At 41.9% G+C, this 71,684-nt stretch overlaps 4 protein-coding genes and 1 long non-coding RNA gene across 5 annotated transcripts; 2 read left to right on the top strand and 3 right to left on the bottom strand.

Annotated features, from left to right (window-relative positions):
- Nucleotides 1–5,768: 5,768 nt before the first annotated feature.
- Nucleotides 5,769–7,209, bottom strand: LOC117476157 (zinc-binding protein A33-like). The gene has a single exon (XM_034122536.1). The coding sequence runs from the start codon at nt 7,152–7,154 to the stop codon at nt 5,769–5,771; it is 1,386 nt and encodes a 461-aa protein (XP_033978427.1). The 5' UTR covers nt 7,155–7,209.
- A 1,284-nt stretch (nt 7,210–8,493) lies between these two features.
- On the top strand, nt 8,494–12,655 carry lrrc39 (leucine rich repeat containing 39). Its single transcript, XM_034122537.1, has 7 exons — nt 8,494–8,554; nt 9,290–9,510; nt 10,077–10,185; nt 10,296–10,452; nt 10,688–10,824; nt 11,279–11,424; nt 12,175–12,655. The coding sequence occupies exons 2-7, from the start codon at nt 9,401–9,403 to the stop codon at nt 12,539–12,541; spliced, it is 1,026 nt and encodes a 341-aa protein (XP_033978428.1). The 5' UTR covers nt 8,494–8,554; nt 9,290–9,400; the 3' UTR covers nt 12,542–12,655.
- A 2,886-nt stretch (nt 12,656–15,541) lies between these two features.
- On the bottom strand, nt 15,542–37,927 carry trmt13 (tRNA methyltransferase 13 homolog). The gene is made up of 11 exons (XM_034122533.1): nt 37,659–37,927; nt 35,565–35,611; nt 35,421–35,487; nt 33,731–33,790; nt 33,553–33,622; nt 33,368–33,474; nt 32,847–33,059; nt 32,076–32,148; nt 31,882–31,956; nt 30,687–31,071; nt 15,542–16,001 (listed from the first exon to the last, which is right to left on the bottom strand). The coding sequence occupies exons 1-11, from the start codon at nt 37,767–37,769 to the stop codon at nt 15,836–15,838; spliced, it is 1,374 nt and encodes a 457-aa protein (XP_033978424.1). The 5' UTR covers nt 37,770–37,927; the 3' UTR covers nt 15,542–15,835.
- Nucleotides 37,928–40,370: 2,443 nt separating this feature from the next.
- On the bottom strand, nt 40,371–41,683 carry LOC117476156. The gene is made up of 3 exons (XR_004555252.1): nt 41,506–41,683; nt 41,091–41,176; nt 40,371–40,978 (listed from the first exon to the last, which is right to left on the bottom strand). It is a non-coding gene; the product is annotated as an uncharacterized LOC117476156 (long non-coding RNA).
- A 16,604-nt stretch (nt 41,684–58,287) lies between these two features.
- Nucleotides 58,288–69,245, top strand: lnp1 (leukemia NUP98 fusion partner 1). The gene is made up of 4 exons (XM_034122535.1): nt 58,288–58,464; nt 66,843–67,145; nt 67,863–67,955; nt 69,123–69,245. Exons 1-4 carry the CDS (start codon nt 58,288–58,290, stop codon nt 69,243–69,245), a joined length of 696 nt encoding a protein of 231 aa, XP_033978426.1.
- The last annotated feature ends 2,439 nt before the right edge of the window (nt 69,246–71,684 follow it).

Here is a 71,684-nt window from a genome sequence, read left to right on the forward strand (position 1 = left end):
AATGGCCAATTTGTCCCCATTACTTTGCATTGGGATAAGTTGTTAAAGATGTTCTGGAAATAGCGTCCATAAAGAATTGTACACTATGAGAAAATCTGGAGGACTTTTCACACTTTTTGGGTGTATTTCTGGAGACCCAAGTGGTGCTGTTTGGACCTGCGACACGTTTAATATTAGTAATAATTTAAAAGAGAATAGTAAAGCAATTGCAGTTGTTAAAAAAGGATAGTAAGAATATGTATGTATGTACATTATATGTATTGTTGGGTTGCTTAATGCAGTACTGTTTTTTTAAATCTTCCAAAAGTGTCCCCACCACTTTTACTAACAAAGCATTGCACATGCATTGAAGGATTTGTTTATGACTGTGGGGAAGTCACATTTACTGTTTAGAAACCTCTTCAGAGCTTTTTTGTGTCATTTTAAACACAAAATGTAAAAAATGCGGGGCTTAGGAGAAAGCATTTGGGACTCTAAACCACATTAATACTAGTACTAGTCTTCTATGTCAGCAGAATTAGTTAGCAGAGACTGAACACCATGATGTCAGCAGTACTACTTCTACACTCCTACACCCCAAAATACCTACAACACCTCCACCACCGTGCATGTTATGCTACCCAGTTGTCCATTGGCAGGTGTGTTTTTTTTATAGTATGGCAAAGACATCGTAAAAATAAGCTTCTGAGTAATTTCTTGACGTCTGAATTTGGTTTTCACTTGGTCAAACATGTATGATTTGACACCAAGATCATTTCTATATGGTGAGTGAAAATGACATTTCCTTTTAAAAGATGTTTTGGTTTTTGAGTGGCTCACAGGCTTTTTGAAAAGATTAACCTCAAAAGAGTTTGAGTGCCAATGTTAGTAGGCCTACTTGTATCTGAAAGTTTTCCCTGGTGTTTTCAATAATCTGCAACACTATCAAAAGTAGTGAAATATCCAGTATTTTTTAAACCAAATACCTTGATGTTGAGACGATTGTAGCATATTACAAAACATTTATAAAATAAGATGTTGATAGATAATCATCAGTTGTGTCGATTTATTGACCTTTTCTCACCAAAAACTACATTTGACAAGATTACTTTGAACACATCTTGATAACATTAGAATTGACCTTTTCCCAATATTTATTTGCAGAGTGTGCCTTGAACCAGGGCTGCCAACCCTCACGCAATTACCCATATCTCACGCACTCACGCCACTCACGCCACACATGCCTTTCCTCACGCTAAGTTTTGATCCAAAATAAATGTATAGGCCTATAAATATAAAAATAAAGTGAAGGAACAGCAAACCGAGCGGTCTACGAAATGAGAGTCTTCTGGCTTAGTTCAGTAAAGTTGGAACGATATTGGGAGATTCGGATTTCACGGAACAATAACTCATGAATAAAACGTTGTTCAGACACAAATGACGTCTCCTAGGTACCGTGGTAAGGTTGACAAGGAACTACAATCACATTTTGATAAAAAAAAAAAAGCCAATACGCGCCGTCCTCCGAGCTGGGCACATTACATTGGTCTCTATCCGCAGCCGGAGAAGAAACGAGTGCTCAGGGACCGTCTGCAAAGTGCAACTCCGAAAAAAGAGAATACAATAATATTCAATCACTTCACTATTATACAGCTTATTACTACCAAACTCACTACACACATCAATAGTCTCCTGTGTGTCATACTACCGCAAGGAGTTTGGAAGAATATGCTTTTGAATAATGTTGGGGAATATTTATAATGTAAAATCTTCAATCAATATGGCATCAACTTCAATAACTTTACTATTATACAGTATATTTCTACCAAACTCACTATTTGCATTGTTGTTGTTAGCATCTGGTTAGCTAGCTGCGCTAATGGATATTAGAAGCAGTTTCTAAAACAAGGAGAGGGAGAGCTCTCTCCTGTCAGACTGAGAGGGAGGTTGCATTCAACTAGACACGTTCAAAGCACACTGCAAAATGTCATATTGGGGAAGGCCAGATTCTAAAGTTATCAAGATGTGGTCAATGTTATCTTGTGAGATGTAGTTTTCGATGAGAAAGGGTCATATAATGTTTCAGCGCGGCGGTGCTCAGGGTCTCTTGCAGCGGTTACAAAGGATTGCAACTGGGTTTAATTACTGGGTTTATGATTATGTTACTCATCAAAGATTACACAACACTCAATGACTAACTCAATGTATGTATGATGGACTTTGTTAACTTTATTTCATCTATCCATTGTGCCAGTACTTTCTGATTTATGGGGGGATTAAAAGAGATTTCCAAAACCCCTTCTGTAAAAGCCTTTGACTATAATATGAGAACTTTATCCTATGTTCACATTTATGTTCACTATATTTGAAAGAGTCCCTCTCCCTCTCATGTTCAGGTTCTTATCAGTATATAATGTCTCTACTGGGACATGTCTCTACTGGGACATGTCTCCATGCTTTTGTGTGGGAGAGAAACTCCCTCTGTAGCAGGGGGGTCAAACTCAAATACACAGTGGGCCAAAATAAAAAAATGGGTACTAGTCGAGGGCCGGACTGGTTCAATGTTTATTGCAGAACGTATTGAAATGAACTTATTGCACATATTAAACCTGGAACTAACAAAGCTTCAATGATTGCCTATAAAAACAACATTAAACATTAAATAATCAGTTGCATTCATTTCTTATGGCTCCATCTGCAGCTTTTCCAGAGTCATTTCTTATGAGTACATTTCTCCACAGGCCAACAACAGCTTCAACAAAACTATTTCCCTCAAAGAACAAACCAAACATGCCCTGTTGTCGTGAGAGACAAAGTGCAGAAGGAAACATGTAAACTCAGTGTGCTGCTCTGTGATGCTAGCTCAGATACTTGGCATCTCATCTTGGGTGCAAGGTCATCAATGTTTGGGGTCAGGCTCTGAGCTGAGGAGACCCTCAGGATGGAGTGAAGGTGTGCGTGCAATATGCCAGAGGGCCAGATCTAATAGGAATTAGAAATTATCCTGCGGGCCGAAATTAAATCCACCAAGGGCCGGATTTGGCCCCCGGACCTTGAGTTTGACACATGTGCTCTGGAGGGAACACAGGGATTTTAGCCTTTGCAGACCGTTGCACTAAATGCACTAAAACCTATAAAACACTACAGGAGAGGGAAAACCCCAATAAGCATTATCGGGCGTCTTTAAAAAGATCTGTAAAACATGAATATCTCTAGAGGGAATCTTAAAAAGGACCACTTAAAGCTTGTTGTGGTCATTAGTTTCCTTTAGTGTGAAAAAGACAATTAATCTTTTTTAGATTAGTCGACTTCACAAAAAGGAGGAAAAACGATGTTGTTTTTTGCAGAGACATAATAAAAGAAACAGACTGAGAGATCAGTACAGAGCCAAGTGGATTTATTGTTGAAGATATATTGCATATAAATCATTTAATACACTTTAAAAGAAAGCTCCATGGACTCCTAATATTGCAAACATTTTATAATTGATTATTCTGCAGATTATACTTTGAATAATAATCATTAATGGTGTATAAAATATATTTTTTAAAGTAAAGAATAGCATTTTTTGACATTTGTGCATGAAAAATAACTGTAATTATATCAAAATATCAATTATTTGACCCATTTTCACCAAACATGTTCTCAATCCTCCATGCTCATCACATAAAACAAAGTAAAGCATCAAATCCTTGCAATTAAGTGGCGAGAAAGATATTTTGGATTTATTAAACGTTTTATAAATTACAATCTACTAATATAGTTTTTTTTTTTTTTTTTTTTTGTCAATCAAACTCTGAAGTCATTATGAAACATACTTGTTATTATTGTTTTATTTACTTTGTAATCTTTTATTATAATTAAAATTATTATTATTATTATTTTATTTTTTGTACATTTTTTTTTAATTGTTTTTTTTTTAGTTTATTTTAAAGGGTTAAAAAATAGTTACCCTAGTGTTGCTTTTTTTGCAGGCCCTGGACAGATGTTTCAAAGTCACCCCAAAAAATTAAACATTGAAAACGTTTTTTAACTTAGCATTTTGCTAATTGATGATGTGGAATATCAGAACCGTTAAGACCCAGAAACCCCTGTTTGTGTCCAGCTCTTGCATGATGTTCACATGATGTTCACATGATGTTCACATGATGTTCACATGATGTTCACATGATGTTCACATGATGTTCACATGATATTCACATGATGTTCACATGATATTCACATGATGTTCACATGATGTTCACATGATGTTCACATGATGTTCACATGATGTTCACATGATATTCACATGATGTTCACATGATGTTCACATGATGTTCACATGATATTCACATGATGTTCACATGATGTTCACATGATATTCACATGATGTTCACATGATGTTCACATGATGTTCACATGATATTCACATGGTGTTCACATGATGTTCACATGATGTTCACATGATATTCACATGATGTTCACATGATGTTCACATGATGTTCACATGATGTTCACATGATATTCACATGATGTTCACATGATGTTCACATGATGTTCACATGATGTTCACATGATATTCACATGATGTTCACATGATGTTCACATGATGTTCACATGATATTCACATGATGTTCACATGATGTTCACATGATGTTCACATGATGTTCACATGATATTCACATGATGTTCACATTATATTCACATGATGTTCACATGATGTTCACATGATGTTCACATGATGTTCACATGATGTTCACATGATGTTCACATGATATTCACATGATGTTCACATGATGTTCACATGATGTTCACATGATATTCACATGATGTTCACCATGATGTTCACATGATATTCACATGGTGTTCACATGATGTTCACATGATGTTCACATGATATTCACTGTGTTCACATGATTGTTCACATGATGTTCACATGATGTTCACATGATATTCACATGATGTTCACATGATGTTTCTCATGATGTTCACATGATGTTCACATGATATTACATGATGTTCACATGATGTTCACATGATGTTCACATGATATTCACATGATGTTCACATGATGTTCACATGATGTTCACATGACTGTTCACATGATATTCACATGATGTTCACATTATATTCACATGATTTTCACATGATGTCACATTGATGTTCACATTGATGTTCACATGATGTTCACATGATGATTCACATGATGTTCACATGATGTTCACATGATGTTCACATGATATTTCACATGATATTCACATGATGTTCACATGATATTCACATGATGTTCACATGATATTCACATGATGTTCACATGATGTTCACATGATGTTCACATGATATTCACATGATGTTCACATGATGTTCACATGATGTTCACATGATATTCACATGATGTTCACATGATGTTCACATGATGTTCACATGATGTTCACATGATGTTCACATGATGTTCACATGATATTCACATGATGTTCACATGATATTCACATGATATTCACATTATATTCACATTATATTTACATATCCTTTTGTGCTGCAAAAGTACTTCGCTAAACCTGTGATCACTCTGTCAGCGCTCGCTTTAGTCAGGTGAGCATTTACACATTTAGGCGAGTTACACATTATCTTCCAAGTGGAGCATTTTCTAAATAAATCTTCCTGCCAAGTCTCTGATTTTAAGGTGATACGATTCACTTGTAAAGGAAAGCGTTGCAAACTCAATCAAAATCATTGCACAAAAAATACCCATAAGCAAAACACCAGAATCAATCGATGCTCCTTGAAAGACACAAACACATACATCATCATCATTTATGTTGATCTACAGTCACAGAAACCTTCACTGGTAACACCTTAAGTGGGCGTACAAGCATATTTCCAATGTATGGAACTAGCCTCTCAGTGAAAGTGTGTGTGAAGGTGTGTATGTGTGTGTTAGTGTCAGGATCAGAGAATGACAGCTTTCCTCTGTTCCAGTCCAGATTCACTCTGACCCTCTGGAGCTTCTTCTGGAGGCCGAGAAGAGTTTCTGGACCTGATGGTGACTGTGCTGAGTATTTACCAAATAAAAACTGTATGCTCCATAATCCAGACTCGATGCCTCCCTTCCTCTGGACAGACTCTGCTAACACACCCACTCCCCAGCCATCATTGTCTCCAACGTGGACGTCCCAGCTGTGTGTCCCTGAGTTAAAGCCCTCAGAGCCCAGGACAGATAAGTAGCATTTATCAAACCTCTCTGGATTATCAGGAAGTTCCTGCCTCTCTCCTTGTCTCACAGAGGTCAGATCTTCAGACAGGACGAGGTTTGGATGAGCAGTGTTTGGGTCCAGGATGAGAGGAGAGTAGGACACCATGTCCTTCATCTTGCTCCAGATGTTGAAGCTGAGGTTGCCCAGGTGTTTGGCCTGGTCTATCAGAGCGTCTGAGGGAAGAACCTCCAGCAGGGGGCGCTGCAGCCTCTCCACTGCAGCCTTGTAGTTGTTCAGGAAGGAGACGTCTTCAGCTCTCAGCTCCTCCTCTGTGGCTCTGACTGTGTGTGAAAGAGCTGCTATCTCTCTGCTCACAGCCTCCATCTTCTCCTCCATCATCCTCCTCTTCTGCTCCTCTTCCTCCCTCAGTGCAGCCATCCTGGCCTCCTCTTCCTCTTCTAGAAACTGGTGAAGCTTCTTAAACTGCTCCTTAATCTGCGTCTCTGTGTGTTGAGCCTGGACCTTCAGGTGTCCTGCTGTGTAAGCACACTTCACTTTAACTTCTTTAAAAGTCTCCAACTTGTTCTTCAGAGGCTGCAGAGTTTCCTGAAGCTCCTTCTTGTATTGTCGTGCAGCTTCATCGATGGGTCTGAAACTGTGGTTGGTGTGTTTCTCTGAATCTCTGCAGACGACACACACTGGCTGCTGATGGTCCAGACAGAAGAGTTTGAGTTTCTCAGAGTGCAGACTGCAGAGAGCCTCTGGAGATCTCTGACCTCTCTCCTGTTGGAAACTCTCACACAGGTTCTTTAAAGCAAAGTCAGGAGGACAATCCCTTGAATGTCTTCTCTTACAAAGTGGACACTCTTCGATGACTTTCTCCGTCCACCAGTTCTGCAGACAGTCTCTACAGAAGCTGTGGCTGCAGGACAGGAGGACAGGATCTTTAAAGATGTCATGGCAGACAGTACAGCAGAGATCTTCCTCTAATCTGGAAGCCATGTGGTCTGTGAGTGAAGCAGTAAACTCAGCAGCAGCCGCTACCTGTTCCCTGAGACTTACTTTCACTTTGAGTCTTTGTTCTGGTGAAACTCTCAGTGTGTGAATTCAGCAGCTGCTTGAAGTGGAAGGTATTCAGTATTCCCTCCTGTAGACGTCCTCTCTCAGTGGAATCTTATCCTCAACAACCTGTCAACAACCTGTTTCATGGTTTGTCTCAGGTGAGTCCGGAGAAGGGTCGAGGTCGAAGTTAATCATTACAATTATCAGGTAAGTAACACATTATTTGCAATGTTATCGGCCAGTCTTTGAAGGTCTGGTATCTTATCTATGAAATGTGTGAGGGTCATAAAAAGAGCAGGTTGAAGACCTGAAATGGAACCATTTTACAGCTTTACAGCTATTGTTTTCATAGTGTTTATCACCACTAACCTGCTACAAGAGGCTACCTATTTTTATGACGCTGTATTGTAGTCCCAGTTTAATATGTAACTCAGTTTTATACACATGTAGTAAGGGGTACCCGCTCTGGGATCCTTGGCCTGAGAAAAGACCTCTGCATTAAAATAATGAAACAAAATACACTATATAGTCGAAAATATTGGGACACTCTTAATCATTGAATTCAGGTGTTGGACATAACACAAAGATACATCTGCCTTTTTGTAACTAAATCAAATATAAATGTTTGTCCATGATCCAACCTGCTACCTCGTGCTTGTGAGACAGAACTCCAGCTATATTTCTCCCAGTCAGTTTTATTCCTGCCAAGTAAATGTCATCTTTGTTGTCATTACTATCACTGTTACTAGATCAATATTCTCTTTTCTTCTTTTTCCTTCCTGTTTTTATGCTGCTCCTTTCAAAATTCAGATATTTTTTTCCATACTCAGAAATCAGCTTTTTTCTGAATTCTGACTTTTTATAATTAATTGATTTTCTCATCTTTGTTTTCATTTGATATCTCCTAAATAGCAACTGGCTGTTGTATGGAAGTCTTTGAGGGAATTCTACCTTCTGACGCTTCTGAATTGAATCTTTTGAAAGGAAAATCAATTCACCGAAAACCTAACGGGCGTTTAAATGTAAGGAAAACGAAAAAATCCTGTGTAATAGAAGTTAAATAAATGCAGAAATAAAAACTGGAATATATTCGTAAAGTCTGCCTCTGAAGGCCAGAGTCAGTGAAGCCATGAGATTCCTCAACAGAAAATATAAAAATGGATATAAAATAGAAATAATCTGTTGTTAGCTTTAGTTCTTATTAAAGGTGTATTTATATCAGCAGAGCGTCATGTGACTCTCTTTGTGTCGGAGGGGTCATGTGACCCTGGAGGCTAAAAACAGACCTGAGGTCAGATTACAGGCGCAGGACGCAGCATGGAGGACGCCTGCAGTACAAGGTGAGACTATAAAATACTACAATACTTCTTCTGAATACTACCAACAGTACACACACTGCTGCACACACACACACCAGGCGAGACACCATACTAACACATAGTACTGCGATACTAAGGTTATACTACGACTGAGATGAGACACTATTTAGAAATACTACAAAACTACTCAGTTAATACAGACATACTACTGAATACACACATGTACACACACACAATGTAAGACACGATAGTACTGTAATACCGCTACTGAATACTACCAACACACTGAGTACTAACAATAACACTACTAAATACTTTACCAATAATACTTCTACATTATAGAATACTATCAATAATACTTCTACAATACTAGTGAATACTTAAAACAATACTACAGCAATACTTCTGAATACTACTACAATACTATACTCAACACTACCAACTATACTATTAAATACTACGGAATACTTCTACAATACTGCTGAATACTACTAACAATACTACTGAATACTACTCAATTATACCAATAATACCACTAAATACTACTTAATAGTACCATTAATATTACAAAATGACTACTGAGTACCACTGAAATAATACTTTATACTGCCAATACCACAGAAACACGTCTGAATACTTCTTCAAAATACTTCTTTATATTACAACCATACTACTGAATACTTGAAGAATACGTAGTGTTAAGTTCCAAAGTATAAGAGTATTTTGAATAATATTTTGAGGTAATATTTCCCACAGGATGCTGAGAGGCAGGAAGACGTCATCCTGTCCGAACTCACTGTGACGTCACAGGAAGTGATCAACATCAGGAGGTGATCAACAGGAAGTGGTCAACAGGAAGTGGTCATCATGGTGGTCGTGGCCTGCGGCTCTGTGAGCTCCATCAAAGCTTTGTGGGAAACGAGGATCAAGAGAGTCCAGGAGGAGAAGGAGGACCAGACGAAGAGCCCGAGGAGCAGGTCAGAGAAACTTCTGTTATAATAAACACCTGCATTCTCTCTAATGTCCAGCAGGGGGCGACTCCTCCGATTGTGTAGAAGTCAAAATGTTCCTACTTCTCTCTTGATTTATTACCTCAGTAAACATTTTCCTGATGAGTTTGTGTTTCAACCTGTAGTTTCAAGTCTTCTCCAACACAGCATGATGTCCCTTTAGGAAAAGATGAATTGGCAAAACAGGACATACATTTCTTTAGCTATTCGACTTCACCAGAGCCCAGGTTCAGACTGAGTACTGGTCCCTGATAGTTCATATCAAGTCTGTAACAATCCCTGTTCCTGGTTCAGTCTGAGTCCTGGTCTCTAATGGTTCCTGTTCCTGGTTCTGTCTGAGTCCTGGTCTCTAATGGTTCCTGTTCCTGGTTCAGTCTGAGTCCTGGTCTCTAATGGTTCCTGTTCCTGGTTCTGTCTGAGTCCTGGTCTCTAATGGTTCCTGTTCCTGGTTCTGTCGGAGTCCTGATCTCTAATGGTTCTGTTCCTGGTTCTGTCTGAGTCCTGGTCTCTAATGGTTGCTGTTCCTGGTTCAGACTCAGTGTTGGTGCCTGGGAGGACCGGGCGATTCTGGCCCGGCTGAAGGAGAAACTGCAGACTGAAGAGGGACGGCTGGTCCTCCGGATTGAACAGGAAGACTGGAAGGTAAGTGAACCTGCAGGAGGTCTAAATGGACTCTGTAGGAGGTCTAATTGGACTCTGTAGGAGGTCTAAGTGGTGGTCTCTGCTGTCTCTGATGTCTCTTCATGTTTCAGTCGCTGCCGGGCTGCTTGATCCAGTTCACCCAGGTCCAGGAGTGGCAGATCCACCGGACCGGCCTTCAGAAGATCCCTCAGTTCATCTCCAGCTTCCAGAACCTCATAGTTCTGGATCTGTCCCGAAACGGGATCTCAGAGATCCCCAAACCCATCGGTCAGTACATCCACAAACAATGTTTAGTCTTAGTAACACAGATTCCAGGGGTCTAGACCTGGTTTTGCAGTGAGTCCTGTTGTGTTCTGGTTCTGTCTCAGTGAGTCCTGTTGTGTCCTGGTTCTGTCTCAGTGAGTCCTGTTGGGTTCTGTCTCAGTGAGTCCTGTTGGGTTCTGTCTCAGTGAGTCCTGTTGGGTTCTGTCTCAGTGAGTCCTGTTGGGTTCTGGTTCTGTAGGGCAGCTGACCCGCCTCAAAGAGCTGCTGCTGAGCTACAACAGGATCGAGTCTGTTCCTGAAGAACTGAGCGGCTGTGAGAGTCTGGAGAGGCTGGAGCTGGCCATGAACCGGGACCTAAGCGAGCTGCCAGACCAGGTACTGACCACAGATCAGTTACAGACCAGGTACAGATCAGAGACCAGGTACTGACCTCAGATCAGGTACAGACCTCAGACCAGGTACAGACCTCAGACCAGGTACAGACCTCAGATCACGTACAGACCTCAGATCAGGCACAGACCTCAGATCAGGTACATACCTCAGACCAGGTACAGACCACCACCAAGGTAAGGATAAATAACAGGCTCAGATCAAGTATAGAATAGGAACAGACTGGGTAGACCATCACCTCAGTCCGACTACAGACCAGGTACAGACCAGGTAAAGACCACTACCTCAAGTAAAGACCTCTACCTCAGGTAAAGACTACTACATCAGGTAAAGACCACTACCTCAATCAGACTACAGACCAGGTCCAGACACCCCCCCCCCCCCCCCCCCCCCCCCCCCCCCCCCCCCCTGTCTGACCTCAGGTGTGTTTGACCCTCAGCTGAGGAACCTGAAGAAGCTGAGCCACCTGGACCTCTCCATGAACGCCTTCAGCTTCCTGCCGGACTGCCTGCTCCACATGCCGGCTCTCGAGTGGCTCGACATGGGAGGAAACTGCCTGGAGTGTTTACCTGAGGACATAGACAGGTGAGTCCCTGAGGCCCCGCCCCCTTTCTGCCACCAGCCAATGAACGCTGAACAAGTTATTGCAGAAAATAATCTAACAAACAAACCTTCATGATACTTACAGCTTTAGTTCAGCCGTTTGTATTCACAGTTCCAGCTTCATTATTAAATTAATGTTATAGTTTTTTCTTGTACTTGTAGTTCTAATACCTCAAGTACATTTTCCTAATCCTACTTAAATACTTTTACTTAAAGGGGACCTATCATGCAAAATGCACTTGTGTACGTCTTTTCTACATGAATATGTGTCCCCGGTGTTCCAGGGAACTCACCAAGTGTCAGAAAACACAACCCTCTCTATTTTCCTCCATACCCAAATCTCTAAAAAAGGGGCTGCAACGGATCTGATAAAAACTGATCCAGATTTGAACACTGTCCTGACGTCAGGACGGTGGCGCTACGGCTATTGGGCCAACTCCACCAATCAGGAGGAGACAGCCACGGCCATTGCCGTTCGAAAGCGCTGGAGACGCTGTAGTACATATGCCAGGCCTGTAGGTGGTGCTGTTCTCACAGAATCTGCCCTTGCAGAGCGAAATGAGGCATGGCTAAAATGCATGATCTGTTTGGTATTTTGAAAAGAAAAAAGTATAAATATGCCTTATATAGGTATGGTCCTACACTATATTATTCAAATATAGCATGATAGGTCCACTTTAAAGAGTATCTGGAGTTTCCATCCCGTTTATTGATGAGTGTGTGTGTGCTCAGGATGGAGACGCTGCACACCCTGTGGCTGCAGAGGAACGAGCTGCAGAGACTCCCAGAGAACATCATCCGGATGCAGAACCTGACCACGCTGGTCCTCAGCAGCAACCGACTGTCAGACATCCCCCCGCTGATGGAGGACATGTCCAGACTCCGCTTCGTCAACTTCAGAGACAACCCTCTGAGTCTGGAGGTGACGCTGCCAGACAAGAAGAGGAAGAGCAGCGAGGAGGAGGGGGAGGAGGAGGAGGAAGAGGACAGGGAGTTGTTTGGGAGAGAGTTCATGCAGCTTTACATCCAGGAAGCCAGGAAGAGAGCGCACGCCTTCCTCAACATGCACCGAGCCAACAGCTTGCATCATTCACTTTAATATCTGGTCAAACACAGACTCTGATCTGAGCCAACACTCCACATTACTGAGATCCTTAACCTGTTGTTTTTAAAGAGTTCCTCTTGCTGATGATCAGGTGTATATCAGTATGTAGTGTCTCTACTTTAAAGAGTCCTCTCCTGCTGATGATCAGGTGTATATCAGTATGTAGTGTCTCTACTTTAAAGAGTCCTCTCCTGCTGATGTTCAGGTGTATATCAGTATGTAGTGTCTCTACTTTAAAGAGTCCTCTCCTGCTGATGATCAGGTGTATATCAGTATGTAGTGTCTCTACTTTAAAGAGTCCTCTCCTGCTGATGATCAGGTGTATATCAGTATGTAGTGTCTCTACTTTAAAGAGTCCTCTCCTGCTGATGATCAGGTGTATATCAGTATGTAGTGTCTCTACTTTAAAGAGTCCTCTCCTGCTGATGTTCAGGTGTATATCAGTATGTAGTGTCTCTACTTTAAAGAGTCCTCTCCTGCTGATGATCAGGTGTATATCAGTATGTAGTGTCTCTACTTTAAAGAGTCCTCTCCTGCTGATGTTCAGGTGTATATCAGTATGTAGTGTCTCTACTTTAAAGAGTCCTCTCCTGCTGATGTTCAGGTGTATATCAGTATGTAATGCACCAATAGAACAAACTACAGGAGAGGGAACACCACAGAAAGCAGAATAGGAACTCTTTAATGACTGACTGTTTCCTGTTTGTGTTAGATTTCTAACTTTATGAGTTATTCATTTATAAAACTAAAACTATGAAGTGTGTAACCACAGTGCCTCTTCAGGGACGTTTTTTTAATTTTCTATAATGTTGTATGTCATGGGTGGGCAACAGGCGGCCCGCGGGCCATTGTTGGCCCGCCAGCAATAATATTTGGCCCGTCATTTTGAGAATAAAAAATCAAAAAATATTTTGAGATTTTTTTTTTTTTTTTTTTACAACATCGGACCGACAGTCGCACATATAGGCTATAATGTCCGAATAGAGAATCTACCTACACCTGAAGAATGCTTATTGTACTTTTATCTATGTTGAGAATGAATGACATACAGCACAGGCACAATCAGGCAGCGGGGTGCACTGACGTCAATTAAAGTACTTATTTAAGGGACACCTATCATGCTATATTTAAATGATATATTGTAGGGCCATACCTATAGAAGGTGTATTTATACGTTTCTGTTTTCAAAATACCAAACAGATCATGCATTTTAGCCATGCCTCATTTCGCTCTATTTGCTGTTCTCCAGCCCTGTTTTTGCAGGGGGCTGATTCTGTGAGCTGCAGCTGACCACGCCCCCCTGCAGGAGAGGGGAGCGTGCTCTGATCAAGTCAGAAGAGGGGGAGAAAAAGAGATCTCCGTCCTCCGTGTTTTATTCTTATATTATTATATAGAGTCGTTATTCATTTGTTTTAAAGCTCAATAAATAACAAAGAAGACCTTTGACCGGCACTTTTCTAATTTTGTCCGGAAGATTTAAACTTTAACGGACATCTTGACCGGCGAAAGAAAACCTAACTGAAACTCTGCCGCACGGTCGTTCCTTGGAAGAGGCGGAGAGGCGGAGAGGTGGGTGTTTGTCATCTGCTGGTGGACTAACCGGAGAGAATTACAGTGCTTGCCTCGGGGAGGGAGAACAAAAGCCACAGCGGAGAATAAACAGAAGGGTAACCATGGCAACCATGCGCGGGAAGTCTTCTTCGCTGCTTTTGTGGCAGACTACAGCGCCACTTACAGGCCTGGCATATGTACTACAGTGTCTCCAGCGCTTTCGAGCGGCAATGGCCGGCCGTGGCCCAACCCCACATTCCCCTGATAGGTGGAGAGTTGGCCCAATAGCCGTAGCGCCACCGTCCTGACGTCAGGACAGTGTTCAAATCTGGATCAGTTTTTATCAGATCCATTGCAGCCCCTTTTTTAGAGATTTGGGTATGGAGGAAAATAGAGAGGGTTGTGTTTTCTGACACTTGGTGAGTTCCCTGGAACACCGGGGACACATATTCATGTAGAAAAGACGTACAAAAGTGCATTTTGCATGATAGGTCCCCTTTAACTATTAAATACATTGAGTTGAGTAAAATACTTGGTTACTGATTAATTTAGGTTATAATATATTAAATAAATTGCAAAGCAAAACATGCTGTAATTTATTTATTTTGTATTTTTTAAAGGTTTTCAACCTGAAAGAATCCTAATGTGTCCTTGAAAAGTTGAAATAAAGAAAAGGAAAAAGGATTCCAGTTGTCCATGCGTCCTCTGTTGCCCCTCAAGCCTCTCAAATGTGGGCAAACACTCAAATAAATGCCAAAAACCCAGAGAACTTGACAATACTTATCAGAATAAAAGCATGTTAAATAACACTGCTACCTAGTTAATAACTCACTCAGTGGAGGCTCGTCCATTGAAGAAAGGGAGGACCATCCTCCCTAAAATTTCAGAAGAAAATTAACTTTGAAGAGAACAATAAATGCACCTCAATTTAAAAGATAAGTCTGTTAAAATACAGATAATAGCCCTGACTTTTAACATGGGACTGAAATGGGGCTAGAGACGACGATCCTCCCTTTGGGCGGGTCTATCCAGAGGCTCTGTATTGGGCGCCTATATCATCAGTGAACCAATCAGCGGATCTGACTGGGCATTAGAGTGTTGATGGGGAGGGTTATCAGCGATATCAGAGTTTTTTCTGAACCGGGGAACAGGGGCGCTGCGCCCTCTTACCAAAATCAATTCCTTGAATTAGGCTTTGATTATGTTCTGGCCCGCCATCTTGTGGCTCAGCCAAAAATTGGCCCACGGCCAAACTTACTTGCCTACCCCTGTTGTATGTCCTATATTTACTAAGTGTATGTTCACTCCCATAAAAAGTGTATATTGACGCACATATCTCACACTGTAAGAACAAATAAATATCCCCCTTTGCATTAAAATTGTATTTATTAAATTTGATCATACAAAATCTATTAAAAATGAGAAATAAAAATGGTTAATTAAAGTAAAAACTCTTTAATAAAAACTTAAAAAACGTTTGAAAACATATTTTCATTTAAACTGTAAATAAAAACCCTGATAGTGTCTCCACAGTGAGGCGTTCAGGAGTCTCTACAGTGAGGCGTTCAGGGGACAGCGGTCAGCAGGACGTCTCTACAGTGAGGCGTTCAGGGGACAGCAGTCAGCAGGACGTCTCTCTACAGTGAGGCGTTCAGGGGACAGCAGTCAGCAGGACGTCTCTACAGTGAGGCGTTCAGGGGACAGCGGTCAGCAGGACGTCTCTCTGCAGTGAGGCGTTCAGGGGACAGCGGTCAGCAGCACGTTCTCCAGAGTCACCTGACTGCTAACGTATCGAGTCAGTTTGCTGTTGAATCCTCTCTCCTGCAGGAAGTGGATTCTTCCGGCGTCGATCAGCTGTTTGCAGAGACGCCCGACCTGCTCTCTCTCCTCCACCGATAGAAACCTGCAGAGAAAACATGAAGGGGGGACGGGGGGGGGATGGGGGGTTCAAAAACGGATGAATTTGTTGTTATTTACAGAAAAGTACAGAAGCCCTGAGAGGACAACATAGAGTTGAATTTCAAGTGATGCTTTTTCTACGACTGATCTTAAAGGGCCCATGTCATGGCCATTTCCACTGATCATAATTACATTGTTGAGGTATACTAAAATAGATTTATACTGTGCAATTTTCCAAACTCACATTGGTTTCTCATACAGCATCTCTGTCAAGCATGTGTATTCAGCAGTATTCACTTTCTCCACTAAACGACTCGTTGGAGCTCTTGCCCCCCCCTCCCTGTGAGCCTAGTGTGCTCCGATTGGTCAGCTCGGCCACTCGTTCTGATTAGTCAACCACCAGAGAGGCTGCGCCCATGTCAGTGCTTTTCCCGGCTGCTCTCAGCTGCCCCTTTCACACCGGCGCTTTTCCAGCTCCTGCTGGGAGCTAGAGCCTGAAAAGCGCCGGTTTTTCCTGTTCACACCGCAGCGGCGGCGCGTCATAGCTCCGGAATGCGGTTCACTTCCAGCTCCAAAAAATTGTCGGTCCAGAGGCAAGAGCTTCGGAGCTATGACGCGGCGTCGCTTACGTCGAGGCGTGCAGGAAACCTTACTTTGACCATCCGTTCGCTGTTATTGATCATTGTGGAGATACATGGGCTGCACAGGTTGTCATGTCCGACTATCAGAAGTAGAATCATAATGAAAAATACGCCGGTAAAATGTGCCTATAGAAAACGGCTTAGCAAGTAGTCAGTTTAGCTTCGGTTGCTATGCTAACATCACCCATGTTATACCAGAGAAACTTTCATAACAGCGTTGTGATGCCAAACAGCGTCAATTCAGACTGACACCAAACAGCGTCAATTCAGACTGACACACATTCACTTAAGGGGAACTGGGGATATGTATCAGCTGCTTGTGTGACAGTCAGACAGTGAATACTTTAGAGCCGTGTGAGCTAACCCGGAGCTAACGGGACAATAAACTCCCGTGGAAGTGCAGCCACTGCAGCGGTCGGTAAATGCCGCTGAAACACATTAATAAACAATGAACCACGGCACTCTGGAGAAAAGTATAAGGTTGGAGAAGTCGTTATTTAATTTAATCTGGCTTCGTATGATTAAAAGCAACACGACCCGATGCAGTCCCCGGCCCGTTGTTGTTGTGGGAGAAAATCAGCGACGTAAACTGTGACGTCATGACGCAGCAGCGGCAGCTCTGGGCAGTGTGAACAGAGCGGGAGCTGAAAAGGGAAACGGGAGCTGAACCAGAAAAGCTCTCGCGAGGAGCTAGAAAGTGAAAAGCGCCGGTGTGAAAGCCGCAAGCGTAACATCAGTCTTATCATGGCGTCGGCACAGCCGTATATTTTATATACATATATATTTTTAACTGTTGTTATAGAAGAGTGTGACGGCCCCAGGGCCTTTGTCTTACGATGGGGTGGAGCTGAAGAGGCTAATCAGCACGATCACGGACACCTCCGGACACTACGGCCCCAGTCTCTCTCCAAAGCGGCTGCAGGAAGACTAACTCTGCGATCCTCTCAACCACCTATCTGCATTTACCACAATAAATGTGCCGTGGTTTTGTAAACTCGTGTATGTCTCCTTGTCTTTGTGGCCTACGAGCCGCTCATAACAAAGAGTAAGTTATTTTTACCCGTTATAAACTACTACTGTTTGATGAGAAATCAAATCATGGTTTGCTATATATGAATTCAGGGAAGAAAGGATAGGCCTACTAAGTATTTCCATTAAACTTTATTTTTAGAAATGTACAAAATGAACATAAATATACATATATACACGGTATATCATCCATTCCTCCTCCTCGCATCTTGCCTGCGCACAGTCGGTGCGGTGCCTTTTAGCACGACGCCTCAGTAGTAGTAGAAGTGCCTTTTAGCACGTCATGGATTGTCCGCCAGGATCTGGCTGGACGAAATCAAATGCAAATCACAAAATATTAGAGAAACTTAGTTGTTTTAGATTCGTTAGTAGTAGTTGTGTAATGAACAGCTTGCCTGCTAATATGCTAACCTAGCTTTGTTTACCTTGGTAGCTAACACGATATGAACGTTAGCTTGGAGGAAAGGCAACTATAATGCAGTGTAATAAAACTACTATGAACAAAAGCTAGTGGTTCATATTAGGCTAGCAATAACGTGTTTATAATTGCAATCGTATACGGGTATTCTGCTACCATACAATGTAACTTGCATGAATACATTGTTTTGCGCTAGCATACAGCTAGCCTCGTTAGCTACATGCAGTATATGTACGGTCACAATGTACGGTAAATCACAGTACAGTATACTGTATGAGTATTCCGTGTGTGTGAATGCAGACATTCTCCTGCTATGAGATACATGTATGCAAGGCCATCTGCTGATATTAGAGTTGATATATGGAAACTCTAGCAACTTAGTTAGCACAGTTAGCACTGTGTCAATGGCTTAGCAGTCCAACACAGTTTACACATTTAAACAGTCTTGTTTGATAAATACACAAATAACAATGCAAACTTACAGGTTGTATACCCAGATCTTCCCCTGCTCCAAACGGTCCAAACAAGCTGTGCATATCCGGCCTCAAACTGGGCAATGTTTTGGAAGCTTTCGTCTGTGAAATGCCGGTTCTTCGAACCTCTGGAGGAGGAACACGCCGCTGCTGGTGTGGCCATAGCTCTTCGGGATTGGTCCATTTCGTTCCGGGTACCGCATGACATCAGGCGGTACCCGGAACTAAATGGAAGACTCAAATGGGCAGTGACGTATCTCCAACGAGGCGTTTTGGGGAGGTATTTTCTGTGTTAGAGTTTTACTCGCTACAGGGTGTACTTTGAGGGTTTTGACTCTGCACACCGTTTACATGCATAAAAACCTTCATAACACACAAGGGGACGGGTAATAACCGGAAAAGCATGACATGGGAGCTTTAAGTGTTCTTTACCGTTATTGTTTTTATGAAAGTTCAACATTGCAATAATAACCTTTTGAAATTCCTTCATTTATGTATATTTTATATTTATATTTATGTATATTTTATATTTATATTTATGTATATTTTATATTTATATTTATGTATATTTTATATTTATGTATATTTTATAACAAGTGCAGAAAAAAAACTGTTTTCAGGAGATATTTTTTTGCTATGATGGTTTTTAAAGTATTTAAAAAGCGACTCGTGTTTAGAGCACATTGAGAAGTTAAAAAGCACTTGAACGCTTTGCTATCTAAACAATTAGGGAGTGCTGCCTCTTGTGGTCAAATTGAGTATTACAACAAACACTAAAAAAAGTTACATATTTTTTCAGAAGCTTAAAAAGACTTTCCTGCAAAAACTTTTTCCACATGATCTATAGTCTTAAAGCAGCAGGGAAGAACCTTTATACACAATTCAAAAAATGATCACCAGAATATTTATTGTCTCACTTTCCCTTAATATGTTTCATCTTCACGTCAAATGCATATTTTCTACTTTTTAATTTCTATTTTGATATGTTTCAAATTTTTGAAATGTTTATTTCTACTCTTTTAATTTCTAATGATGTGCAATGCCTTGTTTTTTATGCTGCTGCAACGCAAACATTTCCCAATTTGGGATCAATAAAGTACATCTTATCTAATAGGAACCAAAAATACAGTTACGTTGAAGTTGCACTCAATTGCATTTTGATAAAGTGCCATTTTGAATACAACTTTTTTTTACAGGATTCCCTTCAACATTAACTTCAATGAAAACATTTCTCTGTCTCTTTGCAGCTGTTTTCCATCTAATTGTAGGTCTCTTTAAAGTAGAGACACTACATACTGATATACACCTGAACATCAGCAGGAGAGGACTCTTTAAAGTAGAGACACTAAATACTGATATACACCTGAACATCAGCAGGAGAGGACCCTTTAAAGTAAAGACACTACATACTGATATACACCTGAACATCAGCAGGAGAGGACTCTTTAAAGTAGAGACACTACATACTGATATACACCTGAACATCAGCAGGAGAGGACTCTTTAAAGTAGAGACACTACCTACTGATATACACCTGCACATCAGCAGGAGAGGACTCTTTAAAGTAGAGACACTACATACTGATATACACCTGAACATCAGCAGGAGAGGACTCTTTAAAGTAGAGATACTACACACTGATATACACCTGAACATCAGCAGGAGAGGACTCTTTAAAGTAGAGACACTACATACTGAAATACACCTGAACATCAGCAGGAGAGGACTCTTTAAAGTAGAGACACTACATACTGATATACTGTACACCTGGACATCAGCAGGAGAGGACTCTTTAAAGTAGAGACACTACATACTGATATACACCTGAACATCAGCAGGAGAGGACTCTTTAAAGTAGAGACACTACATACTGATATACACCTGAACATCAGCAGGAGAGGACTCTTTAAAGTAGAGACACTACATACTGATATACACCTGAACATCAGCAGGAGAGGACTCTTTAAAGTAGAGACACTACATACTGATATACACCTGAACATCAGCAGGAGAGGACTCTTTAAAGTAGAGACACTGAATACTGATATACACCTGAACATCAGCAGGAGAGGACTCTTTAAAGTAGAGACACTACATACTGATATACACCTGAACATCAGCAGGAGAGGACTCTTTAAAGTAGAGACACTACATACTGAAATACACCTAAACATCAGCAGGAGAGGACTCTTTAAAGTAGAGACACTACATACTGATATACACCTGAACATCAGCAGGAGAGGACTCTTTAAAGTAGAGACACTACATACTGAAATACACCTGAACATCAGCAGGAGAGGACTCTTTAAAGTAGAGACACTACATACTGATATACACCTGAACATCAGCAGGAGAGGACTCTTTAAAGTAGAGACACTACATACTGATATACACCTGATCATCAGCAGGAGAGGACTCTTTAAAGTAGAGACACTACATACTGATATACACCTGAACATCAGCAGGAGAGGACTCTTTAAAGTAGAGACACTACATACTGATATACACCTGAACATCAGCAGGAGAGGACTCTTTAAAGTAGAGACACTACATACTGATATACACCTGAACATCAGCAGGAGAGGACTCTTTAAAGTAGAGACACTACATACTGATATACACCTGAACATCAGCAGGAGAGGACTCTTTAAAGTAGAGACACTACATACTGATATACACCTGAACATCAGCAGGAGAGGACTCTTTAAAGTAGAGACACTACATACTGAAATACACCTAAACATCAGCAGGAGAGGACTCTTTAAAGTAGAGACACTACATACTGAAATACACCTAAACATCAGCAGGAGAGGACTCTTTAAAGTAGAGACACTACATACTGATATACAGTACACCTGAACATCAGCAGGAGAGGACTCTTTAAAGTAGAGACACTACATACTGATATACACCTGAACATCAGCAGGAGAGGACTCTTTAAAGTAGAGACACTACATACTGATGTACTGTACACCTGGACATCAGCAGGAGAGGACTCTTTAAAGTAGAGACACTACATACTGATATACACCTGAACATCAGCAGGAGAGGACTCTTTAAAGTAGAGATACTACACACTGATATACACCTGAACATCAGCAGGAGAGGACTCTTTAAAGCAGAGACACTACATACTGAAATACACCTGAACATCAGCAGGAGAGGACTCTTTAAAGTAGAGACACTACATACTGATATACACCTGAACATCAGCAGGAGAGGACTCTTTAAAGTAGAGACACTACATACTGAAATACACCTAAACATCAGCAGGAGAGGACTCTTTAAAGTAGAGACACTACATACTGATATACACCTGAACATCAGCAGGAGAGGACTCTTTAAAGTAGAGACACTACATACTGAAATACACCTGAACATCAGCAGGAGAGGACTCTTTAAAGTAGAGACACTACATACTGATATACACCTGAACATCAGCAGGAGAGGACTCTTTAAAGTAGAGACACTACATACTGATATACACCTGATCATCAGCAGGAGAGGACTCTTTAAAGTAGAGACACTACATACTGATATACACCTGAACATCAGCAGGAGAGGACTCTTTAAAGTAGAGACACTACATACTGATATACACCTGAACATCAGCAGGAGAGGACTCTTTAAAGTAGAGACACTACATACTGATATACACCTGAACATCAGCAGGAGAGGACTCTTTAAAGTAGAGACACTACATACTGATATACACCTGAACATCAGCAGGAGAGGACTCTTTAAAGTAGAGACACTACATACTGAAATACACCTAAACATCAGCAGGAGAGGACTCTTTAAAGTAGAGACACTACATACTGAAATACACCTAAACATCAGCAGGAGAGGACTCTTTAAAGTAGAGACACTACATACTGATATACAGTACACCTGAACATCAGCAGGAGAGGACTCTTTAAAGTAGAAACACTACATACTGATATACACCTGAACATCAGCAGGAGAGGACTCTTTAAAGTAGAGACACTACATACTGATATACACCTGAACATCAGCAGGAGAGGACTCTTTAAAGTAGAGACACTACATACTGATATACACCTGAACATCAGCAGGAGAGGACTCTTTAAAGTAGAGACACTGAATACTGATATACACCTGAACATCAGCAGGAGAGGACTCTTTAAAGTAGAGACACTACATACTGATATACACCTGAACATCAGCAGGAGAGGACTCTTTAAAGTAGAGACACTACATACTGAAATACACCTAAACATCAGCAGGAGAGGACTCTTTAAAGTAGAGACACTACATACTGATATACACCTCAACATCAGCAGGAGAGGACTCTTTAAAGTAGAGACACTACATACTGAAATACACCTGAACATCAGCAGGAGAGGACTCTTTAAAGTAGAGACACTACATACTGATATACACCTGAACATCAGCAGGAGAGGACTCTTTAAAGTAGAGACACTACATACTGATATACACCTGATCATCAGCAGGAGAGGACTCTTTAAAGTAGAGACACTACATACTGATATACACCTGAACATCAGCAGGAGAGGACTCTTTAAAGTAGAGACACTACATACTGATATACACCTGAACATCAGCAGGAGAGGACTCTTTAAAGTAGAGACACTACATACTGATATACACCTGAACATCAGCAGGAGAGGACTCTTTAAAGTAGAGACACTACATACTGATATACACCTGAACATCAGCAGGAGAGGACTCTTTAAAGTAGAGACACTACATACTGATATACACCTGAACATCAGCAGGAGAGGACTCTTTAAAGTAGAGACACTACATACTGAAATACACCTAAACATCAGCAGGAGAGGACTCTTTAAAGTAGAGACACTACATACTGAAATACACCTAAACATCAGCAGGAGAGGACTCTTTAAAGTAGAGACACTACATACTGATATACACCTGAACATCAGCAGGAGAGGACTCTTTAAAGTAGAGACACTACATACTGATATACACCTGAACATCAGCAGGAGAGGACTCTTTAAAGTAGAGACACTACATACTGATGTACTGTACACCTGGACATCAGCAGGAGAGGACTCTTTAAAGTAGAGACACTACATACTGATATACACCTGAACATCAGCAGGAGAGGACTCTTTAAAGTAGAGATACTACACACTGATATACACCTGAACATCAGCAGGAGAGGACTCTTTAAAGCAGAGACACTACATACTGAAATACACCTGAACATCAGCAGGAGAGGACTCTTTAAAGTAGAGACACTACATACTGATATACACCTGAACATCAGCAGGAGAGGACTCTTTAAAGTAGAGACACTACATACTGAAATACACCTAAACATCAGCAGGAGAGGACTCTTTAAAGTAGAGACACTACATACTGATATACACCTGAACATCAGCAGGAGAGGACTCTTTAAAGTAGAGACACTACATACTGAAATACACCTGAACATCAGCAGGAGAGGACTCTTTAAAGTAGAGACACTACATACTGATATACACCTGAACATCAGCAGGAGAGGACTCTTTAAAGTAGAGACACTACATACTGATATACACCTGATCATCAGCAGGAGAGGACTCTTTAAAGTAGAGACACTACATACTGATATACACCTGAACATCAGCAGGAGAGGACTCTTTAAATTAGAGACACTACATACTGATATACACCTGAACATCAGCAGGAGAGGACTCTTTAAAGTAGAGACACTACATACTGATATACACCTGAACATCAGCAGGAGAGGACTCTTTAAAGTAGAGACACTACATACTGATATACACCTGAACATCAGCAGGAGAGGACTCTTTAAAGTAGAGACACTACATACTGAAATACACCTAAACATCAGCAGGAGAGGACTCTTTAAAGTAGAGACACTACATACTGAAATACACCTAAACATCAGCAGGAGAGGACTCTTTAAAGTAGAGACACTACATACTGATATACAGTACACCTGAACATCAGCAGGAGAGGACTCTTTAAAGTAGAGACACTACATACTGATATACACCTGAACATCAGCAGGAGAGGACTCTTTAAAGTAGAGACACTACATACTGATGTACTGTACACCTGGACATCAGCAGGAGAGGACTCTTTAAAGTAGAGACACTACATACTGATATACACCTGAACATCAGCAGGAGAGGACTCTTTAAAGTAGAGATACTACACACTGATATACACCTGAACATCAGCAGGAGAGGACTCTTTAAAGCAGAGACACTACATACTGAAATACACCTGAACATCAGCAGGAGAGGACTCTTTAAAGTAGAGACACTACATACTGATATACTGTACACCTGGACATCAGCAGAAATGTAAAAAAAAAAATCTACTTTTGCTGGTGCTGTTGCATTTAAAATCAAATAGTTGACTAAAACAAACTTGAAAGAAATCAAATACATAGTGTTGTTTTTTCATTTGTTTATATTTATTATGATAATTGTTGAATGTAAACAAGGTAATAAAGTAAGTACTGAAGTAGCTTTAAGTCAGTGTATTGATCAGGGCAGAGCCAGGTGAGCTAAAGTCACTCAATACAAAGGTAACTAGACAAAAACAGGAGGAACAAACGAGAAAGAATTCTAGTGTTGTTTTTAATTTGAATTTATTTGTATTGATTGTTATTATTAGTTGAATTCTCAGACTAAATCTCTGGTGACTTGAAATTAAAAGCAAGAAGCTAAACTTAGACAGGAGAAACAAACGTGAAATAAATCAAACGTGTCAGTATTGTTATCATTATGATTATTATTTTTTTATTGATTGACAAGACTTTAACTTAACAAGAAAACAATGGACTAAACATAAATATAGAAATGTACTATTAAGTAAATATGAAAAATATAAGATACATATAAAAATTGACTATTAACTAAACATGATAAATATAACATAAATATAAAAATGAACTATTAAGTAAATATGAAAAATATAACTTAAATATGAAAATGAACACTATAAACCAAACATGACGATATAACATAAACCTGATAACTTGTAATGACTAAATGTTGCTCTTATTTAGGGGTGCTAGAAGCAAAGGAATAGTTTATTTATTTTAATATTAAGGTTGTTTTTTTGCCCCTAGTGGCTAAAACTGCACATCACTGTGAGTCTCTTCTGGAACCTTTGTTGATGTCTAACCAGATCTAATAACTGTTAAGTGTTTAAATATATATCCTGACTGGCTGTGAGTATATGTTGTTGCTCACTCACTTTGAGCTTTAGACTGTACTTGAAATGTTTTAATGTCTTACTAATTTTTGATGTTGTGAGTTTGTTTTTTAAAGTTTTTAAAGCCGATGTCAGGGCTGCCTTTGAGTCTTATGTTTTCCTTTTTAGTCATCGTTGATGTTTGGGCGGATACAAGAAAAGGAATTGATGAATCTTCTCCACCGTGGTGTTGTCCTCCTCTGCGTTGTTGGGATCGGCTCATTGGTTTGCTCAGGTGGATCCACCCTCACTTCCTGTTCCACCTCCAACTCCACCTTTACCTCCACAAGCTCCTCCTTCACCACGCAGAGTTCCAGTTCCTGGTTTCTCTCATGCAAAGCGACTATCTCTGCATCCTTCTCCTCCACACAACGTTCCTTCTGTTGTTCCAGTTCGTGATTTCTCTCATGCAAAGCAACTATCTCTGCATCCTTTTCCTCCACACAACGTTCCTTCTGTTGTTCCAGTTCGTGGTTTCTCTCATGCAAAGCAACTATCTCTGCATCCTTCTCCTCCACACAACGTTCCTTCTGTTGTTCCAGTTCATGGTTTCTCTCATGCAAAGCGACTATCTCTGCATCCTTCTCCTCCACACAACGTTCCTTCTGTTGTTCCAGTTCATGGTTTCTTTCATGCAAAACGACTATCTCAAAATGTTTCACCTCAAGACAACACAACTTCTCTTGTTTGAGTTCCTGGTTTGTCTTTTGCAAGGCAGCCATCTCTGCATCCTTCTCCTCAACACAGGGTTCTTTCAGTTGTTTGAGATCCTGGTTTGCCTTTCTCAAGGTGGCCATCACTGCTTTGTCCTTCTCGTGCATCTTGAGGAGCTTTCCATATTTCATGTTCAGTTCCTCATTGTTTCCGCGCAATACTTTGTGCTCAATTTCCAGGGCATTCATTTTAACATCATGCCTCACTTCTGGTTCCACCTCCACCTCCACATCCTCCTTCTTGTCCACCTTCTCCTCAACACAACGCTCCTTCTCTTGCTTCAGTGTTTGGTTTTCCTTCAGCAAAGCAGCGATCTCTGCATCTTTCTCCTCAACGCAACGCAACTTTTGTTGTTTGAGTTCCTGGTTTGTTGTTTGCAAGGCGTCCATATTTGCCTCCTCCTTAACACAACGCTCCTTCAGTTTTGTGAGTTCCTGGTTTCTATCACGCAAATCAGCTATCTTTACAGCTTTGTCAACACAATGATCCTTTTGTTGTTGGAGTTCCTGGTTTCTCTCACGCAGAGCAGCTATCTCTACAGATTTCTCCTCAAGACAACGCTCCTTTTGTTGTTTGAGTTCTTGGTTAGTCTTTTGCAAAGCAGCCATCTCTACACCTTGCTCCTCAACACAGGGTTCTTTCAGTTGTTTGAGTTCCTGGTTTGCCTTTCTCAAGGCAGCCATCTCGGCTTCGACCTTCTTGTGTGACCTCTGGAGGTTTCTGTATTTCATGTTCAGGTCCTCATTGTTGACGCGCAAGACGTTCTGCTCAATTTCCTGGGCTTTCACTTTCACATTGTACTTAAACTGCAAAGCTGCTGTATATGCTTTGAGCATAGCTTCCTTCTTTTTAGCGCCTTCAATCTCAAGCTTATCCCTTAAAGTCCTCTCCTGCTCCAGCAACAACTTCATTTCCTGATTTTCTTTTTGCAGAATCTCGAGCTTGACTGCCAGCTCATCTCTATTGTTCATCTCCATCTCTACCGCTGTGACGAAATGACCTGTTGTTTAGCAAACTAAATGTAATTGTTCGACTGAATTAACGTCACAAAAATCCCACAAAAGTTGAGTTCACTTGTGAAGATTATCTCGCTAAAAAACACTGCAAGTATCCCTAATGTTTGCTTGCAACAAAACCTATTTCTGCAATGATCTGACACTAGCTGGACAAATTGCTTCTGCCTGCTGCTCTGTCCTGCAAACTCCTAGAATTCAGAATTCTACATAAAGGCAAAAGATGATGTCATAATTCTGAAGGTTCCATTCCAAATAAGGAGTGCAGGACATCAGCTGACAGGAAGTAAGAATGGAACCATGCTGTTGCCTAGCAACGCAATTGTGTTTAGATAATATAAAGAAATGTAAACAATCTAAATGCTTTATTAATTCCAATGGGAAGTAAGCAACATGTTCTATTATTAGTACAGCGGATAAGCTCTCATATTATAACAATTGTGCATTTTATGAGAAAAGCATGACATTTCTAACATAGTTAGAGCATACCATAAGGTTTATTTTCAGATGTGGAGGGAAGTCAGATTTGACCCGTGAGGACCGTGAGAGGTCAAATCCAAGATGGCCACCAGTCTCTCGGGTCAAATGTTCAAACACGCTTAATTTTGGAACCAAACATTGTAGAAAAAATTTAAGGTGTCATATCCAACTAAATTATGGATGCCCAATCATTTGGTGATACTTTTGAGATCGCCAGAATTCAAGAAAATGAATTTAGTTGAAGATAAAGGTAGAAATTGACCAAAAATAAGCTGTCAATCAGTTGAAATTTGGTGTGTGTGTGTGTGTGTGTGTGTGTGTGTGTGTGTGGTATATTCCAGTGGATTTATGGTCACCCAGCGCTAGCATTACTACAGAGACTGGAGGAATATGGCTTTACTTGGCACAGTCTGCATGCTGAAGCAAACATTTGTTTTTGTCTTCAAATACATACTAACATGATTGTGACGAGCATCATATTTGTTCCCCGCCCAACTCTCTAAGTCTAAGTGCTTGAACTCCGTGACAGGAGGATGAAGTATGTATAAATGGATGGAACTATCAACAAAACAACAGCGTTTTATTCCCCAATGTCATATTTAATAGAAAAATAATAATAATAATGTAAACCAAAGAGGGAGATGGAAAACAGTTCCATGTAGAGCACCAACAGCTCTCTTAACCCTCGCTGTTAACAAAGGGCTGCACTCAACTATAAGGTTCACCGCTGTCCCTTTCCACTTATAGAGGGTTGGGGTTCGATTCCCTGCCTGTCCACCTATAAAGCCAAGGTAGCGCAGCTTTTTTTCTGTTCTTTAGTGGCTCACATGGACATTTAGAGGTCATGCAAAGAAAGGGTTATGTATGTTGTGTGTGTGACAGAGAGTGCAGAGAGAACATTGGCAAAGGGGATTTGTTTGTCCTAGCATGGCTGTACAATTACAAATACAAAGGTTTACCCATTTAGACTCCATGGCATGGAGAAAAAAACTCATTTTAAATGACTCTAAGGATATAACAAGTTTTAGAAAATTGAAAGATTGATGGATTTTTGCCCACATGCGTTAAACATCTTAATTGAATGTTCTATGTGCAACATGAGGACAATAACCACAAGTGTACTCACAGTACCTTTTTTCTCTGGCACTGAAGTTGCAAGGTTTCAGCATGTTGTCCCTCTCTAAACCTTTCTGTTCTCCATTCTTCTTTCTCCAATAAGTGGTGCATCATTATTTTTCTATTAAATATGACATTGGGGAATAAAACGCTGTTGTTTTGTTGATAGTTCCATCCATTTATACATACTTCATCCTCCTGTCACGGAGTTCAAGCACTTAGAGAGTTGGGCGGGGAGCAAATATTATGCTCGTCACAATCATGTAAGTATGTATTTGAAGACAAAAACAAATGTTTGCTTCAGCATGTGCCAAGTAAAGCCATATTCCTCCAGTCTCTGTATTAATGCTAGCGCTGGGTGACCACACACACACACACACACACACACACACACACACACACACACACACACACACACACACACACACACACACACACACACACACACACACACACACACACACACACACACACACACACACACACACACACACACACACACACACACACACACACACACACACACACACACACACACACACACACACACACACACACACACACACACACACACACACACACACACACACACACACACACACACACACCACACACACACACACACACACACACACACACACACACACACACACACACACACACACACACACACACACACACACACCACACACACACACACACACACACACACACACACACACACACACACACACACACACCAAATTTCAACTGATTGACAGCTTATTTTTGGTCAATTTCTACCTTTATCTTCACCTAAATGCATTTTCTTGAATTCTGGCGATCTCAAAAGTATCACCAAATGATTGGGCATCCCTAATTTAGTTGGATGGACCTTAAATGTTTTTCTACAATGTTTGGTTCCAAAATTAAACGCGTTTGAACATTTGACCCGAGAGACTGGCGGACATCTTGGATTTGACCTCTCACGGTCCTCACGGGTCAAATCTGACTTCCCTCCACATCTGAAAATAAACCTTATGGTATGCTCTAACTATGTTAGAAATGTCATGCTTTTCTCATAAAATGCACAATTGTTGTGCTTATCCGCTGGGGTAAGGCAGGGGTCTCAAACTCAAGGCCCGGGGGCCAAATCCGGCCCGCGACTTCATTTTATGTGGCCCCGCAAGAGCTTGCAAAGAATATAATACGTTTATTATACGGTTACATGCCACTTTACAGAAGCAGGTTGCCCATAAACTACATGTCCCACAATGCATCTCGTTTTGTGACATGCGCACTGAAGAGACTTGCAATTATTTGCCCTGGACTTCTGCTTTCAGACGTAGTTAATTACTAAGTTATTATCCTATCTGATAATAATCCAATTCAGAGACAATAATGTAATATAATACATTATTTTATATATATTTATTATATATTTATTATATAGTTACAACCGGCCCTTTGAGTGCAACCTTTATGCGAATGTGGCCCGCGATGAAATTGAGTTTGACCCCCCTGCCTTCAGGTCTTCTATAAAAACCAGAACAGAGAAAATCTGAAGTGAACAAAAAAGTAAAACCTCAGAGGTGAGATATTTACCCGCTCACAGAGTCCCTCTCCTCCGCCGGTTCGTGCTCTTCCTCCTCTCCTCTCTGATTGGCCGGATCTTGAGATGGAGCGTCCTGATTGGTCGGTCTCATTCCACACGTGGCCCAGCTCGACATCCTGCAGAACGCTGAGAACTCTTCGGCTCCGATTCCTCGCTGCAGGAAGAACTCTTTCCCGACGTAGTGACGCCACTCACAGCGGTTGTGACAGCACAACGCCACGGCAACGCCCAGAACTGGACCAGGACCAGGACCAGGACCAGGAACTAGATCAGGGTCTGCTGAATCCTCTTCTTCTGTTGTTTTGAGGCGTTTCGGTGGCGGTCCGCTCTCCTCTCTTGTACCCGGTGTGTCGAGCAGACAGCGGAGAGCCAGATCTGAGACAGAAGATGTTAGAAAAATCTCACTGGTCCCCGGCTTGAGCTTCAATCTCAGGATCGATGTATTTATGATCCTCTCCAGAATGGAAGTAGTCAAAATCTAAAAAATCTGACTTTTTCTCAAAATCTCAAAAATCGGACTTTTTCTCAAAATCTCAAAAATCTGACTTTTACACACAAATCTAAAAAATGCTGACTTTTCTAAAAAAATCTGACTTTTTCTCAAAAAACTAAAAAAAATTACTTTTTCGCAAAAATCTCAACAAATTGGACTTTTTCGCAAAAATCTGACTTTTTCTCAAAATCTCAAAATTCTTACTTTTTCTCAAAAATCTCAAAATTCTGACTTTTTCTGAATACTTAAAAATGTTAATAATCCCTGGTCTCCGGCTTGAGCTTCAATCTCAGGATCCATGTATCTGTGATCCTCTCCAGAATGGAAGGAGTCATCACATACAGAGCATCAACTAGTTCCTGAACAGTGTCCTTCACATGCTGATATCCAAGAGAGGGAGTTACACAGTCACAAGATGGAGGAATAGAAAGCAGTATTCAATGTTTACTTCAGATTAGCTCCACGTCAGAAATGAGCATGCTTGTCATATGTCTATCTCCATAGAGGCTGAATCATCATGTTAATCACATAGCTATCATATGCCTCAAACAGTCCTGATGCTCTTCTAGGTAATCACACATCCTGTCATGTTCACAGCTGCAGTTGGGATACCTTTGTTAGCATGTTGCTCTGATATTGAAGGAGTACATTCACTATTTAACAGAAGTGAAAACGCTGAGCCCTGCTCTCACCTGTCGCGGCTCCACACAGGTGTTTCCCCACGGCGACCAGAGGCAGCTTCCTGTCGGTGAGCGGCGCCACTTTACCTGGAGACAGCAGAGAGACAGGAGATCAACAGCAGAACTCACCTGGACTTCCAGAGACTCCAGATGTTCGTCTGTTTTCTAAACCCAGCTGTTAGTATCATATTTAAATCATCCCTTACTTAAGTCCAGATGCTGGATGTCGACCTGCAGCCTCTGGAACTGAACTCCAGCCTCCTGATGTTTCCCGTCCACCTGATGAGACAAAGATCCCTTAAAACATGAACTCATCTCTCTGAAGGCTCTGTGAGCAGGGTTCCAGTTATAATCTGAGCTTCATGGGGGTCTTTAAAACTAACGCACACACAGCAGCAGCCCTCTACTTGCTACAAACTTAAATATGAAAAGGTTAAACGACGCACACCACATAGCACATCATCTCAGCGCAGCACGCTCACAAGCATAGATTAGACATAGACCTTGGAGGTGCAGAGCAGCATATTGTCATTCAAGAGACAATACGATGCCTAGTTCTTTTGGAAAACATGTTTTTCTTTTAGCCTATTTACCTCGTTAACGTAAATACTCATTACATTGACACATGCATGATTTGTGATTAAAATAATGGTTGTTGGTAATGTATTAGCGACCCCCCCAGATGTATGATTTCACCGCTTTAGGAGCTCAGACCCTCCTTATGGGAGCTCCCATTGGCTCCCACCCTGTCTGAGAGGTAAACAGGTAGTGTGTATCTTTAGGGCTTTTATTGTGAAAGGAAAGCAGGAAGGAGTAATAATAAGTAACCTGTTCAACACTGCATTCAACCACTGCCCCCCCCCCCCCCGTTTGTCTCTTTACGTGTTTTCTTCGTTGTTGTGTTATTCTCTGTCAAAGCGTCTTTCAGTTTCTAGAAAAGCGCTATAAGTGTGTCATGTATGAATAAAGTAGTTTACCTTGAACCGCGTGCTGCTGCGCTCCACCAGCAGGAACTGCAGGTCCTTCAGATCCTCGCTGGTCTTCTGTTCCTCGCCTGTCTTCAGGGGGTCTCGTCTCCTCAGGGCTTCGTGGATCCAGTGGGAAAGTTTCCCTCGACCTGCTCCGAACTCCACGAAGCTCCGCCCCCTACCCAGCAGCCCCAGCGCCTCCATGTGACCTAACAGAGAGGACTGCACACACCTGACAGGTGAGAGAGGAACAACAAACCCAACTCTGAACACATTTGAGTTTTTAAAGAAAGTTGTTTAATTGAATCCCTGTGGTTTTCAGCTCAGGTGAGCTCAGTGTTTGTTTACCTGCTGCTTCAGGTGTTTGTGTTTACCTGCTGCTTCAGGTGTTTGTGTTTACCTGCTGCTTCAGGTGTTTGTGTTGACCTGCTGCTTCAGGTGTTTGTGTTGACCTGCTGCTTCAGGTGTTTGTGTTTACCTGCTGCTTCAGGTGTTTGTGTTTACCTGCTGCTTCAGGTGTTTGTGTTTACCTGCTGCTTCAGGTGTTTGTTGGCGGAGTCTCCATTCTTTGGGTCGTCCAGTTCCTCCTGAACGACCGGATGAGACAGAAAACCGTCCTCAATGTCGCACTGCAGTCCTACCACAACAACATCAACATCATCCTCATCATCCTCACCATCATCCTCATCTAACTCACAGGTGAATGTTGACTCACCTGTGGCGGCTGTCTTCAGTTTGTCCAACAGAGACTGTAGCTGAGTCCGGCTGAGATCACACAGACTCACCTGAGACACACAGCAGCTGTTATTAGTAGGTCTAATATCTGTATTAATATCATTACTATGGTTTTATATTATCATGATTACAATTATAATATTCAGGTGAGATGTTACCTGTCGGAGCGTCTCGTCTCCGTCAGCTGGTCCAGCGTTTATGTTCTTCACATAGTAAACCTGCAGGAAGTCAAAACCACATTTCATTGAGCTTCAAATAAAAATACATTTAACAATATATATATATATATATATATATATATTAATAATAACAAATAAAGTAAAATAATAATAACCTTTTTCAAAAAATGATGTACACACAAAATATCAGAATTATTACTTTTTTCTGAATATCAAAAAATGATGACTTATTTTGACTTTCTTCAAAAATCACAAAATTCAGATTTTTTCCCCAAAAGTTTCAAAATTATGAATTTTTTCAAATAAATTAAAAATGACTTTTTCCCAAAAAACGTAAAGGTCCCATGTCATGGCCATTTCCACTGGAGGTTGTACACTGGAGGTGTGGGTTCCTTGTTAGCGATACACAGCCAAACTCATCCTGAGCACACACAAAGTCACAGCCGAAGTAAAAACACTAAGTGTGGCTTGATATTGAGTAAGAAAAAGGTTGATAAACGCTGTGAGAATGGGTCTGCAGAGAGAATGGGTCTGCAGAGAGAATGGGTCTGCAGAGAGAATGGGTCTGCAGAGAGAATGGGTCTGCAGAGAGAATGGGTCTGCAGAGAGAATGGGTCTGCAGAGAGAATGGCTCTGCAGAGAGAATGGCTCTGCAGAGAGAATGGGTCTGCAGAGAGAATGGCTCTGCAGAGAGAATGGCTCTGCAGAGAGAATGGGTCTGCAGAGAGAATGGGTCTGCAGAGAGAATGGGTCTGCAGAGAGAATGGGTCTGCAGTGAGAATGGGTCTGCAGAGAGAATGGGTCTGCAGAGAGAATGGGTCTGCAGAGAGAATGGGTCTGCAGAGAGAATGGGTCTGCAGAGAGAATGGGTCTGCAGAGAGAATGGGTCTGCAGAGAGAATGGGTCTGCAGTGAGAATGGGTCTGCAGAGAGAATGGGTCTGCAGAGAGAATTTCAACTGTCTGTTATCAGCCTGCAGCCAGGGAGGAGAAATCAGCTGAGCTGCCTGCACTGTGTGTGTGTGTGAGGAAGTCCGTGGATTGGTCAATTTGGACCAATCAGCGGGGGCTTAGCGTAACGGCTCCGCGGACGTAACGTAACGGCTCCACGGATTGGTCCATTTTGTTCCGGGTACGGCTTGACATCATGCCGTACCCGGAACGAAATGGAAGAATCAAATGGACAATGACGCATCTCCAACGAGGCGTTTTGGGGAGGTATTTTCTGTGTTAAGAGTTTTACTCGCTACAGGGTGTACTTTGTGACTCTGCACACCGTTTACATGCAGAAAAACCTTCATAACACACAAGGGGACGGGTAATAACCGGAAAAGCATGACATGGGCCCTTTAACATGCTGTCTTTTTCAGAAATGTCAGACTTTTTTCATAAAATCTCTAAATTCTGACTTTAAAAAAAAAAAAAAAATCTCTAAATTCTGACTTTCCCCCAAAAATCTCTAAATTCTGACTTTTTCCCAAAAATCTCTATTTTTTCTCAAAAATCTGACTTTTTCTCAAAATTCTGACTTTTTCATTCAAAATCGCAAAATTCTGTCTTTCAGAAATGTCATAATTCAGATTTTCTTCTGAATAATAATTTAAAAAAAGAATAATGATAAAAAGAATAATACAAATGATAAAACAATAGTATTTGTAATAGTGGTCTCACGGGCTTGGGCTTCTCTCTGGAGTTACATTTCTTCAGGTGTTTTTCCAGCTTGTCTTCACTCACGGTGCTGAAACAGGAAGTGATTCATTAAACCTCCTGATTATTAATAAAGCTGATTAATATAATTATTATTTAGTGACTCACTGTTTGGGGTCCAGAGGACAAACGATCCTCCTGCAGCTGCCCTCCTCCTGCTCACAGGAAACAGGGATTAAATCAATAATCTGACACTAATTATTAATTTTAGGTTCAGGTTATTGATTAGTTACTAAAAACAACACAGACAAATCTCTAATGAAAGTGCACTCTGCTCCGTCACCTCTAAAAACATTAAAAAGGTACAAACATGAGCATTGAGCATTCAAAGTGAATAAATAAATAGGCATCTGTGGGACACTGCTACCACGTATTCCTCTGTTTTTCATAATATACTGTAGAGCAGGGGTGTCAAACTCAAATAAACAGTTGGCCAAAATAAAAAAACGGTACTAGTGGAGGGCCGGACTGGTTCAATGTTTATTGCAAAACGTATTGAAATGAACTTATTGCACATATTAAACTTGGAACTAACAAAGCTTAAAGGGGACCTCTCATGCAAAATGCACTTGTGTACGTCTTTTCTACATGAATATGTGTCCCCGGTGTTCCAGGGAACTCACCAAGTGTCAGAAAACACAACCCTCTCTATTTCCCTCCATACCCAAATCTCTAAAAAAGGGGCTGCAACGGATCTGATAAAAACTGATCCAGATTTGAACACTGTCCTGACGTCAGGACGGTGGCGCTACGGCTATTGGGCCAACTCCACCAATCAGGAGGAGACAGCCACGGCCATTGCCGTTCTAAAGCGCTGGAGACGCTGTAGTACATATGCCAGGCCTGTAGATGGTGCTGTTCTCACTGAATCTGCCCTTGCTAAAACAGAGCTAAAAAATGTCAAATTGAGTGAAATGAGGCATGGCTAAAATGCATGATCTGTTTGGTATTTTGAAAAAGAAAAAGTATAAATATGCCTTATATAGGTATGGTCCTACACTATATTATTCAAATATAGCATGATAGGTCCACTTTAAATGATTGCCTATAAAAACAACATGAAACATTAAATAATCAGTTGCATTCATTTCTTATGGCTCAGAGTCATTTCTTATGAGTACATTTCTCCACAGGCCAACAACAGCTTCAACAAAACTATTTCCCTCAAAGAACAAACCAAACATGCCCTGTTGTCGTGAGAGAAAAAGTGCAGAAGGAAACATGTAAACTCAGTGTGCTGCTCTGTGATGCTAGCTCAGATACTTGGCATCTCATCTTGGGTGCAAGGTCATCAATGTTTGGGGTCAGGCTCTGAGCTGAGGAGACCCTCAGGATGGAGTGAAGGTGTGCGTGCAATATACCGGCGGGCCAGATCTAATAGGAATTAGAAATTATCCTGCGGGCCGAAATTAAATCCACCACGGGCCTGATTTGGCCCCCGGACCTTGAGTTTGACCCATGTGCTTTATATCATAATAACGCATTCATGTGTTTAGTCATTTATGGTTTCAGCTGGAAACTGGATAATAAAGTGCAAAATGTTCTAAAATATGAACATTTCCCTGGTATACAACAAAGCATGGCCTCTATACGTACAGGTATCACTGACTCCTGCAGACACACACATTGTATTTCTACAATATTTCTGTAGATGGTGTCGTAGAGACTCTACAGTGATCTGAGAACACCATGACTTTAACATGAATCTGTGTTTGTGCATTTTAAATCTTAATATATGGACCTCATTATGTGATTATTATTATCAGACTGTTTGAATACACCATGTTGCACACAGTACACACAGTACACAGTACACACAGTACGCAGTACACAGTACAGTACATACAGTACACAGCACACAGTAAACACAGTACACAGTACACAGTACACACAGTACGCAGTACACAGTACAGTACATACCGTACACATACACACAGTACACAGTACACAGCACACACAGTACACACAGTACACAGACACACAGTACACACAGTATACACAGACACAGTACACACAGTACACACAGTACACACAGTACACACAGTATACAGTACACTACACACAGTACAGGAGTTCAGACTAATGAGGATCCCTCGCTCAGCTGTTATCATGGTCCCTGAACTCACCACATGTTCCTGAACTCACCACTGGTCCCTGAACCCACCACATGTCCCTGAACTCACCACGAGTCCCTGCACTCACCTGAGTCGCGTGCTCTCCGCAGAACACATTTCCTCGCGCCACGATCATCTTACAGAAGCGTTTCTTTTTCTCCACGAAGAATCCACACCTACCGGGCAGGGGCGCCGCCATGTTGGAAAACAGTGACGTGGTGACGCTCCTGCTGCGTTCAAGTGCTCGCCACGACCGTAGGAAATACTGCGGAGATACGAGTTTGAGTTTGTTGGTTTTCTTGTACTTTTTGTACTTGTACTTTTTTTCTTACCTTACTGAACTGTCAAAATGATTATTGGGGCAACGGGTGGAGCTTTCGGAAGTAATTTCAAAATAAAAGCTCTTGCAAAATCCATCTGATATTTGGTTAAAAAAATTAGGGTATTTTTTGACGTTACAAAAAGGAACATCTTCTGATTTTTTCATGAATTCTAAAAACATCTGAGTTTTTCTCAAAATTCAGATTTTTTTTCCTCAAAATTCTGAATTTTGACATTTTCTGAACATTTCGGAATTCGGAATGTTTTCAAAAGATCTCTAAATTATGATCTTTTTCAAAAATTCTCAAAATTATGATATTTCTGAATATCTCAATATTCTCACTTTTTTCAGAAAATCCCCAAATTATGATTTTTTTCAGAAAATTCTAACATTTGGACTTTTTCTGAAAATGTCAGAATTATGATTTTGTTCAAATTTTTTAAATTCAGGGTTGTTTGTTAGTCCAAAAATCAGCTCCTAACGTCTATCCTTATCGTCAATCCCTAACGTCTATCGTCTATCCCAGGGGTTCTCAACCTTTTTTCCCAAGAGCCCCCCCAAATGACTCCTGATGCCCCCCCAAATGAGGGGCGCAACAGCGGTAATTAAAGTTTAAAAGTCTCAAAAATGCTACAACTACTGTCACAAACTGGATGAATGTGAAGTATTTTGTTAAAGGAGGATGAAAGCGTAATCAAGGAGTACTATTGGAGTGACTTTGATGGTTATTGGACTCAGGATTCATTCATTTGGATTCCCGCTGTATCGCCACGTGCTGAAAAGTGCTATATAAATAAAATTGCCTTGCCTTGCCTTGCTGTATGAAGAAATTAAAGGACGGCGCAAGTGGAAACAATTCACAAAGGGATTAAACTGTTTAAAACACATGCTCAAAGTAAGCCGGATTTTGCCGATGTGTTTATGTGGATACAAAAGTCGTAAATAATCTACAAAATGGAGGAGATCGATCTGATCGGAGCAACTGTGACAAATAATCTGAAACCGGCATGGACAATGACTATGTTTTAAAAATGCGCTTATCCAGAAAAGCCTGGTTTGGACACTTTACGGGCAGAAGAAACATTTCTATCAAAGAAAGAATTATACATGTCTGTCTTGTTATGCCTATAATAGCTACTAACTTGAATTTTTATTCAAATTAATTAATCAATTATTTTGTATATGTTATTGTAATGTAGAGACAAGGCTTTTAGTGACAATCATGTATTGCGTTACAATTATATGTAAAAATAAATAAATAAATAAATAAAATAAAAAAAAAAAAAAAGTCTAAATATGATATTTGGCCTCAAATCATCTGAGGCCTGGCGCCCCCCCTGCGATCTTTGGCGCCCCCCAGGTTGGGAACCACTCTATCCCTTGACCTCTGTGTGAAACGTCACGGGGTTAAGGGCTAGTGGATAGGAGAATTCAAAAGGATTTAGGAGAAGAGACTGCGGTACTTTATGGGAGCTGAGGGGTCTGAGCTCCCACGGACGCAGTGAAATAATACATCTGTGGGGGTCGCTAATACATTACCAACAACCATTATTTTAATCACAAATAATGCATGTGTCAATGTAATGAGTATTATTTACGTTAACGAGGTAAATAGGCTAAAAGAAAAACATGTTTTCCAAAAGAACAACGCATCTCTTGAATGACAATATGCTGCGCTGCGCCTCCAAGGTGCGCAATACATTATTGCGTAATCTATGCCTGTGAGCGTGCTGCGCGAGCTGAGATGATGTGTGTGTGCGCAGTTGAACCTTTTCATATTTAAGTTTGTAACAAGCTATGGTAGCAAGTAGAGGGCTGCTGCTGTGTGTGTGTGTGTGTGTGTGTGCGTGCCTGCGTGTTAGTTTTAAAGACCCCCATAGAGCTCAGTTTAATCAGTAATCCACAGAGAGATAGTAATCCACAGAGAGATAGTAATCCACAGAGAGATAGTAATCCACAGAGAGATAGTAAAATGATGGATAACATAAAATAGCAATAACAGAGGTACTTCCATCTCTCGACACAGTGAAGCTGAGTCATTTACAAATGAAGATAATATTTCCTGTGGTATTCAATAGTTCATCAAGGTATAACAGTCTTCCTCTGAAAGTGCTCCTGTACATTACACCACTTGTTGGAGAGAGTGAGAGTCATTGACCATGAGTCCTTCACTCTGACACCACCACAAATGTTCAAGTTCAAAGCCAAAGCAGTGATTTCATGTTCTGGTTTTAAATTGGAAAGACAAAGCCAGAAGCTAAACTTATGAATGATTGATGGGGCAAAGCAAAACAGATTTACATTCAATAATCATTACACTGTGTTACATTTAGCAATTTGTTGGTCCGGCTTAACGGGTCGTTCATTCGTTGTACAATTGTCAAACATTGTTACAGGCTCTCACTGGGGTTCACTTCACCTGCGTTTCCTTTAAATGACCTCCTTATGTATGCATGGTTAAAAAGAGGAGTCATAATAATTAGTTTAGTTTCCTGGCTCCTTTAATTTCACAGCATGATACATGATTATCACCTCTTTAAAACATCTTTGACAGGTTGTAGGTTTGAGCTTCCTCTTGTAGTTCATGTGACACTTAGGCCTAAAAACACTACCTCACATTCTTTCACATTCCAGGAAAAACTGCACACACAAGAATATTTTATGGTTAAAAGGGAAAATGGTTCTTTTAAAAAAAAGATTGAGTTGGACAAAAAGCTGCTCTAGAAACACAAGAGGGTTGTGAACCTTAAACTTAAGTTTTGCGTTGATTAAAAACACCTTCTCTTGCACCTTAAGAGCAATCCAGATTGAATTGATTTGTAGTTATTGGTTGTAGACCACTTCAACATATTGGAGTATAATGACATACGATGTGTTGTGCCCAACCTGAAAGCAATATACAAATCAAAGACACTTTCCTGACATGATGAAATGGTTGAGGGGGACTGCCCCTTCACCACCAGCCCAACCTGAAATTGCATTTGTCCAAAATCTCCATGACGCTTCTATGGGGACACTTAAACCCTTCGTATGTTTTTCACGGTAACTGTGTGGGCTGTTCCATTCTGGAGCCGGTCTCCAAAAAACTAAATGTAGAGAAAACACAATGAACTCGAATGAATCAAAGTTATATCTAATTTCTATCATTGATTATGTCATGTGAGGATCCTTCACATAAAAGTTATCTGGTTTCCATACCTGTTTAACAAGTTCAATGATGGTTCCATTGCTGACCTCCCCAAAGGTACTTATTCTCAGTTGTAGGTGTGCCAGTGATACCAAGCCTGTATGTGATTAAAGAACACAAGTAGGACATGTGAAGGCCAATTTTATAATTATACCCTTTCATGAAAATAACATTATTGCCAATATACTCATATATTTAATATACTATTGATCCCATTAATCATATAAATGAATTTGAACTCCCTAAAACTGTGGCTTATAGCCATTATAATGTTCTAAAATAAAAACTGGGAGAGCTACACTTTTTATGATGTTTCTTTCTTAATGTGAGCTTCACTTAATGCCTTTGGCCATGCATATTTAAAACATTAATTCCTGCGTAACAGACATGAAATCAAAATGTAAAAATAATAATTTGAGTCAAAACCTTGAGTTGGTGGTTCTCCAGGAGTTGGTAGGATACGGGGAGTTGGAGGAGCTGAAGTTTTTAGAGCCACTGTTGTGGTTACTGCAGTCGTAGGGGCCTCAGATGTAGGTGCAGCAGTTATAGGTGCAGCAGTTATAGGTGCAGCAGTTATAGGTGCAGCAGTTGTGGGTGCAGCAGTTGTGGGTGCTGCAGTTGTAGGTGAGGCAGTTGTAGGTGCAGCAGTTGTGGGTGCAGCAGTTATAGGTGCAGCAGTTGTAGGTGCAGCAGTTGTAGGGGCTGAAGTTGTGGGTGCTGCAGTTGTAGGTGAGGCAGTTGTAGGTGCAGCAGTTGTGGGTGCAGCAGTTGTGGGTGCTGCAGTTGTAGGTGCTGCAGTTGTAGGTGAAGCAGTTATAGGTGCAGCAGTTGTAGGTGCAGCAGTTGTAGGTGAAGCAGTTGTAGGTGCTGCAGTTGTAGGTGCAGCAGTTGTAGGTGCAGCAGTTATAGGTGCAGCAGTTATGGGTGCAGCAGTTGTGGGTGCAGCAGTTGTGGGTGCTGCAGTTGTAGGTGAGGCAGTTGTAGGTGCAGCAGTTGTGGGTGCAGCAGTTGTAGGTGCAGCAGTTGTAGGTGCAGCAGTTGTAGGGGCTGAAGTTGTGGGTGCTGCAGTTGTAGGTGAGGCAGTTGTAGGTGCAGCAGTTGTGGGTGCAGCAGTTGTGGGTGCTGCAGTTGTGGGTGCAGCAGTTGTGGGTGCAGCAGTTGTGGGTGCAGCAGTTGTAGGTGCAGCAGTTGTAGGTGCAGCAGTCGTAGGTGCAGCAGTCGTGGGTGCAGCAGTCGTGGGTGCTGCAGTTGTGGGTGGAGCAGTTGTAGGTGCAGCAGTTGTAGGTGCTGCAGTTGTAGGTGCAGCAGTTGTGGGTGCTGCAGTTGTGGGTGGAGCAGTTGTAGGTGCAGCAGTTGTAGGTGCTGCAGTTGTAGGTGCAGCAGTTGTAGGTGCAGCAGTTATAGGTGCAGCAGTTATGGGTGCAGCAGTTGTGGGTGCAGCAGTTGTGGGTGCTGCAGTTGTAGGTGAGGCAGTTGTAGGTGCAGCAGTTGTGGGTGCAGCAGTTATAGGTGCAGCAGTTGTAGGTGCAGCAGTTGTAGGGGCTGAAGTTGTGGGTGCTGCAGTTGTAGGTGAGGCAGTTGTAGGTGCAGCAGTTGTGGGTGCAGCAGTTGTGGGTGCTGCAGTTGTGGGTGCAGCAGTTGTGGGTGCTGCAGTTGTGGGTGCAGCAGTTGTGGGTGCAGCAGTTGTAGGTGCTGCAGTTGTAGGTGCTGCAGTTGTAGGTGCTGCAGTTGTAGGTGCTGCAGTTGTAGGTGCAGCAGTTGTGGGTGCAGCAGTTGTGGGTGCTGCAGTTGTGGGTGCTGCAGTTGTGGGTGCTGCAGTTGTGGGTGCAGCAGTTGTAGGCGCAGCAGTTGTGGGTGCAGCAGTTGTGGGTGAAGCAGTTGTGGGTGCAACAGTTGTAGGTGCAGCAGTTGTAGGTGCAGCAGTTGTAGGTGCAGCAGTTGTAGGTGCAGCAGTTGTGGGTGCAGCAGTTGTAGGTGCAGCAGTTGTAGGTGCTGCAGTTGTGGGTGCAGCAGTTGTAGGCGCAGCAGTTGTGGGTGCAGCAGTTGTGGGTGAAGCAGTTGTGGGTGCAACAGTTGTGGGTGCAGCAGTTGTAGGTGCAGCAGTTGTGGGTGCAGCAGTTGTGGGTGAAGCAGTTGTGGGTGCAGCAGTTGTGGGTGCTGCAGTTGTGGGTGCAGCAGTTATAGGTGCAGCAGTTGTAGGTGCAGCAGTTGTGGGTGAAGCAGTTGTGGGTGAAGCAGTTGTAGGTGCAGCAGTTGTAGGTGCAGCAGTTGTAGGTGCAGCAGTTGTGGGTGAAGCAGTTGTGGGTGCTGCAGTTGTGGGTGAAACAGTTGTAGGTGAAGCACTTGTAGGTGCAGCAGTTGTGGGTGAAGTAGTTGTGGGTGAAGCAGTTGTGGGTGCTGCAGTTGTGGGTGAAGCAGTTGTAGGTGCAGCAGTTGTAGGTGCAGCAGTTGTAGGTGCAGCAGTTGTAGGTGCAGCAGTTGTAGGTGCAGCAGTTGTAGGTGCAGCAGTTGTAGGTGCTGCAGTTGTGGGTGAAGCAGTTGTAGGTGAAGCAGTTGTAGGTGCAGCAGTTGTAGGTGCAGCAGTTGTGGGTGAAGCAGTTGTGGGTGCTGCAGTTGTGGGTGAAACAGTTGTAGGTGCAGCAGTTGTGGGTGCAGCAGTTGTGGGTGCTGCAGTTGTAGGTGCTGCAGTTGTAGGTGCAGCAGTTGTGGGTGCTGCAGTTGTAGGTGCTGCAGTTGTAGGTGCAGCAGTTGTAGGTGCAGCAGTTGTAGGTGAAGCAGTTGTAGGTGAAGCAGTTGTAGGTGCTGCAGTTGTAGGTGCAGCAGTTGTAGGTGCAGCAGTTGTAGGTGCTGCAGTTGTAGGTGAAGCAGTTGTAGGTGCTGCAGTTGTAGGTGCTGCAGTTGTAGGTGAAGCAGTTGTAGGTGCAGCAGTTGTAGGTGCTGCAGTTGTAGGTGAAGCAGTTGTAGGTGAAGCAGTTGTAGGTGCTGCAGTTGTGGGTGCAGCAGTTGTGGGTGCTGCAGTTGTAGGTGCTGCAGTTGTAGGTGAAGCAGTTGTAGGTGCAGCAGTTGTAGGTGCTGCAGTTGTAGGTGCAGCAGTTGTAGGTGCAGCAGTTGTAGGTGCTGCAGTTGTAGGTGCTGCAGTTGTAGGTGCAGCAGTTGTAGGTGCAGCAGTTGTAGGTGAAGCAGTTGTAGGTGAAGCAGTTGTAGGTGCAGCAGTTGTGGGTGCTGCAGTTGTGGGTGCTGCAGTTGTGGGTGCAGCAGTTGTAGGTGCAGCAGTTGTGGGTGCTGCAGTTGTGGGTGCAGCAGTTGTAGGTGCAGCAGTTGTAGGTGCAGCAGTTGTAGGTGCAGCAGTTGTGGGTGCAGCAGTTGTGGGTGCTGCAGTTGTGGTTACAGGAGTTGTAGGTGCAGCAGTTGTGGGTGCAGCAATTGTGGGTGCTGCAGTTGTGGGTGAAGCAGTTGTGGGTGCAGCAGTTGTAGGTGCAGCAGTTGTAGGTGAAGCAGTTGTAGGTGAAGCAGTTGTAGGTGCTGCAGTTGTGGGTGCAGCAGTTGTGGGTGCTGCAGTTGTAGGTGCTGCAGTTGTGGGTGCTGCAGTTGTAGGTGCAGCAGTTGTAGGTGAAGCAGTTGTAGGTGAAGCAGTTGTAGGTGAAGCAGTTGTAGGTGCAGCAGTTGTAGGTGCAGCAGTTGTGGGTGAAGCAGTTGTGGGTGCAGCAGTTGTGGGTGCTGCAGTTGTGGGTGCAGCAGTTGTGGGTGCTGCAGTTGTAGGTGAAGTAGTTGTAGGTGAAGCAGTTGTAGGTGAAGCAGTTGTAGGTGCTGCAGTTGTGGGTGCTGCAGTTGTGGGTGCAGCAGTTGTAGGTGCAGCAGTTGTAGGTGAAGCAGTTGTAGGTGCTGCAGTTGTGGGTGCAGCAGTTGTGGGTGCTGCAGTTGTAGGTGCAGCAGTTGTAGGTGCTGCAGTTGTAGGTGCAGCAGTTGTAGGTGCTGCAGTTGTGGGTGCAGCAGTTGTGGGTGCTGCAGTTGTAGGTGCAGCAGTTGTAGGTGCTGCAGTTGTAGGTGCAGCAGTTGTAGGTGCTGCAGTTGTAGGTGCAGCAGTTGTAGGTGAAGCAGTTGTAGGTGAAGCAGTTGTAGGTGCTGCAGTTGTGGGTGCTGCAGTTGTGGGTGCAGCAGTTGTGGGTGCTGCAGGTGATGCAGTTGTAGGTGCAGCAGTTGTAGGTGCAGCAGTTGTAGGTGCTGCAGTTGTAGGTGCAGCAGTTGTAGGTGCTGCAGTTGTAGGTGCAGCAGTTGTAGGTACAGCAGTTGTAGGTGCAGCAGTTGTAGGTGCAGCAGTTGTGGGTGCTGCAGTTGTGGGTGCTGCAGTTGTGGGTGCAGCAGTTGTAGGTGCAGCAGTTGTGGGTGCTGCAGTTGTGGGTGCAGCAGTTGTAGGTGCAGCAGTTGTAGGTGCAGCAGTTGTAGGTGCAGCAGTTGTAGGTGCAGCAGTTGTAGGTGCAGCAGTTGTGGGTGCTGCAGTTGTGGGTGAAGCAGTTGTGGGTGCAGCAGTTGTAGGTGCAGCAGTTGTAGGTGAAGCAGTTGTAGGTGAAGCAGTTGTAGGTGCTGCAGTTGTGGGTGCAGCAGTTGTGGGTGCTGCAGTTGTAGGTGCAGCAGTTGTAGGTGAAGCAGTTGTAGGTGAAGCAGTTGTAGGTGAAGCAGTTGTAGGTGCAGCAGTTGTAGGTGCAGCAGTTGTGGGTGAAGCAGTTGTGGGTGCAGCAGTTGTGGGTGCTGCAGTTGTGGGTGCAGCAGTTGTGGGTGCTGCAGTTGTAGGTGAAGTAGTTGTAGGTGAAGCAGTTGTAGGTGAAGCAGTTGTAGGTGCTGCAGTTGTGGGTGCTGCAGTTGTGGGTGCAGCAGTTGTAGGTGCAGCAGTTGTAGGTGCTGCAGTTGTAGGTGCTGCAGTTGTGGGTGCAGCAGTTGTGGGTGCTGCAGTTGTAGGTGCTGCAGTTGTAGGTGCTGCAGTTGTAGGTGCTGCAGTTGTGGGTGCAGCAGTTGTGGGTGCAGCAGTTGTAGGTGCAGCAGTTGTAGGTGCAGCAGTTGTGGGTGCAGCAGTTGTGGGTGCAGCAGTTGTAGGTGCAGCAGTTGTAGGTGAAGCAGTTGTAGGTGAAGCAGTTGTAGGTGCTGCAGTTGTGGGTGCAGCAGTTGTGGGTGCTGCAGTTGTAGGTGCTGCAGTTGTAGGTGAAGCAGTTGTAGGTGCTGCAGTTGTAGGTGCAGCAGTTGTAGGTGAAGCAGTTGTAGGTGAAGCAGTTGTAGGTGCTGCAGTTGTGGGTGCAGCAGTTGTGGGTGCTGCAGGTGATGCAGTTGTAGGTGCAGCAGTTGTAGGTGCAGCAGTTGTAGGTGCTGCAGTTGTAGGTGCAGCAGTTGTGGGTGCAGCAGTTGTGGGTGCAGCAGTTGTGGGTGCAGCAGTTGTAGGTGCAGCAGTTGTAGGTGAAGCAGTTGTAGGTGAAGCAGTTGTAGGTGCTGCAGTTGTGGGTGCAGCAGTTGTGGGTGCTGCAGGTGATGCAGTTGTAGGTGCAGCAGTTGTAGGTGCAGCAGTTGTGGGTGCTGCAGTTGTAGGTGCTGCAGTTGTGGGTACAGCAGTTGTAGGTGCAGCAGTTGTAGGTGCAGCAGTTGTGGGTGCTGCAGTTGTGGGTGCAGCAGTTGTAGGTGCAGCAGTTGTGGGTGCAGGAGTTGTAGGTGCAGCAGTTGTAGGTGCAGGAGTTGTAGGTGCAGCAGTTGTGGGTGCAGCAGTTGTGGGTGCAGCAGTTGTGGGTGCTGCAGTTGTGGGTGCAGCAGTTGTAGGTGCAGCAGTTGTGGGTGCAGCAGTTGTGGGTGCAGCAGTTGTGGGTGCAGCAGTTGTGGGTGCTGCAGTTGTGGGTGCAGCAGTTGTGGGTGCTGCAGTTGTGGGTGCTGCAGTTGTGGGTGCTGCAGTTGTGGGTGCAGCAGTTGTGGGTGCTGCAGTTGTGGGTGCAGCAGTTGTGGGTGCAGCAGTTGTAGGTGCAGCAGTTGTGGGTGCTGCAGTTGTGGGTGCTGCAGTTGTGGGTGCTGCAGTTGTGGGTGCTGCAGTTGTGGGTGCTGCAGTTGTGGGTGCAGCAGTTGTGGGTGCTGCAGTTGTGGGTGCAGCAGTTGTGGGTGCAGCAGTTGTAGGTGCAGCAGTTGTGGGTGCTGCAGTTGTGGGTGCAGCAGTTGTGGGTGCTGCAGTTGTGGGTGCTGCAGCTGTGGGTGCAGCAGTTGTAGGTGCAGCAGTTGTGGGTGCTGCAGTTGTGGGTGCAGCAGTTGTGGGTGCAGCAGTTGTAGGTGCAGCAGTTGTGGGTGCTGCAGTTGTGGGTGCTGCAGTTGTGGGTGCAGCAGTTGTAGGTGAAGCAGTTGTGGGTGCAGCAGTTGTGGGTGCTGCAGTTGTGGGTGAAACAGTTGTAGGTGCTGCAGTTGTGGGTGCTGCAGTTGTGGGTGCAGCAGTTGTGGGTGCAGCAGTTGTAGGTGCAGCAGTTGTGGGTGCTGCAGTTGTGGGTGCAGCAGTTGTGGGTGCTGCAGTTGTGGGTGCTGCAGCTGTGGGTGCAGCAGTTGTAGGTGCAGCAGTTGTGGGTGCTGCAGTTGTGGGTGCAGCAGTTGTGGGTGCAGCAGTTGTAGGTGCAGCAGTTGTGGGTGCTGCAGTTGTGGGTGCTGCAGTTGTGGGTGCAGCAGTTGTAGGTGAAGCAGTTGTGGGTGCAGCAGTTGTGGGTGCTGCAGTTGTGGGTGAAACAGTTGTAGGTGCTGCAGTTGTGGGTGCTGCAGTTGTAGGTGCTGCAGTTGTGGGTGCAGCAGTTGTAGGTGCAGCAGTTGTAGGTGAAGCAGTTGTAGGTGCTGCAGTTGTGGGTGCAGCAGTTGTAGGTGCAGCAGTTGTAGGTGCAGCAGTTGTGGGTGCTGCAGTTGTGGGTGCTGCAGTTGTGGGTGCAGGAGTTGTGGGTGCAGCAGTTGTAGGTGAAGCAGTTTTAGGTGCAGCAGTTGTGGGTGCTGCAGTTGTGGGTGCAGGAGTTGTAGGTGCAGCAGTTGTAGGTGAAGCAGTTGTAGGTGCAGCAGTTGTGGGTGCTGCAGTTGTGGGTGCAGGAGTTGTGGGTGCAGCAGTTGTAGGTGCAGCAGTTGTGGGTGCTGCAGTTGTGGGTGCAGCAGTTGTGGGTGCTGCAGTTGTGGGTGCAGCAGTTGTAGGTGCAGCAGTTGTGGGTGAAGCAGTTGTGGGTGAAGCAGTTGTAGGTGCAGCAGTTGTGGGTGCTGCAGTTGTGGGTGCAGCAGTTGTAGGTGCAGCAGTTGTAGGTGCAGCAGTTGTAGGTGCAGCAGTTGTGGGTGCAGCAGTTGTGGGTGCTGCAGTTGTGGGTGCAGGAGTTGTGGGTGCAGCAGTTGTAGGTGCAGCAGTTGTGGGTGCTGCAGTTGTGGGTGCAGCAGTTGTGGGTGCTGCAGTTGTGGGTGCAGCAGTTGTAGGTGCAGCAGTTGTGGGTGCAGCAGTTGTGGGTGCAGCAGTTGTGGGTGCTGCAGTTGTAGGTGCAGCAGTTGTGGGTGCAGCAGTTGTGGGTGCAGCAGTTGTGGGTGCTGCAGTTGTGGGTGCTGCAGTTGTAGGTGCAGCAGTTGTGGGTGCAGCAGTTGTAGGTGCAGCAGTTGTGGGTGCAGCAGTTGTGGGTGCAGCAGTTGTGGGTGCTGCAGTTGTAGGTGCAGCAGTTGTGGGTGCAGCAGTTGTGGGTGCAGCAGTTGTGGGTGCTGCAGTTGTAGGGGCTACAGTAGTTGCTTTTGGAAAACAAAACCAATGAGGAAGTGTTAGAAACATCCAAAAAGTGTCCATTGTTTGTTCAACTTAGATAAAACATCTCAGGAGCTATTTTCCACGTTTGATTCAGTCCAATGAAGTCAATGTATTTATTTTCCACTGTTAATTCCTTATGTGTGACCTTTTTATTCTATACCCGTAAACTTAAGACTTGACAACCAGGGTGCCAAAAGCAGCAGAGAGCACAAATACAATTTATTCGAGTTATTATGGGGTGTCATTTGTGCCAAAATCATATCACAGGTGTCCATGTGATGAACATGGTACAAAACATGTGTCCTAACCAGATTGTACTCCAATAGCAGCACTAGTACGTCCAGGTAGGGCTGTGCAATTAATCGTATTTTAATCGCAATCACGATTTTGGCCTGCCACAATTACGAAAACAACATAATCGAAAAAAACAATTATTTAGCTTTGCTAGGTTGTGACAGTGCAACATATTTGATCTCATTTATTTTGGTCTCATTTATTTGTATTTATCATATTTACATATGTTTAGTAGCTTGTGGAAGTGTGCTCCAAAATATTTGTTGATCTTGTTTATTGGTATTTATTATTTTGATATTATTTATTTAAATGTATCATTTATTTTGTATTGGTTTTTCAGTTGAATTATACGTTCAGGGTAATCAACAGTTAAAAAGATACTGTTCAAATTATTATTTGTATTTGTTTTAAAGTTCAATAAATGGATGTTTTCAAAGTCAATGAATAATCGTATTTAATAATCGTGATATCAATTATTGACCCAAATAATCGTGATTATGATTTTTGCCATAATCGCACAGCCCTACGTCCAGGGGTACTTTGGAGCACTGCACGTGGTACGTAAGATCATTTAAAAATGTTCATTAAAAAACAGTACCTAATAATAGTAGGCTACCTAAAAACGATACGATCGTGAACTGCCATAAACTGTCAAGGACAATCAGGAAATGTATCCATGACAAACATAGGCTGTGGCGCAGTGGGCTAGTGCGTAGGTGTTCGGATCAGGGGAGCACAGGTTCAAACCCCACTGCAGTCAGCATGTCGTTGTGTCCCTGAGACACTTCACCCCAAATTGCTCCTGTGGGGATTGCCCACAGTATTGAGTATGTAAGTCACTTTGGATAAAAGCGTCTAACAAGTGACATGTAACGTAATGTAACATAGGATTAATAATGCTGTAAACATTGAGACCCAAAGTTAAACAGAAGCCCATGTTTTTCATTAAATTGACCGATAACCTCATCTAAAATTGACATGCTAACTTAATTTCCCTACTTTAAATGATAATGTACTGAATTGTTTAAAAACATTTCATTTGTCCAAGGATAGTAACTTGTCCAGTGGTCATATCGTGAACGATAACAACACAGTCAAATGACAGTAAGTGCAACAGAACGAAGGTACAGTTGAACTGACACAATGTTTTGTGAGGAGACCATTACAAACATGGTTTAATCAGTTTTCATACACACTGCAATCCTTTATCTGAGATTTTCTTCCCAGGGATTTCGAGGATTGAGGTGGCTTTGTGCACATTTCAAACCCTGAGGACCTGCATAGCTCAGAGACAGCACCATCAGGAGCTGGTCTGCAGCATGAGTTACTCTAGTTTAAGGATCAAAATACTATGCTGGACTTTTTTATCACAAACACATAAAGCTCTAATGTTTGAAATATGATATGTTCAATATTTAGCAATTCTATTCAACCAACGCTTTTTATGCTCTTCTTTGACGGGCCTAATGTAAAAAGTAACCAAAGCAAATGAACCAGCCTTTATTTAACCACATTTTAAATGACAAAATAGCTTTTTATTTTTATAATTTAAGACAAGGCTCATCGTTTTTCTTTATATATAATGTAAAAACACATTTACATTTATTGTAATTGACTATTGTCTTTAAAGGTGGGGTAGGTAATTCCCTTCAGAAATACTTGTTATATTCCATGGAATGCTCTTAACATCCCGATAGCAATGAATATCTGAAGTGCTTTGACAATAAATCCATACATACATTTCATCTGTGGAAGCTGTAATACTGTAAAAAGCACGACCAATCATCTGAGCCGGCCCGGCTAAAATAACTGGATGGCCTACCTGCCTGTCAGCCTTCCATCTGTGCACAAACTTATCTCGTGCCCTCATTGGTCATGTGCGCGTTCGTGTGTGTTGGAGGAGGGGCTCTGTAAGGAAGTCTGAAGGAAGGGGCAGATTCTTTCAGGCTGCGTATTTTCAAATTCTAGCACACTCGAGCTGGTTTCTCCATTCTTACCTACCCTACCTTTAAAGCAGTGTTCCATTGTTTGACCTAAACTTAGCTTAACATTGTTATATATGCTTTTGAAATGTAACATGGCTTTGACTTACAACTGAACATTTAGCCAAATGAAAAACTCCCCAGAAAGCACCCACACAAACACGGCCGAGAGGTCTCTGGAGTTTGCTGCAGGAGTTGCACTATACGCCAGACAACTGGCTGTCACAAGATACAGTATGTTATAACAAATTAAAAGACTAATATTTCGATTTTTAAACAAATAATTTGTTTGGAGGTTATACGTTTTACTTTTGAGAAGTTTTATTTTTTTCTCAAATGCTTATTTTTGCGGCTTCCACAGATGACATTTTTTTATATATTTATTGTCAGAGAATTTAATATATTCATTGCTATCGGGGTGTTAAGAGCATTCCATGGAATATAACACAAAGTGTTTCTGAAGTGAATTACCTACCCCACCTTTAATGGCACAAACCTGATTCAATAGTCTTCCTCCAAATTTAGAGCATGGCGATTGGTTGACGGACGCCTCCTAAAATTGTCTTTGAGGGTTCAGATTGTGGGTTTGAGCTTCCTAATGTACTATGCAATTTTAAAAAGTATTTAAGAAAGAAACATACGTTTATATATTATTATAGCCATAAAAAATATAACTTGAATAGTTACTTTGTCCGGAAGCTGCATACAAATGTCCAAGCAAAAAGATCCAACAAAGTATTTTAATTTCCATCGTTGCAGATGTTACTTCCTACAACTCCCTGTCAAGAGAAATATTGCAATGATTGCAAGTTGTTTGTGATTCAGTCCTCACTCAGCATTGGAGGGAGTGACTACATTTTGAGAGTTATTTCCATACTTCCATATAACCTGAAAAACCAGGTGACACACCGACACACGCACACGTTGACAGAATATAGGACACTACAAACGAAATCATAAAACACATCATACAATTGAATAAATCCACAATGATGTATTTTTAATAGCAGTACAGATAATGGTTTACTGATATAGAACATTGTACCAAAACACTGCCGTAGTATATAAACAAATACTCTTGTATGAAATATATATTTGTTATGAGTGATATTTGTTTTTAATAATTGTTCCAATTGCAAGACACTGTTACTATGATTTAAACACATTGCAAGACATTTGCCAACCCATATATTAATAGACATTATTTTCTCCATAAGAAATATAAATACAGAAGAACCTGTAGGGTGTAATTTATACTTTGATGAACTTGCACCCAAGATGAGATGCCAAGTATCTGAGCTAGCATCACAGAGCAGCACACTGAGTTTACATGTTTCCTTCTGCACTTTTTCTCTCACGACAACAGGACATGTTTGGTTTTCTCTTTGAGGGAAATAGTTTTGTTGAAGCTGTTGTTGGCCTGTGGAGAAATGTAATCATAAGAAATGAATGCAACTGATTATTTAATGTTTAATGTTGTTTTTATAGGCAATAGTTTAAGCTTTGTTAGTTCCAGGTTTAATATGTGCAATAAGTTCATTTCAATAAGTTCTGCAATAAACATTGAACCAGTCCGGCCCTCCACTAGCACCCATTTATTTATTTATTAGTTAACTACTGAATGAATCAGCCTTTAGTTGGAAAGTCTGAGTAGTCTTTTTTTCAGTCACATTTTGGTTTTTAGTTTGAATGCTTTTCATCACTGAAATGACCCTTTTTTAAAGCTTGACAATTCACCTTGATATTTATCCTATATTTATTATGAATGATATTTGTTTGTAGTAACTATAATAATTGCATGACACTGTTACTATTATGTAACACAACTGAACTTGAGTCACATTGTTTTCTCTATGAGATACAAATCAGTAATACATAAGAAACACAAGGGGAATTATTGTTGGTTGCACTCATTTAAAAGCAACACATATTTACCAAACAGTTTTTTATAACTCCAAGAAACACTTGAAACATTTAAGAGTTTAAAACTGTCAAACTAATATTTTGTGAACATAACGATGCATACGAGTTTGATATTCCAGCAAATATCTTCTTGGTTTTAGAACTGCTTTAGCTTGTTTCAGGAAACTGAAGAATGGGAAAACGTATGACTGTCCAAGGCCAAAACTAGATCAGTGTCATCACGTTGTCAAACAGGTTTCTTTTCATTGTAACGCTATTCCTGTCTTTATCAACACATCTGCTCATACTATTCTACGTCATGGTAACCTGTGCTGAGGCCCTTATTTTATGCTCGCCAATAGAAAACAGTAATGGTCTGTTGTTGCTGTGAAATAGTCAAGAAGAATAATATTGCAATACTGTCCTTAAGTACATTTTGGGAGGTATTTCCTTTTTTGTTACTTTCTAATCCTACCTTTTTTATTTATAATATTTCTGGCAGTGGTGCAGGTTCACTTGAATCCACTAGGTGGCAGTGCTGCTGCTTTTCTCTATAAACCCATTCCTGCAAACATACATCATTCTCTCTCTATTTTGGAAATCTGACTTATCACTTAAATTACATTAAAACATTTCTTAATGTAAGCACATACTTGTATTTAATAAAATGATCATATAATAATAATAATATTATTTTCAGTTCTGCAATGAAACGTTCAAACTACCATTTAAGTAGTGTCAACATTTTTCTTTTAACCCTTGTGTTGTGTTCGAAAGCTGTTACCGTTCATGGTGCTCGCGGGTCAGTTTTGACCCATGATTTATCTCAGTCCAAAACACAACAAAATAATGACTATCATCCAATATTGTTTTAACTACATCATAACTAACTTATAATGCATTCATAACTGTACAATCCTGTTGTAATTTAAAGTGGACCTATCATGCTATATTATAATAATATAGTGTAGGGCCATACCTATATAAGGCATATTTATACTTTTTTTTTTTCAAAATACCAAACAGATCATGCATTTTAGCCATGCCTCATTTTGCTCAATTTGACAATTTCTAGATCTGGGCAGATTCAGTGAGAACAGCACCATCTACAGGCCTGGCATATGTACTACAGCGTCTCCAGCGCTTTCGAACGGCAATGACCGTGGCTGTCTCCTCCTGATTGGTGGAGTTGGCCCAATAGCCGCGCCACCGTCCTGACGTCAGGACAGTGTTCAAATCTGGATCAGTTTTTATCAGATCCGTTGCAGCCCCTTTTTTAGAGATTTGGGTATGGAGGAAAATAGAGAGGGTTGTGTTTTCTGACACTTGGTGAGTTCCCTGGAACACCGGGGACACATATTCATGTAGAAAAGACGTACACAAGTGCATTTTGCATGATAGGTCCCCTTTAATGTTATGGCCCAAAACACATTACACCACATATTGCACATGTGCATGTGTGAGTTCAGGTTCATGTGTTAGTGTACATATTCTTTGAGAAAGGTGGAGTTCCCGTGGGGGGGGGGGGGGGGCAGAGGGAGGGGAGACCAGGTGCATGTTGCGAAACATTATTGTTACAGTTGATGAAGGGGTGGGGGAGGGGTGTCTAAAGTCAAAGATGAATCTTGATTGGGCCACATTTGACCTTGAGTCAGCCAAAACAATTCTGCTGGGTCTCCCCCGACCCGAACACCAAATGATACACTTTCGTTTTTAGAGACCTTCAGACTTGGCTAAAATGGTCAGAATCAGTTTTGTAGTGTTTATATATCTGTTGTGGAGGATATCCTGAAGCCTTGTTCCGATACAAAAAACTAGAGCGTAGTTATTATATCATTTGAACTTGAAACGGGTCATGGGAGACCCGGACACAACATAAGGGTTCAATTGTAAAAAATATATATTTCAGTGTCAAATGTTATAATTTAATGTTAAAATTGCATAGAAAGAAATCTAACTTTGTTTTTGCACAGAAATCTTCGAAAGTTGAATTAAATACCTTTATATGCAGTTAAACTCTGGTGTTATTCAGTAATATGAACCCTTTATCAGATCCTACTGATCGTTAACAGTTAGAGTAGATGTTAGATGTCAGAACAACAAAGCCGGGTCTCTGGAGGTCACAACATGTTTCTGCCCTTTAGAATAATCCATCACTCTGTGGCTTGTTTTGAAAAACCATAAAATCAATTTTGCGACCCGCACAGAGAGACAGTAACCTTCATGTGAGTGTGTGAGTGTGTGTGTGTGTGTGTGTGAGTGTGTGTGTGTGTGTGTGTGTGTGTGTGTGTGTGTGTGTTTGTGTGTGTGTGTGTGTGTGTGTGTGTGTGTGTGTGTGTGTGTGTGTGAGTGTGTGTGTGTGTGTGTGTGTGTGTGTGTGTGTGTGTGTGTGAGTGTGTGTGTGTGTGTGTGTGTGAGTGTGTGTGTGTGTGTGTGTGTGTGTGTGTGTGTTTGTGTGTGTGTGTGAGTGTGTGTGTGAGTGTGTGTGTGTTGTGTGTGTGTGTGTTGTGTGTGTGTTGTGTGTGTGTGTGTGTGTGTGTGTGTGTGTGTGTGTGTGTTCTGCAGGGTTACTGACAGAGGTTAGTGTAAGGAGGTCTGATCCTGCAGCTGTTCCTCACTGTCTCTGTTGTTCCAGTAATTAGCCAGGTCCCTTTTTGAATAAAGACTGATAATGAGCTGCTATTGTTGGCTCAGCCGGCTCAGGGTATGTTTGTTTGGTCTCAGACCGGTCTGTGCTCCTATCATGTGAAATAAAATATACATGTAATGCATTTCTTTGTGTCATTGTCTATTAGAAATCCTGTTAGGAATTGATGTTTGAAATACAGCGTTTCCTCATGTTCCCTTTTTTTATATTTGGATTCTTTATTATTAATAATAAATACATCCTGAGGATTTTTGTACGTTTATATTTCATTTCATTTAATTGTTTATTTGAACCGGGACAGTGCACATTAATGAACATTTTAAACAAAATCATGCTTTTGAATGTAAATGAGCCGGATTTGAGCTTTGAGCTAGTTTCCATCCGTAGTCCCGTCACATACAACATATAAGAACATTTATATACATGGCAAACAGAAATGCATGATATGCAGAAAGAGCATGAGCACAAGGCAGTGTGTAGCAACGACATATAAAGTGCAGGAGGAGATACCCCTGTATTAAAGTGCATTCAGCGGTGATTTGATTTCACATTTAGTTTTATATCTGAGCCATTTTAGGTATTAGTACACCCTCATACTTTATAAATCAGATACTTTGAAAGTGAAATCTCTGCAGATCAACAATCTAAAATCACTGTGAAAATAAATCTAACTTTTAAACAAAAGTAAAAAAACAAACAGGCAGAAATCTATAAATGCATGACACCGTTTTGCAGCTGAGTCGATGCAATCAATCACTTTTGGGAAATCGAGGTCAGGTTTTAGTTGTTTTTATTCTGCAGGCGTTGGTGGGAGGGATTATTTATTGATTAATGTACTTAATATGTTCATGGCCTGTGACCAGCTGTTGGGTTACAGACTCTTATTGCAGACAACCTAAAGTCGTTTGGATGTCGTATATGTTTACACATTGTATATACACTATATTATGATATACATATTATATATTTAAGTAAAAAGTGCACGTTTATAGTTCTTATTCTATAAAAACAATTAAATAGCATTTTAATTTAGCCTTTATTTTGTATATCTATATCACTTTTTAGCAGAAATAGTTTTCTATGACTTCACTTTCTTTATTAACTTATCCTTTAGTGTCAAACTCAAGGCCCGGGGGCCAAATCAGGCCCTTGGTGGATTTAATTTTGGCCCGCAGGATAATTTCTAATTCCTATTAGATCTGGCCCTCCGGTATATTGCACGCACACCTTCACTCCATCCTGAGGGTCTCCTCAGCTCAGAGCCTGACCCCAAACATTGATGACCTTGCACCCAAGATGAGATGCCAAGTATCTGAGCTAGCATCACAGAGCAGCACACTGAGTTTACATGTTTCCTTCTGCACTTTTTCTCTCACGACAACAGGGCATGTTTGGTTTGTTCTTTGAGGGGAATAGTTTTGTTGAAGCTGTTGTTGGCCTGTGGAGAAATGTACTCATAAGAAATGACTCAGCTGCAGATCGAGCCATAAGAAATGAATGCAACTGATTATTTAATGTTTAATGTTGTTTTTATAGGCAATCATTGAAGCTTTGTTAGTTCCAGGTTTAATATGTGCAATAAGTTCATTTCAATACGTTCTGCAATAAACATTGAACCAGTCCGGCCCTCCACTAGTACCCATTTTTTTATTTTGGCCCACTGTGTATTTGAGTTTGACACCCCTGCTACAGAGGGTTAGGGTTAGGGTTAGGGTTAGGGTTAGCCTGACCCCAAACATTGATGAACTTGCACCCAAGATGAGATGCCAAGTATCTGAACTAGCATCACAGAGCAGCACACTGAGTTCACATGTTTCCTTCTGCACTTTTTCTCTCACGACAACAGGGCATGTTTGGTTTGTTCATGAGGGAAATTTGAAGCTGTTGTTGGCCTGTGGAGAAATGTACTCATAAGAAATGACTCCACTGTGTATTTGAGTTTGACACCCCTGGTTTAGTTATTTCAAGTGTTTCACGCTAAACGAACCCCCCTTTGGAAAATTATAATCTGACCCCACGGTACCTTTTAGTTTGGGCCGAAACTTATATTTTTGACCTTGTCTTTCGAGGACTTTTTTGGTATCCTCCGTGAACCAGGGTCTTGAAACCAAAGCGGATTCCTGTGTATTGCATATTTTTACTTTTACTTAGTATGTTTTAATACGTTTGTTTATTTTGTTCATTTATTCTATTTTATTATCTTGCTATTGCACATCCTTCCCTCACTCCTGATGTTTACGTACATATTGTAATATTCTTTTTGTACTCACCTAACCCTGGTTAAATCCTAAATATAATGAAACCCCGTACTGTAGTTTTTATGATGAATATAAATCTGATCTGTGGTCAGGCCTGAGGCTCAGACTCCTCTCTATCGACTGGTTTGATGGAGCCAGCCAGTGGAAACTATGGGAAATAGAGTATCACCCCCCCCCCCCCCCCCCCACCCCCCCCCCCCCCCTGCAATGGAAAGATTAAAAGCACCCAGCACCACCAACACTGCCTCCATGCTAACACCTCTCTTCATTACCGCCTGTTCTCAGATCAAAGGGGCTCTCTCTATAGGAGCCTTTATTCCAGGGTCTCACAGTTTGTGTGTTTCTGAGGGTCTGTCCTCCATCATGTCTCTGAGGCTGCTGCCCGGCTTAATGGATAACGACGATGACGATGATGGGACGATGAAGTGGATGAGCAGCTACTGGGGTCACGGGGCCGAGGAGGGAAGGACTCGAGAGCAGAGGGGCAGCTTCAAGAGGAGCAAGACCCCCGGAGAGAGGAGGGCCTCGCTGCCCACCGTGGTGAGTGGGCATGGAGAATAATAATAATAATCTTTATTTGTACAGCACCTTTCACACAACAAGTGTAGTCCAAAGTGCTTCACATTGATATCACACAGAAGACAGTTAAAAGACTTACAAGCCAACTTCAAATAGCAAAGAGTAGACATGAGATACATTTAGATGAAAGGTACAACGATGAGATGTGCATTAAAATGAGGATAATGCAAATTCAACACAATCAGGTGACAGGTTAAAGTGCAGCAGAGCAGGAGTTTGATTCCTAAAAGGCTTAATTGTACAAATGTGTGATAATATCTGTTTGTGAATGAGAGCAAAACGCAGACATAGTTCGAGAGAATGCAGTTAAAAGCTAGAAGGGCATAGACATGAATACAGATAGTATTATTATATATAATACTATAAAATGTGTACTGTACGTATTCACATTGACACAAAACAAGATATTGTCCTACGTAAAAAACAGAGGCATGTTTTGTATATTTAACACGAAAGAAGAATTAAAGAAAAGTGAAAAAGTTAGAATTTTATGAAAAAAGAAATTGAAATTGAGATATTTTGGGAACATTTCAGAATTCTGCGATTTTGAATACAAATAATGTAAATGTGAACAATAAGTGTTTGCATTGACAATAAAGCAGGCAACTGTTGGAGCAGAACACCTATTGGGGTGGCTGATAGCCACCCCCTCTGCTACGCGCCGTTCGTTGGATGAGGCTGATCTCTATTAAATAAAGAAAGGAATTGAAAACACCGGAATCAAAAGTTATAACAATTATCTGAGTTTACTCTGGTAGGAAACCAAACACATATACAAGTTATACAGAGTACTCCGGACTTCAGGCTTGTGATGCTGTTTACAGGTAGACAGACCATGTCTTCAAGAAACGAGAAGTACAGACTTCAGGTTTGGGATGCGGTTTACACGTCTCTAGACCAGCCTCCAACAAACCAGAAGTACTTTTACATACAAAAACAACAGTATTTATATCCATATTTTGGGGCGGAGATGTGTCGACTCTTCCTTCCCATTTTACTCCGAAGCGAATCAGAGAGTCCGTGGGGAGGAGCTGTGTGAGCTGCTCACTCCCCCAGGTGTCCTTACTGGTTGGATCCACCTCAGGCCGGGTTCAATACAGCGAATCAGAGTTCTGACCAGAACGTGAGATTCTAAGGTTCTACAAGGTCAAAGTCAATCTTATCTCTGCACCGGTATTCACTCCCTTATTTTCCCATGGCATCTTTCACATAAACTGTTACTCTCAGACAATTAAACATTGTATACAGATATAATGAGCCCAGAAAGAACATACTGAACCTTGAAAAGAACATGTGTGTGCGCTCTGGTGAAAAGGAGCTGTGTGTGTGTGAAACAGGATCTCTGTGTCATTGAGTTGTAAGTGAGAATATCATTTCTATATGGGATTACTTAAAACAGTTCAAACAATACATGTTTACTCTAATACAGTTTAGAATCATATCTTTTTACTTCAATCCCTCTTTTGATCTCACCTTACGAGATCAACATATAGCATTTGAAACATTACCACTGTCATTCTTTTCTACTGTGTCTGTCCCAACATTTATATAAATCCATCAGAAGCTGGGATTTAGAGCACTTTAAACCTTTAGGAACAGTCCACAACAACAACTTCTTATGACAGTGGAGGGAGAATAAAATATGCTTTTAAAAAGTTCGTCCTTGTCAGCTGAGTCATCGTACTCTACCCCCTCCGACGCATAAGCCAACAAGGGCATTCGGTACGAAGGGGAAGGGGCAGCTTTTCCCTCAATGGTGGAACTGATGAGTCTAAGGCACACAACAACAACCACATGTCACCAAAATGGCAATAAAAGTAGCCACAGAAATTAGAAAAGACATTATTAAACTTTTCCCTCTTTTGGTAACACATAGTTCTGTAGAATAAAAAATACAAATCCCTTAAATTATGGGATATAAAAATAAAGTTGAAAGTTCCTCAAAAAATGGATTTGTTCAGACAAAGTTCCACACCGGCTATATCAACCAATTCCTTGACGAGGGCCAGATCTGTCCTGATGTCGTCTAGGGTCCTCGCAGGTGTTTTTCCCGACCGCACACTGGCTCCAGTGGTACCAGTTGTCTCCCTTTCCATCTAGGCGGACGGCATGGGAGGTCCTTTGGGTCACTCGGTAGGGGCCGGAAAATCTGGGGTTGAGTCACTTAGGCCTGATGACTTTCAGCCAGACGAACTCTGCTGTGTTGGCCTCGTGTTTCTCGGGTCCCCCTTTGGCGTCAGCAACCTGTGTGGAGAAGTCTCATACCAAGCCCTTAAGTTGCTGGAAATATGGTTTTGAACTCATCTCTTCTATTTCTTTAGTGTTTATTGGCGTTTGGCAAACCAACTTGTAGGTGTATTACCGCCACCAACTAGACTGTAGTGTGGACAAGAGACTATGCAGAAAACAATAAACAAAAAATAAAATAAAAAATAAAAATAAAACCGAACAAAAAAGGAACAAACAAACAAAACAAAAAATAACCAAAACTAGATTATTTTAAATGTATCAATTTCTCTTAAAAGCAACAAACAAAACAAAACAAAAAATAACCAAAGCTAGTATTCTAGATAAATGTCTCTTAAAAACGTAATAAGCTCACATACATATTGTCTGATGTATATCCTATCCCCCCTTTTTCTGAAATAGAATGCTGTTGACGGTGTTCTTATTTTCAGAAATATCGAGCCTTATACATCAGTTATATATTATATATTATTATTACTTATATATCAGGCATTAAATGTCAGCCTTCTTCCATGATTGACCTCGTTTATATTATCTGACTTATGTTGATACGTGTTCGTTTGTATTTATTTAATATACTGGGCAATTATTGTCTTTAATTCTAAATTTTCAGTATGTAATATTTCAGAATATTGTAACACTCCCTGTTCGCCACCAGAGGGCAGCAGCTGACCACGAATGAAATTGTCCCCTCTTACTAATACTGCAAACCTGTCTCCACTGGAGTACTTCTAGATTTTTTCTTAATTATTACACAGATTTGACTTAAAAAATCACACAGAGTTTATTCCCTTATACAGTCTGTCCGGCTTTTTGTACGATGTTTATTCCAACAGATAATTGCGGTTTTTAAGCGCACTTCGACACCCCTCTTTAGAGATGCGACGCTTACATGGAGTTTAATCCCAAACCACAAAAATCCTTTATCGTCACATTCAGCCTTCCAGACTATGACTTCGTACTATCTGAATTCTATCTCCGTGTACTACTTATTTTCTAAGTATGTACTGTGTACAGAGTGGTGTTCTTAAATTATGTTTGCAGTTTTACATATATTTATCCGTACAGTCAGGCAGATTTTTATTGTGCGATGTATATTTCAACAGATAGCGTGACTTCCTGAAGCAAGCTTCTACAACCCCCTTTCGGCGGCTGCGGCTTCAGGCAAGGAGTCGGAACCCAGTCAACAAAATCTCTTTATCGTCACGTTTAATGAGCCTGATTAACCCCACAGCAGTTTTGTGATGAGATTCGGTCGTTCCAAATAATTAGTTGGAGGTCGCGTCTCTCTCCTCCTCTATCACCCACCATATAACAATTACAGCCATTTTATACATTTAAAGCACCACGAAAGGTAACCGCATTAATCAATCTTATCATGATCTGCGGGGAATTTAACCCATCTGTTTTTTACACCCCCACAGCCTTTAATTAAAGCACTACAAGCCAACCGTATTAATCAATGTTATTTTGACTTACGGGGAATTTACCCCATACATCTTTTACAGCTTTGCAGCGTTCGTTTCTAGTGAGTTGTAGGACGGGACTGAACTACCCGCCTCTTACAAGCACTTTTGTGCCTTAGGTACAGGACTGAACTACCCGACTCTAAGCACTATTAATCTATTTCAACTAGAATATGTATTGCATTTCCCACCGTGACTAAGAACACTGAGAACGCTGCTGACAACTCTAAATTTTTTAGTATAATCAATCACAGATTTTTGATAGTCAAAACAGGTGTCTGCTCACCTTTTGTATATAGCGCGCTTGGTTTAGTTGTCAACAGTATCTCTGTGTCCTCCCCCTGGACTGGATTCCGTCCCCTGGCTATCGGTGTTCCTTTCTAGAGACAAGCACTCATCACGTCGGGGTCACCACTTGTTGGAGCAGAACACCTATTGGGGTGGCTGATAGCCACCCCCTCTGCTACGCGCCGTTCGTTGGATGAGGCTGATCTCTATTAAATAAAGAAAGGAATTGAAAACACCGGAATCAAAAGTTATAACAATTATCTGAGTTTACTCTGGTAGGAAACCAAACACATATACAAGTTATACAGAGTACTCCGGACTTCAGGCTTGTGATGCTGTTTACAGGTAGACAGACCATGCCTTCAAGAAACGAGAAGTACAGACTTCAGGTTTGGGATGCGGTTTACACGTCTCTTGACCAGCCTCCAACAAACCAGAAGTACTTTTACATACAAAAACAACAGTATTTATATCCATATTTTGGGGCGGAGATGTGTCGACTCTTCCTTCCCATTTTACTCCGAAGCGAATCAGAGAGTCCGTGGGGAGGAGCTGTGTGAGCTGCTCACTCCCCCAGGTGTCCTTACTGGTTGGATCCACCTCTGGCCGGGTTCAATACAGCGAATCAGAGTTCTGACCAGAACGTGAGATTCTAAGGTTCTACAAGGTCAAAGTCAATCTTATCTCTGCACCGGTATTCACTCCCTTATTTTCCCATGGCATCTTTCACATAAACTGTTACTCTCAGACAATTAAACATTGTATACAGATATAATGAGCCCAGAAAGAACATACTGAACCTTGAAAAGAACATGTGTGTGCGCTCTGGTGAAAAGGAGCTGTGTGTGTGTGAAACAGGATCTCTGTGTCATTGAGTTGTAAGTGAGAATATCATTTCTATATGGGATTACTTAAAACAGTTCAAACAATACATGTTTACTCTAATACAGTTTAGAATCATATCTTTTTACTTCACAACATACTTTGATAAAAACATCACACTCCTGTTGCAAAGTTAGTTTTTAAATACAAGATATTTCCTCATATTGAGAGAAAATGAAATGAAAAATAAAGTACTGCATAAGCATACATAAAGAATACAATGAAAGAATTCTATAAAGTGTGTACGATAGGTGTTTGCATTGACATTAACAAACAGCTGCAGCTACACTTTTAAAACATCACACTTAAAGGTGGGGTAGGTAAATTTGAGAAACCGGCTCGAGATCGCTAGAATTTGAAAATACACAACCAGAGAAAATCTGCCACTTCCTTACAGAGCCCCTCCTCCAACACACACGAACGCGCACATGACCAATGAGGGCACGAGATAAGTTTGTGCACAGATGGAAGGCTGACAGGCAGGTAGGCCATCCAGTTACTTTAGCCGGGCCGGCTCAGATGATTGGTCGTGCTTTTTACAGTACTACGGCTTCCACAGATGATATTTTTTTATGGATTTTTTGTCAAAGCACTTCAGATATTCATTGCTATCGGGATGTTAAGAGCATTCCATGGAATATAACAAAAAGTGTATCTCGAGCCAGTTTCTCAAACTTACCTACCCCACCTTTAATTTATTTTATTTTCATTTTTTAATATAAAAATATTTGCTCAGATGAATTGGTGCAGACATAGTGAGAGAAAATAAAAAATAAAAGCCATAAATACACAATTAACATAAATAAAGAATATGAGATGAATACAATGCTAAAAAATACTTTAAAGGTCACCTATCATGCTATTTGTAGGCAATAGCATAGGTCTCAGATATATACAAATATATAAAAAACATGTCTATGAAGTGTTTTGCTCAAAATACCAAACAGATCACCCATTCTAGCCATGCCTCATATCCCTCTATTTCACTTCCTGTTTCTAAAGTGCTGATTTGGGGTATAAAGCTTTAAAAAGGGAGGGGTCTGAGCTCATGCGGGACCCGGCAGCTACTGTCTAAACTAAATACTGCCGTGATGAAACGCCATATCATGGATTATCAAGGATTCTCTCTGAAACAGTATGGAGCTCAAAGGCTTTCTCTCTTGCCGGTTATACCACAAGGTGAGTTCCTTTTTATTTCCTGCTTCTTCACACACATGCTCTCCAGTACAGGTTAGCTCTGAGTGTTAGCGATGCTAATGTAAACACCGACCATATTACGTCCAAAACAGTCGGGCATTGTTTCTGATAGCAACGTTTCTGATAGGGCCATGGGTCCACATTTCAGATATTACGTCATATCGGACGCAAATCTGGATCAGCTCCGTTGTTCCCCCGTTTTTAGAGATTTGGGTACGGAGGAAAAGAGAGAGGGTTTTATTTGCTGACGCTGCGTGAGTTCCCTGACACACCGGGGACACATGTTGAAGTATAAGAGACATCAAAAAGTGCATTTTGCATGATAGGAGACCTTTAAAATGTGTACGATAAGTGTTTGCATTGACGTTATCGAACAGCTGCAGCAACACACTAATTGACGAAATAGTAATGCATTGACGAAGAAAAACCCAATGTGTCAGAGTGGGAAATCTATAAAAGTTATGAACAGTTTATAAAGAAAATGCATGACCTTATTTATATTTTTGCAGATTGCAGGTATTTTACAATGTTTATTAACTCCAATAACCTCTGTACGCTGAAACACAGATACACAGATACACAGATACACAGATACACAGATACACAGATACATAGACACTCAGATACACAGATACACAGATACACAGATACACAGATACACAGATACACAGATACACAGATACACAGATACATCCCATAATCATTGTTTAGTTTTCTATGCTCTTCCTTTTTTTGCAAACTCACTCCTGACCAAGTGGAACCAATAAGTGAGAGCTAGGCATGATGGGAAATGTAGGCTGGACTGAGTTCAAAAGAAGGGGAATTATTTCAGTTTGTTTAGATTGACAGACAGTGCATCCAATCAGTGACGAGGAATCGGTGTCCAATAGGAACCTAGCTTTTTCCAGTTTAAAGGTCCCATGTCACGGCCATTTCTACTGATCATAGTTCCATTGTTGAGGTCTACTAGAATAGATGTACATTGTTCAATGTTCCAAACTCACATTGGTTTCTCATACAGCATCTCTGTGTAGTATGTGTATTCACTCTCTGTCCTAAACGTCTTGTTGGAGCTCCTGCCCCCCCCCTCCCTGTGAGCCCAGTGGCCGTCTGCGAGACAGCGAGACACAGCGAATCCCAGCCCGAACACACACACCCGCAGCCTGGCTGGGAGTTTGTGTGTGTGTGCTCACACACCGACTCACAGCCTCGCCGTGTCCCGCCGTCTCAGGGAGGAGAAATTGGCGGAGCTGCAGCTGAGAAAAGATTGAGTGTGTGTGTGTGAGGAAGGCGTAACGGCTCCACGGATTGGTCCATTTTGACCAATCCATGGAGGGGTCGTCGTTACGTCACTTGGTTCCCGGGAAGAAAACAATGGAAAAAGAGAAATGTCCAACGAGGTCTTCTCTGTGTTAGAGTTTTACTCGCTACAGGGTGTACTTTGAGGGTTTGTGACTCTGCAGACCGTTCACATGCAGAAAAACCTTCATAACACACAAGGGGACGGGTAATAACCGGAAAAGCATGACATGGGCCCTTTAAGATAATGTCGGCATTCCTCGTTTACTTTTGCTTGTTGTTGTGTCTTTTGAAATGCTGTAGTTTTCTATTTTGAAGTTTTGTTCTGTTGTGTTTTGTGAAATATTGCGTGGTTAGTTTTTTGAATATTGTTGTGTTTTGACCTTCAGGGCCACCGTCTTATTGCGCAAACACTTATAAAGCTGAACATTTATTTATCAAACTTTTTGACTGAGCCTACACCAAGGAGGCTCCCAACATCTATTTCACATTCATCAGTTTCTAAAAACATATAGAAGAAGAATTTCCTGGAAGCTAAATAAACCAAACTCTCAATATTTACCATGTTTGTGCCTGCAGTGTCTCGCTTTAATGCTCTCACAGTTTTAATCTCCTATGGCAAATACAGTTGACTTCGACATGTATTACTTATATAGGTTTTTGTTTCATTTGAAATCAAACATTGCCAAAACTCACTGCAATCAAAGTAGTGATTTTATAGTATTAGTTTGCTTGATAACGATACGACACGACACGATATGACAAGATACGATAATACTTTAACGGTCAGATCAAGTCTGAAATGTGACTTGCATCACAGCAGCTCCATGTGTAACATCAACATTAGACAAATATCAAGACACAATAAATGAAAAAACCCAATGATCACCAATGACTTCGAGATGCAAGGGAAGTTTTTAATGTAACAGAAGTTTTTCTCTTCCTCTGTTTGATCCACAGTCTCAGTTAGACGCCATGAGTCTGCATCGACTCCACGCAACAGCCATTTCCTCCTCCTCAGGCCACGGGAAGAGGGAGGAAAAGGGGGAGATGAGAGGGGAGATGAGAGGCGAGATGAGGGGGGAGATGAGAGGCGAGATGAGGGGGGAGATGAGGCAGCACCAGAGAGCTCGTCGGGCCTCCTCAGACGACAACAGCTGGTGCAAAACTTCAGTAGCAGAGAACCGGATCAGCACCATCCCAGAACTCACCGAGTCCTTCGAGAGGAGGCTGCAGCTGAGGGACACGAGGAGAGAGGCCCCGGTGAGCAGGGGGGAACGCTAGTGTCTTTGTGACTTGAAAAGCACTAAATCAATTCAATTAAATTAATTATTATCTAAAGCTAAAGCTAAATATACCATTAAAGCTAAATCTAAATTTAAAGCTAAAGTTAAATCCAAAGAGCTGTAGTTCCTTTATAGCCTAACATTAGCCTCCTTTAGCTTAGCGGTGGTGACGTGAAGTCATGTGACCGTGCTGTAGTTCCTTTATAGCCCAACATTAGCCTCCTTTAGCTTAGCGGTGGTGACGTGAAGTCATGTGACCGTGCTGTAGTTCCTTTACAGCCCAACATTAGCCTCCTTTAGCTTAGCGGTTGTGACGTGAAGTCATGTGACCGTGCTGTAGTTCCTTTATAGCCCAACATTAGCCACCTTTAGCTTAGCGGTGGTGACGTGAAGTCATGTGACCGTGCTGTCGTTCCTTTATAGCCCAACATTAGCTTTTTACTTCAGAAATCCTAAAGTGATGTTAACATGTAGAGATTATCCTGCTGAACTAAACGCGTAAGCATCATGAATGTTTGTTTGACTCAGAGATTATTTTCTGACATAATCCTAAATATAATGGAGTAATCCCATTGGACCAGGGAGATGCTGCCTTCATGCCTTTTGGCATTAAACCTCTTCAATAACAACATGTTCACACAAATTGAGGCACACACTGATGATATTAAAAGTTGTCTCATATGTTCTTCCTCAGGCTGATGAGGACAGGTTGTGTCCGATCTGTGAGGAGGAGACGCTGCAGAGCGGAGTGAAACAGCTGCTCTGTGCACACCGCGGCCACAAAGAGGTAAAAACACCACAGAAAGCACAGCAAGTGTTTTCCTGCTCCTCCTGCAGATGGTGGGGGGGGGGGGGGGGGGGGGGGGGCTATTGCATATCTGTCCCTGGGGCCGTTATCTCACATTAATCCGGCCGTGTACATGCATGATAGCAGCTCCTGCATGTGGGAGCATGATGTGAAGAGGAATGCAAACACTCTCTAACAGCTGATCCAGGTTTGAGGTATTTTATTTGAGTATCTCCATTGTTTGCTACTCTGTACTTCTACTCCACTACAGTTCAGAGGTACATGGTGTATTTTTCCTCCACTACATGTATTTAATCCCTTTAGTTACTTCACAGATGTGGATGAATGATGTGAAATATAATCAAGTGTTAAATCAGACTTTAGTTCCACCTGGAGTAAATCCACAAGCTACCCTGCAGTATACAAAGTCATTCAAACTAGCTGCACTCCTTTACCAGCTTTGAGAAACACTTTCATTGATCAATCATATTAAAACATATCATATATATTATTCTGAAATGGACAATCTGCACAATGACTACTTTTTACTGTCGCTACTTTCACTATATTTTGATGAGAATACTTTTCTACTTTCACTTGAGGAACATTTTGAATACAGGACTTTTACTGTAACAGAGTATTCCTACACTCTGGTACTTCTACTTTTACTCAAGTACAAGATCTGAGTACTTCTACTTTTACTAAAGTACCAGATCTGAGTACTTCTACTTTGTACTCAAGTACAGATCTGAGTAACTTCTACTTTTACTCAAGTACAAGATCTGAGTACTTCTACTTTTACTCAAGTACACGATCTGAGTACTTCTACTTTACTCCAAGTACAAGATCTGTTTGTACTTCTACTTTTACTCAAGAACACGATCTGAGTACTTCTACTTTTACTCAAGTACAAGATCTGTGTACTTCTACTTTTACTCAAGTACAAGATCTGAGTACTTCTACTTTTACTCAAGATCTGAGTACTTCTACTTTTACTCAAGTACCAGATCGGAGTACTTCTACTTTTACTCAAGATCTGAGTACTTCTACTTTTACTCAAGTACCAGATCGGAGTACTTCTACTTTTACTCAAGATCTGAGTACTTCTACTTTTACTCAAGTACAAGATCTGAGTACTTCTACCTCTCCCCCCCCCCCCCCCTGCAGGAGGCGGCCTGTCGGGTCAGGAAACCTTCAGAGGAGAGGAGGAGGTCTGAGGACGGCCTGATCCCCTCTGAGAGAGAACAACACACACCCTGCAGGAAACTGTCTCTGAGGAGACATCGCTGATATCACTGAGGAGGAGGAGGAGGAGGAGGAGGAGGAGGAGGAGGAGGAGGAGGAGGCGGCGGCTTCATTCTGCTCGTAACATTTCCTGAACTCTGTGATGTGACGTTTAAGTGTTAAACTCTCAGGGCCCGTTATTACGTCTGTTTTTGAAGATATTTCCACTTTTTCTCCCAGTCAAAAGTCACATTTAACAGAATATATATCTCCCTTTGTACAAAGAATTACAAATCTGACTTTTACCAGAAGTTTTGGGGGGGGGGGGGAACAGGAAGAAATGTGTGTTTATCTCAATAAAAGCTAATGTACCTGCAGGAGTTTTGCTTTCTGAGTGTGCACCCTCGTGGTTCTGTGCACTTATTGTGAGCTGCAGCTAAATGAAATTGAACCCTGAGCAGGGACACGACCAAGTTAAAGCAATACAAGTTACACTTTAACAGTTGAAAGGAATATGTGCCTCTTTTATGAATGAGATGCTAAAAGGTAAGCAGGTCACGCTAGGTGATGCTTTATTTTCTCCACACAGGATGACGCCATAAAGAGAAGATTGTCAAAGCTTTTCAACTATAGTCTAATTCCAACAGTGTGAACATTAAATATGCAATAATGAAACGTCTGATGGTCTCAGCTGATGTGAATCAATGCAATATTTCAATGTAATGTTAACTTAATGTAAAAATGTTGTTTACTTGAACACACGTGTTTGTGCTCACTCATAACTTGTTGTGTATCTCGTGATGAGTCAATAAATAACCCAGGAAATAAATGATCGGATGAAGATGCTTCCTCGGTGGATTTTGGACCGGCTTTATAACTTGAATTATTGTTTTACAACACTGACAGTGAAACGCGTGATGTCCTCAGCCTTTACTACAGCCGGCTGGAAACTAGCTGCTGGCGTCAGGAAGAGAATCAATACGGCAGAAAAACCCCTCAGCTGAAAAATAGATACACGACAGATGTAGTATTAACCTTTTAAAAAGTACATGGAGCTGAGGCTGATCAGAGGTCATTCCACAGCAGGGAGATTCATATCATATCTCTACTTTAAAGAGTCCTCTCCTGCTGATGTTCAGCTGTATATCAGTATGTAGTGTCTCTACTTTAAAGAGTCCTCTCCTGCTGATGTTCAGTTGTATATCAGTATGTAGTGCCTCTACTTTAAAGAGTCCTCTCCTGCTGATGTTCAGCTGATATCAGTATGTAGTGTCTCTACTTTAAAGAGTCCCTCATCCCTGCTGATGTTCAGGTGTATATCAGTATGTAGTGTCTCTACTTTAAAGAGTCCTCTCCTGCTGATGTTCAGGTGTATATCATATGTAGTGTCTCTACTTTTAAAGAGTCCTCTCCTGCTGATGTTCAGCTGTATATCAGTATGTAGTGTCTCTACTTTAAAGAGTCCTCTCCTGCTGATGTTCAGGTGTATATCAGTATGTAGTGTCTCTACTTTAAAGAGTCCTCTCCTGCTGATGTTCAGGTGTATATCAGTATGTAGTGTCTCTACTTTAAAGAGTCCTCTCCTGCTGATGTTTCAGGGTGTAATCAGTAGGTAGTGTCTCTACTTTAAAAGAGTCCTCTCCTGCTGATGTTCAGGTTATATCAGTATGTAGTGTCTCTTTCTACTTTAAAAGTCCTCTCCTGCTGATGTTCAGGTGTATATCAGTATGTAGTGTCTCTACTTTAAAAGAGTCCTCTCCTGCTGATGTTCAGGTTGTTTATCAGTATGTAGTGTCTCTACTTTAAAGAGTCCTCTCCTGCTGATGTTCAGGTGTTATCAGTATGTAGTGTCTCTACTTAAAGAGTCCTCTCCTGCTGATGTTCAGGTGTATATCAGTTAGGTAGTGTCTCTACTTTAAAGAGTCCTCTCCTGCTGATGTTCGGTGTATATCAGTATGGAGTGTCTCTACTTTAAAAGAGTCCTCTCCTGCTGATGTTCAGGTGTATATCAGTATGTAGTGTCTCTACTTTAAAGAGTCCTCTCCTGCTGATGTTCAGGTGTATATCAGTAGTAGTGTCTCTTCTACTTTAAAGAGTCCTCTCCTGCTGATGTTCGGTGTATATCAGTATGTGTGTCTCTACTTTAAAGAGTCCTCTCCTGCTGATGTTTCAGGTGTATATCAGTAGTAGTGTCTCTACTTTAAGAGGTCCTCTCCTGCTGATGTTCAGGTGTATATCAGTAGGTAGTGTCTCCTACTTTAAAGAGTCCTCTCCTGCTGATGTTCAGGTGTATATCAGTATGTATGTCTCTACTTTAAAAGAGTCCTCTCCTGCTGATGTTCAGGTGTATATCAGTATGTAGTGTCTCTACTTTAAAGAGGTCCTCTCCTGCTGGTTTCAGACGTTTTATCAGTATGTAGTGTCTCTACTTTAAAGAGTCCTCTCCTGCTGATGTTCAGGTGTCTATCAGTATGTAGTGTCTCTACTTTAAAGAGTCCTCTCCTG

The sequence above is a fragment of the Trematomus bernacchii genome, unplaced genomic scaffold, assembly GCF_902827165.1.
Source record: "Trematomus bernacchii unplaced genomic scaffold, fTreBer1.1, whole genome shotgun sequence".
NCBI classification, from domain to species: domain Eukaryota; kingdom Metazoa; phylum Chordata; class Actinopteri; order Perciformes; family Nototheniidae; genus Trematomus; species Trematomus bernacchii.

Coding starts and splice junctions, on each gene's coding strand:
- LOC117476157 (XM_034122536.1), bottom strand. CDS start 7,154: ATGGCTTCCAGATTAGAGGAAGATCTCTGCTGTACTGTCTGCCATGAC.
- lrrc39 (XM_034122537.1), top strand. CDS start 9,401: ATGGTGGTCGTGGCCTGCGGCTCTGTGAGCTCCATCAAAGCTTTGTGG. Junction 9,511..10,076: donor ACGAAGAGCCCGAGGAGCAG/GTCAGAGAAACT, acceptor TTCCTGGTTCAG/ACTCAGTGTTGGTGCCTGGG. Junction 10,453..10,687: donor AGAGATCCCCAAACCCATCG/GTCAGTACATCC, acceptor CTGGTTCTGTAG/GGCAGCTGACCCGCCTCAAA.
- trmt13 (XM_034122533.1), bottom strand. CDS start 37,769: ATGGCGGCGCCCCTGCCCGGTAGGTGTGGATTCTTCGTGGAGAAAAAG. Junction 33,060..33,367: donor ACAAACACCTGAAGCAGCAG/GTAAACACAAAC, acceptor AGGTGTGTGCAG/TCCTCTCTGTTAGGTCACAT. Junction 31,072..31,881: donor CCTGTGTGGAGCCGCGACAG/GTGAGAGCAGGG, acceptor CTTCTGTCTCAG/ATCTGGCTCTCCGCTGTCTG.
- lnp1 (XM_034122535.1), top strand. CDS start 58,288: ATGTCTCTGAGGCTGCTGCCCGGCTTAATGGATAACGACGATGACGAT. Junction 58,465..66,842: donor GGGCCTCGCTGCCCACCGTG/GTGAGTGGGCAT, acceptor TTTGATCCACAG/TCTCAGTTAGACGCCATGAG. Junction 67,956..69,122: donor CACACCGCGGCCACAAAGAG/GTAAAAACACCA, acceptor CCCCCCCTGCAG/GAGGCGGCCTGTCGGGTCAG.